Raw genomic sequence first — 72,089 nt, 5'->3', positions numbered from 1 at the left:
AAAACACCTCCGTCGTATTGCATAGAGCCATGGTTGCCCGTGCTTAAATACAGATTTACCCAAGACATTTTGCTGACTACACTAAATAAATTATTACCACCTTTTATATACATTACGTTATCAAACAGCACGTGCCGGGCAACCTTTTGCTGGCGTGGGTGCTTGCTCAGATAATTGTCCTAAAAGGACAAATTATCTCGGCGGGACAGTGACACCGCCATCGCGACCTTGGGACCCCGGGGGGGCCCCATTTTTTTATCAGTTGCTGACCCTCATGAATCGAAAACATGACTGCATTGTTTCATGATTCGAGAGTCAGCAAGACATTGAAATGGTGGAAAGAATTCCATTAACAAATGTTAATCGTTCACGTAGCAGTAATGATATTCGAACAGTGCAAAGAGGATGCTGCTACTTGTATACGGTATGGAGAATCCAACATTCGACGATTTGGATACGAGTGGCGAAACAGTTGAATTTGAACAGGTGCCAGAACCAAGGCCAGAAGAAAGTAATCTTGGTGTGCGACAGCGCCGCCCAAATAGACCACAAAATCATGGCCGAGGTCACCAGAGTTCAGATATAGAAACTGCTAGCGAAACAGTGCCCTTGTTATCTGAGACGGTCACGGACGGGGCCGCAATTAGCACAGCTTGTGTTACAAGTTCAGGGCAGATAGCGATAGCGACTGGCGCGACAACTACTGTCGCCGCAGGTGCTGCTTATGGCGTTAAAAAAGTAGTTGAACGCGTACAGAACAAAGGATATACTTTACCTGGGAGTGATTACGTAGGACCGGGAAATCCTATAAATATAGACGCACCGCGCAGTGGAGCAGATTGCTCAGATAATTGTCCTAAAAGGACAAATTATCTCGGCAGGACAGTGACGCCGCCATCGCAACCTTGGGACCCCGGGGGGCCCCATTTCTTTTATCAGTTGCTGACCCTCATGAATCGAAAACATGACTGCGTCATTTCATGATTCGAGGGCCAGTCTCCGAGAATCAGATCGAGACAAACCACTCCTCGTGCCTGCTTGCCTCTCATTGGCAGCTGCTAAGCTAGCAGTAAATGGTGGCAGCTCCAACTGCTTCCGGAGGGAATGGGTACGAAGGGGAGAAGCAGCAAGTATGAGGGGGTAAGGAAGCGGCACCTAGCCAGCGACGATGCACGACATCTCAGTGAACAAACCATTTTATCTACTGAGATGAAGATGAGATTTATTTTTTTCAAATTTCCCTGACACATTTGAAATTTCCTGATTTACAAAACCTGTGGCAATCCTGTCTTAAAAGCTAAACAGGATTTAATCTGCTCTTAATATTAAATTGTTTACTATTCAGCTAATGTAGTTACCTGATGAAAATATTACGAGGTCTGTGAGAAGTCTCATCTTTTTACTTACGCACATATAAGATGTGATTCGTGTAAGGGTTAAAATTGTATTCAATCCATATGGTCCTCATTTCAATTGATCAAACTGTCAGATTCAGTGAAATTAAGGATGTCTCCAAGCGCATAATGTGGTGTCGCAGTGACTGCAGTTCACCGAAAAATTTAAACATTCATAATTACTGATTTAGTTGTCCGATGGGAAATATTTCCAGGAGTACCACGTCCTGCTCGTGTCAGAGCCTCACGAGCAATCAACCATTGAGATCTGCATTATGATTTACAATCTTTAGAATCATATCATTGTAACAGCTCTTAAATTTGACATGTTATCTTTGGTGTTACCTTCCACTCTTCATTCTGTTGTGTAAATGTATTTAGTATGTTAAGCAAGTTGGCAAACTGATTCACATTTTAAAACTTCTCTACAGTCTGTGAGTAAATTTCATGACATTTGTGATTTCCAGTAACTGAATTTTTTGCGGTTGGCCATAACTCATCTCTTGATAAATATAATTATCAATTGAATGTATTATGCCCAATCTGCTGATTAACCTTCCAGCAACACAGTCACAACGTCCCACGGCAGTATGCTCGGTCAGCGGTATTTACATTTACCATTACAAAATTAGATTGACAAACTAGGCAGCCTGGGACATTATCAGTAACCTGATGTATTTTCAGTATGTTAGTGTCCTGTATGCTGAAGTTTGCAGCAACTCCATAGTTCATGAAGTGTTGGCGGAAGTAACAATTGGATTAATAGTCATTATGGTCACAAATATGAACAGTTGCGTGACATTGTCAAATGGCTTCACATTCATTCTGAGCAACTCGTTCTGAACCTTACACAGATTGTTAAATACGTTTTCCTTGGACCACCGAAGAATAGGGATGCCTGTGCCAACATGAAAATGCACACACAAATTTCAGGCTGTGTTAACAGAAGTACTGGACACTTCTGGGAAGAGCATGTGGTGTAAGATTCTTGAAACTGGTTTACAAGAATACCAAACTGGGAGCTCACTGAAAATGACGTGTATTTGGAACATAGGTCAAATGTTAATGATTGCAACTCTGGAGCAGTTTCAATAGAACTCTGCTCTCCAGTGCCAGTCAAACATTTGATCTACTGCCAGTACACTAAGTGTAAAACACTACTGTTTGGGAATCTCAAGGTAGTTGATGGTAGTAGTTTAGGAAGTCTCCCTTGCATGAGGAGGACCACTAGAAGTGGGAAGGAAGAGCAGGTGAATATTTGAATTCAATGACAAGTTTCACAGTAAACCAAAAGTTTATTTACTTTATCAACAATGGTATGAAAGGTCCACCTTACACCGGACGAGTCCCACTCAGAATATCGACAACAGCCCTCCTGTTGTACGCCTGGGCAAGTTGTAGAGGCGTCCTACCGTATCCGGCAGCAGATCGGTCCGCTCCCAGCCGCAACAACAGGTTGACCACGGCCGCTTCACCACACGCGGCGGCAACCTGCAGAGCCGTCTGCCCGCTGCCGTCCCACGCGTCTTTGTCTGCCCCGTAAAACAGCAAGGTCATTGCGACACCCTGCCTGCCGTGTCCCGCTGCTAAGTGGAGGGGCGTCTGCTGCCAGTTATTCCGTGCACTGGCATCGGCACCCGCCCCCAACAGCCAGTTTACGGCCAAGACGTCGCCACCCTTCGCCGCCTTGTGAAGTGCCGTGTAACCGTTCTCACACCGGCAGTTTATGTCCACTCCCTGTGCCAGTATTTCTGGGAGTTCGTCCACATTTCCACGTTCTGCAGCTTCGTGCAGCCACTTCTTCAAGGCGTCCTCCTTTGCGGCACTGGAAAACAGAGAGAGAGTACTTTCCACAGAAATTTACTGTCACAGTAGATAGTCGCAAAATTATTAACTACACCAATCGAATGCTATAAGCCCACACGATCAGTGAGAAATGTGTATTAAGGTTTGTAAGTTTGCTCCAGGATGGGGAAGGAGATTTTGAGGTTACACAGAATTACTTGACATTTTTAGAACTCTAAGAAACATCAGAGGGTGGTGTACCAAATTAGACCTGACAAGAAGCAGAAACCAGACAGATACACAGATCTGACAACTACTGCTCCGGTACAAAGTGCTGCTCAGCCTTTTTTGAGAAACTGGCACTAAATATCACTAGCCTGTGAGGTACCACACAAGAAAGCCAGCCATCTGACAAGTTACATTAACGCTACCGATTACGGCAGCGTGTTCTCTTAGTGCTTATCAGTCCAGTCCTTCACGCTACCCTTTCACCGAACACTCGTTGCTGTGACAGATGTTTAACCTTACATAATAAAAATACACCTGTGGGAAGGTACTATCAAGATTAAATAAATAGTTGTGACCGTTATTTTTCTCTCAATACACTTGAGCAGGAAGACCTATTTGGTGTATTAACCCACAGCACGCACTCTTCACCCCCCAACACGTATCAAGTAAGTAGATGGGAACAAGTTATTCTGAAGCCTATCTTATATGGATGTATTTTTTTTTTTTATTGAAATATCCAGCCCTGTCAACCTTTTAGACAACTGCTCATCTGAGCTATTGTCACCCAAAATTTAATTCCAGCACAGCATACTGAATTTGTATACAAGGTTTTCAATGACAAATGTAACATTTTAAATCACTACATTCAGTTAAAACAAAAATGCAGAACAGTGCACATGCAAAATATACTTAGCACCCACAGCAGTCAGATTAAGAATATTGCTCGGTATAATTCTAAGTTTTTTGGGCCTAATTAACTAGGTAAGTATACATTTATGTCCCAAATCTGCACTAAATTTTCACCGCAACTGATTGTAAACTGCAACACTGCCTTCAAAAATACAGCAGAAGGATGTTAAAGTTCCATTATATATTCAAAGCACAAAAATGCTTACGGAGTGTCTCCTTACAGAATACGCATACTGACAGTCCCGAGTGCGGATCGTGTGGAATATGCGAGATTTACACTAGTGAAATACAAACCTCCAACCATTTCTTTGGGAAGTGTTCGAGAGAAGGCTCACTACTTTGTAGGTGCTACTTACAGAGACAAACGAAATTAGAATTCCAGCTAACCTGATTTTCGCTTCAACCAACTGCGAGATTTGCGTCATCAGTCGCGGGCAGCAGGCCACTCCCTCCCGCCAGCCCTCCGTCTTGCGGGCCTCCGGAGGGTCCCGGGAGATCACCTCGACGGCGGCACCGAGCAGGCGCGAGCAACAGTGCTGCCAGGCCAGCACCGCACACTCCGCCACATTCTCTAGACACAAATCCTGCAGCAACCGCTCCTCGCAAGCCTCCTTCAGCAGAGGGAGGTCGTATTTGTCGGCAGCCGCGAGCAGCTCTGTCGCAGATTCTTTCCCCTCCGGGACCTCGTCCGTGTACACGTAGCGGACGAGCTGCCGCATAGTGGCGGCCTCTACGTCCGGTATCTGGACGCGGCCACTGGCAGCTTCCTCCGTGTCGTGCCGCAGTAACATAGCTGCGAAAACCGGGCTTCTGGCGGCGAGTATTAAGCTGTGCGCCTCTATTTCACCACCTCGGACACACAGCGTAACGTCGGCACCCGTGCCCCTCGTCAGGAGCTCCGACATCGCGTGAACTAAACTGCCACTGTTATTGGCCATATTTAGCACCTGAAATTGGGAGGTAAAAACGACGCATTAAAAGCTGCCCAGTTTCTGACAGTAATTTAACAACTCGATAATGCCAAGTCAAGTTTGTTTAGAACAAACACTTCTATTTCACCACTTTACCTTCAGCACCTATAAACAAATACAATTAAAGACAGAAAGCAGGTTGCACAGGTCTCAGTGATATCCGAGCTAGAGAACAAGCTGTAGTATTGAGTAAAGTCCACTGCCACCACAAATATAAAAAATCCTCCAGCCTTACTTTAAAAAAGCAAAATGTTTATATTATACTCAATATCTATAATACTCCAGGCTTTAGGCGCGAGCAGTTCAGATCATTCTTAAACAAGAAACAAAAGCAGTGATACAACAATCTGACCGAGCTAAAAGCTCTGCTAACAGCAGTGAAAATTCCAACACGGACCAGCGAACTAACAATTACTTCAACATAGTAGCAAGCATTGGTACCAATAATGAACTGGCAAATGCAGATGCATTAGTTTTACTTTTGACGCAGGGCATGTACTACCCACATGTAGTCTCAAAATTACAATAGATAGAGAGTTTTAACTGTGTTGGCTCTAATGGTGTTCATAGCTTATTTAAAATGTTGTGGAGGTTCCTAGAAATAACCTTAAGCTATCTCTGTTATTAATGACTCATGGCATAACTGACGGGACTTCATATCCTGCATTGACACCCAGCTATATATATTTTTCAAAAAGATTTTGAGAAAATAGCCTAGGATACAACACACCCATTCATCAAACAGAAACTTAGCTGTGTGCATCTGGCATTCATGCGGGATTCTCCACAGGGAACAATACACTACCTCACAAGATAAGTGCAGCTGACTGTGTGCACTATGTATTGTGACATCTATTCACAATGGTTAGACATGCAAACTAAATGTTATATTAAACTAGAGTCCATACGTCAAGGATTTAAGGAGAAACGACGACACCCCCCCCCCCCCCCCCAAAGTTGTTTGGGAGTTAACAAAATCTTTGTCACGGTAACAGATATAACGTGAGATCTACAATGAACTGGAGTCAACACAAACCTGTCAAGATGGTTGGTTTGTGGTGGTTGAAGAGACCAGACTACAAAGGCCATCGGTCCCTTTCTCCACAATCATGAAACACCCGCAAGGAACAAAAACAAGCAGAGATGAAAAGGGATGACAGAACGAGAAAACATAGACAAAGACCAGAAAAGAGGAATTAAAAACACACAGCGTGTTACAGTAGTTGGCCAACCACGGAAACAAAAGAAAAGGGAAAAGCCAACCACCAAGAACTAAAAAGCCCAATCTAAAAGCATAAGCCAAAGGTGAGAAACAACAAAAGAGAGAAACCCTTTGATTGAGCGATAAAAACCCCCTGCACAAATAAAATTCAAAACTAAGCCTGCCATGACAGCATCATTCGTTAGAAGTGCAGGGAGCACATCAGGCAGTGCAAATGTCTGCCCGAGCACTGTTAGATGTGGACAGTTCAACAAAATGTCGACCACTGTCAATGCTGAACCACAGCGACAGAGGTGGGTCCTCGCGGCACAATAAATAACCGTGCGTCATCCAGGTGTAGCCAATGCACAGCCGACAGAGCACGACAGCCCTTGCGAGAGACCCGGAGGAAGAGCGCCACCCACCGGTAGTCTGCTCGACAATCCGAAGTTTGCCGAGTGAAGGCAGGGTGCGCCATTCATCAGCCCAGGTACCGAGAACCTTCTGCCGCAAAACTGAACGGAGATCACACTCCGAAAGGCCGATCTCCAAAGCTGGTGCACCGACAGCCTGTTTGGCCAGTGTTCATTACCCGGGATGCCGACACGATTTGGGATCCACACCGAAACCACAGAGGTTGCAATGGGCGGGAGAGTGGACGGACTCCTGGATAGCCGTCACCAGACGAGAGCGAGGGAAACACTGGTAGATAGCTAGTAAACCGCTCAGCGAGTTACTACAGATAACTAAGGACTCACCTGAACAGGAGCGGATATACTCTAGGGCACGAGAGATGGCGACCAGCTCGGCAGTGAAAACACTGCAGCCAGACAGTTATGAGCGTCGTTCAGAATGATCCCGAGAGTAAGAACAGGGAATTGCAGATTCCGTGGCAGAAACGATTCCGGTGGCAATCGTGGGAACCACCACATCAATGGCACTACGAGAAAGAGGCTCAAGAGTGGCAATTCAGGTGAACGAGTCCCAGTCAGCCTTATTCAAAGCCCATCTGGGGAGGCGTCGAGGTGAGTGGCGCTGGGGCAGTGACAGAAAGATCGGAATGTGGTCACTACCGCACAAGTCGTCATGCACACTCCAATGGACAAACGGTAGAAGGCTGGGGCTGTAGACAAAGGTCAATGGCCGAGTACATGCCGTGTGCCACACTGAAATGTGTGGAGGCATAATTATTTAATAGAGAAAGGTCGAGCTGTGCCAACACTTTCTCAGTGACAGTGCCTCTGCCTGTTGCCACCAATCCACCCCACAAAGGGTTAAGGGGGGTTTGCGGCAATTGGGCTATCAGCGCAGCCAATACATGCAGCGGGTCATCACCATCCGGCGGAAGATAGAGACTGCAGACAGTTAACAGCCTAAGGCATCAAAACTCGAACAGCGACAGCCTCTAAAGGTGTCCAAAGAGGGACACTCGCTGTAAAGAGTGTTAAGGACGTAGACACAGACTCCACCAGATACCATCTCGTAAGCTGCCGGATTCTTATAATAACCCAAATAGCCACGGAGGACGGGGATTCGCATCACCGGAAACCCAGTTTCCTGGAGAGAAATGCAGAAGAAAGGGTGAAGGCTGAGAAATTGTCGGAACTCAGCAAGGTGGTGGAAAAAACTGCTGCAGTTCAACTGGAGGATGACATTGTCCACGGAGGAAAAAGGCGTGAAGAGATCGAAGTGGTACGTTACACCGCCGGATCACCTGCTGCCACCAACTGAGTATCCGCACGATCGACTTTCACGGTGTCTGAGGGTCCTGCGAGATCTAGGTCCTCAGTAGATGCCAGAATCTCGGCAGAGCTCGTACGTTGCAGTGGGGTGGGCCCACCGTAAGTTCCTTCGTCTCAGAGGTCGTCTTCTTTGACATTTCTCGCTGCTCCTCGGGTTTCACTGGCTGGGAGGGCTTCACTGATTCAGTCTCTGGGACTGAGGATCGTGAAGCCCTACAACCAGCTGCTTGTGGGCACTTACACCACTGGCAGGCATCATCCTTCTCACTGGTGGAAACCTGGGAAGAGAGGGACCCAAGGGACCACTTCTGAGCAAGGTGAGCCAAAGAAGTTTGAGGCTTCTCCAGCTTAGAAGTGGGGATGGACGTCCCCGATGGGTGGGGGATGTTCCTGAAGTAGGTGGCGCGGGAGCAACAGAGTGTAGTGCCCCTCAGGTCAAGGGGGCAGATGTAGTGTTACGGCTCTGGGTGCCGACTGGAATTCGCTGAACTCGATGGGGCTACCACTGTTGTCATAGGGGCGGCATAAGACGGAGTCATTCGCACGAGATGGAGTCGTTCGTATTTCCTCTTAGCCTCAGTGTCGGTCAGTCAGTCCGGGGTCTTATTACACGATTTTCCGCTCTTTCTGTAAAATCCTGCAGCCTGGTGAGCAAGGTGAATGATGCTCTCTGCTGTCGACACAGATGGGAGGCAGGGCACACGGAGTATTGGGATGTGACGGGTGTTCGAAATCAACATGTGACACTGGAAGTACAGCAGGAAGACGTATGGCCGAAGTTCCAGCCCTTAAAGCACCGCATCAGGTGAGGGATATAGAGCTTGACGTCACAGTGGTAGACCATCACCTTGACCACCTCAGGCAATGTATCACCCTCGAAGGCCGAGATGAAGGAACCAGTGGCAACCTGATTATCCCTCGGACCTCGAACGTGGCAGATGAAATTAACATCTCACCACTCTAAATTGCTGTGCAGCTCGTCAGCAGACTGCAAAAGAAGGTCCCTGTGGAACATAATAACCTGGATCATATTTAAGGTCTTATGGGGCACGATTGTAACTGGAACATCCCCAACTTGTCACAAGCGAGTAAAGACCGTGACTGGGCAGAGGATATTTTTTATCAAAACTGACCCAAAACATGTGAGATTGCTTTTGGTCACCTATTACGACAGGCAGGAATACCGCAGGGCTATTGTAACCCCCGGACCCACAGGGGGACAAAACCTGTCAAGAAGCTCTGTTAAAATTCATTCATTCGAATTTAGTTGGTGTACTGGGAATAGCATTAAGCATGAAGTGAAAGGAAGTTGCCATATTTAGTGCATTAATAGCAGTATGATTAGCTTATCTTATTACTGTACACTGAGATGACAACAGTCACGGTATAGCAATGTACACATATACTGACGGTGGTAGTATCATGTACACAGGGAATAAAGGGGGCAAAGCTGTCATTTGTAGTCAGGTGAAAAAGGTTTCTTAAGTGATTATGGCCACACGACAGGAATTAAACTTTCCGTGCGGAATGGTAGTTGCAGGTAGATGTACGGCACATTCAATTTCCGAAAGCATTACACAGTTCATTATTCCGAGATCCACAATGACTAGAGTCTGCCGAGAATACCGAATTCCAACCGTTACATCTCGCCACGGGCAACACTGCTGCGGCACTGGCAAAGGGTTGTCAGTGGTAACATGCAAGCAACAATGTGTGAAATAACCACAGAAGCCAATGTGGGAAATACAATGAATGTATATGTTAGGACAATGAGGTGAAATGGACTATGGAAGCAGACTACAATGCGAGTAGCTCTGGTAACAGTACATCGCTTCCAGTGCCTGTCCTAGCCTCGTGATCGTATAGTTTGGACGCTCGATGACTGGAAAAACCACGGCAAGGTCAGACGAATCCCAAGTTAAGACGGCGGAATTCTAGTGTAGCACAGAGCCTACGAAGCCACAGTTGTCAATAAGGCACTGTGCAACTTGGTGATGGCTCCATAATGGTGTGGGCTATGTTTACATTACACGGAACTGATCACTTACTGGGAAAGGTTATTTTCGGCTATCTTAGGACCATTTGCAGCAACTCAAGGACAATGGTCCTGAACAATGATGGATTTTTATGAATGATAACGTGCCATGTCACAGGGACACAACTGTCAGCAATTGTTTGAAGAACGTTGCGGATAATCCGCGTTAATGATGTGGCCACCCAGACCGCCCAATGTGAATCCCATCTAACATTTAAGGAATCTAATAGGGAGGTCAGTTCGAGCACAAAATGATGCACCAGGAATATTTTCACAATTATGGAGAGCAATAGAGGCAGCACGGCTCAATATTTCTACAGGGGACTTCCAACAACTTGTTTATTCCACACCACATTGAGTTGCTGCACTGTGCTTGGCGAAAGGTCCAAAACAATATTACGAGGTATCCCACGACTTGTTGCCTCGGTATATGCTCTCACTATTGTCACCTCTGAAGGATTTCCATCTTGGTAAGATATACAGAGCACACATTTCTAATGCAATTTATGGTGCAAATAAATTGCACAATTAATACACATCAGTTTTATTAGATGTTAGACAAGTCCCTGTAGAATAATTTGATTCCTGTCAAACATACACAGCACATCAGAAACAAACTGTATAAGGGATTTGGGATGTCTACAAAGCACCGCCACTAACTGGTACTGCAGAGGAGAATTCTCTATCTCACCTGATACACAAGCTAGTTGGCAATAAACTTAACATCCATGTCTGCCAATCTTTATTAACACAACCCAGAATGGAATGAAATTTTTATAGTTACAGGCAACTCACTTTTATCAGGTATCATTACATATACCAATATTACAAAAGCAACAACTAATATGTTCAAGAGAACCACACACCCGACCAGTGAGTGCATAACTTGTTCTGGGGAAGTTAATAGATCCATCCTTCATTAAATCCTCCCCACTCCACCAAGAGTGTCTTTCCGCTGTCCACCTAACCTTCGTAACCTCTTAGTTCATCCCTATGAAATCCCCAAACCACCTTCCTTACCCTCTAGCTCCTACCCTTTTAACCGCCTCCGGTGTAAAACCTGTCCCGGCACCCTCCCACACCACCTACTCCAGTCCTGTAACCCGGAAGGTGTACACGATCAAAGGCAGAGCCACGTGTGAAAGCACCCACGTGATTTACCAACTGACATGCCTGCACTGTGAAGCCTTCTATGTGGGAATGACCAGCAACTAACTGTCCGTTCGCATGAACGGACACAGGCAGACAGTGTTTGTTGGTAATGAGGATCACCCTGTGGCTAAACATGCCTTGTTGCACGGCCAGCATATCTTGGCACAGCGTTACACCGTCCGGGTGACCTGGATACTTCCCACTGATACCAACCTATCAGAACTCCAGAGATGGGAACTTGCCCTTCAATATATCCTCTCTTCCCGTTACCCACCAGGCCTGAACCTCCGCTAATTTCAAGTTGCCGCCGCTCATACCTCACCTGTCATTCAACATCTTTGCCTCTGTACTTCCGCCTCGACTGACACCTCTGCCCAAACTCTTTGCCTTTACAAATGTCTGCTTGTGTGTGTGTGTGTGTGTGTGTGTGTGTGTGTGTGTGTGTGTGTGTGTGTGTGTGTGTGTGCGCACTTGCGAGTGTATACCTATCTTTTTCCCCCCCTAAGGTAAGTCTTTCCGCTCCCGGGATTGTAATGACTCCTTACCCTCTCCCTTAAAACCCACATCCTTTCGTCTTTCCCTCTTTCCTGATATAGCAACCTTGGGTTGCGAAAGCTTGAAATAAATTTGTGTTTGTGTATTGTCTATCAGCATACCAGATGCTGTAACTTACTAAACGGAAGTGTTGGTATGTTGATAGAGACAATAAGAACACACACACACACACACACACACACACACACACACACACACACACACACTTCAAGCTTTCGCAACCCAAGGTTGCTTCATCAGGAAAGAGGGAAGGAGAGGGAAAGACGAAAGGATGTGGGTTTTAAGGGAGAGGGTAAGGAGTCATTCCAATCCCGGAAGCGGAAAGACTTGCACGCACACAGATCCATCAGCACATATACATATTGTCTGTATATTGTCTGTCTATAGGGTGACTGACAGATTTTTAATTCGTACTCTGCAATATTGTTATGTAGCACTTCCAACAGGTTTACATCTACACAGCACTGCAAAAAGCTAGTAGGACTGAATACAAAATTCTTGGGAAAAAATGTTTGTGTAGCTTACACCACAATAATGGACAATAAATTTCATAACTATTTCAAAATGTGTAAAAAATTAATATGGTTGTCTGTGAGGCAAAGGAACTGTACAACTGGCAGTTTATATTTTACTGTAGGAATAAATATGAAGCCATGTGGGGAGTTAAAACAATAAAACACGATATGCTGCCAGTCTAGAATTTAGCATAGAATGGCATTCTGAACATTTAAGACAAACACAAATTAAGAAAACTTCAGGCCTAGAGGACGTACTAGACAAGTGCCTCGTGATCAAACACCCTTTCACAGAAGGAAGATTTGTACAATTCTGCTACAGCTGTCATATTTGAAACAAAATATTTAGTTCAAAACTACTGACCAAATTTGCCTTATTAGTCAGCTTCAAGTCAATGTTTACCATATTCGTATGTATATAGCATTAAGAGATCTTACAGTGTCATGAAAGGAACAGGTCTTCAGAGACTACTCCAGCAACATCGGAATTTCATAAACCATATTAAAATGCTTCATTCCACTCTAATTACACGTTTCTATGTCCAGATGCACTCTGAAGTACCTGATATTCAGCTTTTCATGTGGTTTTCGCGATACCAATTTTCTTGGAGGTCCAGTACTATATTCTCATGTTTGGTTCTTTTTTATGGTATAATGTCATTCATGCCAGAAAATGAAAATTTCTGCTTGAAATTGAACGAGGTTGAAAGTAGCCAATAGTGCTGAATGAAACACTTCATTTCAAATTAACTGCCTCAGCGGAAAAAAATTAGTAGAAGCAAATTTATCTATAAAACAGACAAATAGCTTCTTTAAGACATTAATGGTTGATTGCTAATAACGTGGAAATAATATAAAATAAGAAAAGTGAAACTACTAACTTAATTTGATCTTTCATGCTTATGAGAACGTATAAAAATTCACTTGATGGCTCCCAGCCACAGAAATCTGTTTTGATTTCGTTTGTCGTGGGAGCTGTAAACGAAGAGACCAGCAACATTACGAAGACACGAAACACATACACGGGTCATGTGGGGAAGGACCCCCTCCCCCCACTATAACACACTGCACATGTGCAAATCTGGCAGCTTGGGTGCGCCAGCATCTGGCTACTTGCTGCTGCTGCTCATACGACAAACAGCCACACTTCAAGGAGCCACAAGCGGGAGGAAGGCACTGCTCATACGCGAATTCAGCTCTGCGTATGCGCACGAGCCCACTGGCAACTACTCATACGAACCTATAGTATCCTTTTCTTTAGTTGACCTACATAACTCAACTGAAGAATGAGATACTAGTGCAAAACAGAAAAGAGATAAATAACATTAACCTCTGTTGACATATGAGTTGTATCCCGAACTTGAGCTGATCTTCATAGGGTAACTGCAGTACGGTATCAAATTAGACGCATTGTAACTTTTCTGCCTTTGCTAGCACTAGTAACCTATGTAGGTCAACTGGAGCACAGGATTCAAATTTTACAGGTGTTGCTTTTTTCGCCTCTGCTACTACTAGCAACATATTCTTCAGCTGATACTAGTAGCAGCAGAAGTGAAAATATCGACATATGTAAAATCTGTATCCCAGGTTGCTAATGCTAGTAAAGACAAAAAAATCTAAGTAACATTGGTATCCTGTACCTCAGTTGAAAACCGCAAAGGCAAAAAAAAAAAGCGATACATAAAATCTGTATCCCACACTTCAACTGACCTAAACAGCTAAGCTGAAGTTAAGGGGTAGGAATTTTTTCCACCTTCGATACTAATATTATCAGATGAAAATTATCATAGGGGTACTAGTGACAGTGAAAAAACCAACAGTAAAATTTGTATCCCGTATTTCAGTTTATTTAGGTCAACTAAAGAATAAGATACTAGCATAGGTGAAAAACTTCAGCTGTAAAATTCGTATTCCATATTGCAGTTGACGCAACCTACCCTAAGTCTTCCATATTGATAGGAACAGATAAAATCCAAACCTACAAACAAAAACAAAAAATAAAAATTGCTCAGAATGAAAAACAATCTTCCTAAAAATCTCATACACACTAAGAATGAAAATATGTACTGAAAGAATTGGAATGAACAGATGGTTTAATACAAGTGGCAAAAATCTTACACAATGTCCAGCTCTATCTTTAAAAACATTCATTTATTTCAATTTACAATGATGCTATGCCACATAAGATGATCCATTTACAATGTACAGCTCGATAAAGGCATTACTGGTTGTGAGTAAACTATGATACATTGCTTCACGTGTAGGCTCCAGAATACAATCTGCAAATAACCAGCAGAACCCTCAGCAAGTGAACTATAGTGTGATACTGCCACTGCTGCACCGCAATCCCCCCCCCCCCCCCGCCCCTCCCACAATGAAATATTCGCACTAGTAGCTGTAACTGGCCTGGGGACACTGTAAGGTTTCAGATAGATTATATAATGGTAAGACAGATCTAGGAACCCAGTTATAAATTTTAAGACATTTCCAGGGGCAGATGTGGACTGACCACAGTTGTTTGATTTGTACATAAAAACTGAAGAAACTTCAAAAAGTCAGAAATTTAAGGTCAGAGATTACACCTGGATTAACTGAAAGAACAAGAGGTTTTAGAGGGGATATTATAGAAGAGCGATTCCACCCATCTGCTTTGACCCATTACGTCATGAACCTGGCGGAAATAGCTATTCCGAGGGTCTCCAATGTGGCGCCTATGATGCCACTACATACACACAGCAACAAACACGAAAATACATATAAATAAGACAATTACATTTCCCCAGAAGTACAATCATACTTAGGGGACAACCACAGGAAACTAGGGGTTTTAGGGCGAGGGCAAGCTAAACATAACAGTAAAAAGAACACACCATGATCCCAAAAGACAAAATTATGAACGAAATGAAAAAATTTACTACATTTCACTACAGCAAAAATGTGCAGGAATCTGACACTTCCCTTGAACTATGAAGGTGAAGATACCAAAACATCAATACCTACAACTAAAACAATGAAAACTGGCATCAGACATTTCCCTTTACCAATATACATCAACCACAAATGACGATACCAAAACAACACCTACAATTACAAAAACGGGAATCGGTCATTTCAAGTGACCCATATAGGTCAATCTTAACTGTTGATATCAAAAATCAGCACCTACAACTACGAGAAATAAAATCAAAACCTCAAAGATCCACAAATCAAACATCCAATAAATCAATACACCATTAATACACAAAACATCACAACTCGAGAAGAATAGACAAAAAAACCATTTACTTACCACCAGCAAATTCCCGCACTGAGACTAGATCGGCAACCCCCCCCCCCCAACATATACACGCATATTGAACGTTTTACCACAGTACAAACAACAAACCAGTAACACCTATCAGAAACAACACACACACAGTAATGACGTGTGTGTGTGTGTGTGGGGGGGGGGGGGGCGGTAGCCTGTCCCCGATATTAGATCGGTATACTGAGCATGCAGCAAAGGATACAAAAGAAAAATTTCGAGTATGAATTAAAACCTAAGGAGAAGAAATAAAAACTGAGGTCTGCTGATGACACTAATTCCGTTAGCAAAGGACCTGGAAGAGCAGTTGAACTGAATGGACAGTGTCTTGAAAGGAGAATATAAGAAGAACAAAAAGAAAAGCAACACGAGGACAATGGAATTGGTGAATTAAATCGGGTGATGCTGAGGGAATTAGATTAGGAAATGAGAAAGTAGTAAATGAGTTTGGCTATTTGGGGAGCAAAATAAATGTTGGTCGAAGAAGTGAGGATATAAAATGTAGACTATGGGAAGTAAAGCATTTCCGAAGAGAAATTTATTAACATCGAATACAGGTTAACTGTCAGTAAGTCTTTTCTGGAAGTTTTTGTATGGATGGTAGCCGTGTATAGAAGTGAAACATGGACGATTAACAGTTTAAGCAAGAAGATAATAGAAGCTTTCGAAGTGTGGCGATATAGAAGAATGCTGAAGATTAGATGGGTAGATCACATAACTGATGAAAACTGGGGAAAAGAGGAATTTGTGGCACAACTTGACTACAACAGAAGGGGTTGGTAGGACACGTTCTGAGGCATCAAGGGATCACCAATTTAGTATAGGACGGAAGCGCAGAGGATACAAATCGTAGAGGGAGACTAAGGCATGAACACAGTAAAACAGATTCAGAATGATATAGATTTCAGTAGTTACTCAGATGGAAAAGTTTGCACAGGAGAGAGTATCATCGAGAGTTGCATCAAACCAGTCTTGTGTATTGAAGACAAGTGGTAACACTACTCTGCGGTATAGCCTATTTAACATTTTATTCAAAAAACGCACGTGGCAAAATCAGAGAACTCACAGTAAATACTGGACAACACCCCAACTACTCTTTTTACGCATATAATGTACGTACAACTAAAACTACGAGAAATGCAAGAGGGTCCATTACAACTACTGCCAATGTTTAAGAAATCAAGACATAAAAAGCTGTATATGAATGCAATAATGCAATGCTTAAAGCAAACACATTGCAGTTAACTTCACTCTTTTACGTTTATTAATCTTAACGAAAATCCACCGTATTCACACATTCAACCTCGTTCCCGAACACGAATTTGAATACCACATGCTGTTCAAAACAGTTGGGCTGCAAAATGTGTTCAACAGTAACTGTTCTCAATCACTCACAACGTTACCGATGGCGAGAAAATAATCTTACTTGCTAGAATGGTCAATACAATAACTGCGATTAAAGAAAAAATACACATGAACTAACAAATTTTTCCAAAGCCTACTATTAGAATGCACAGCTTCCTTGAAGCTTACATCACATCATCTACAGTTACTACCACGTGGAACTAAGGGCAAGCATACTGTTTCATGCGCACACAATATTTTTGCGGCGAACTAATCTACAATGTATTGCAAGCAGAACACTGAAACACTTTTTCGCGTCATAAACAAAAAGTTAATGGCGCGACTAAAACCATTAGGACTTACCAGTTACAATGAATGAAGAAATACAGACAGCGAAAAACGAACGGCAAACAGAAACTCCTCTTCTGCTACTCAAATCGACGACCGCAAAACAAATGAACACGAGAGACGAGGAAATGACCAGAGTGTCTGCTACAATGCGAATTGCTACCAACTTCTTTCCTATATGGTCGAACTAATACATACATCTTTGGTTTTTTGTTTTAAGGCCACCTGATAATTTTCAAATAAGAGTGTTGGACAAATTATACAAATTTAAAGGCAGACACACTCAGACGGATGTCATATATGTGTTCTGACAGCATGTACCAGGTTATATTATAACAAGACTGAAATACAATATATATCCAGAATGTGGCAAATGTACAATTACAGAAAACAGAATTACACGTAACATGCACATAAAAAGTTATTAAATATTTTCAGTTACAATGTAATCTCTAAAATTTAGTCTAATTTTAAATACTTGCTCATGTTACAGACATATCTAATTTTTTATAACTGATTTCGGTTGCTTATTTAAGTCTTTTGACTGTTTCACGTGGTACACTCATCGTTAGTTTCAATTTTGGCTGTCTCGTGTAATACTTTCTTGTGTTATGTCCATGTATGTCTTTTTATAGGAGCCATAATATTCCGATATCCAATTTATATACTGAAACGTATTTTTCTTGCTGCAATCTATATCTAACTATACTCCAGTCAAGTTTCGCCTTTTACATTAAGGAACAATACAGTTTTACTTTTATATACGATACTGGTTGATCGGTAAATGATACACGCCACAGTTTTTACATTAATAAATTACTTCCTATTTCCGGCCGAAATCTGCGTTTCCTGTCATTTGATCAACTAAGTGAAGTGATAGTTCCTCTAACCTATGACGACAGGTGAAAAAATACAGGTTTTGCCTGGAAAATAAATTTGTTGGTGTGGCTATTATCCACAACAAATATATAAATATTGGTTTTAGAGTCTGAAATGTGTTTTTCTTGTACAATCTTTATTTATTTGTGTTTCAGGTGCATTTTATATTTATACCTACAGTAAATAAATTGTCGACATACACTGATGGTACAAAAATGCAGCACCCCAAGGACAAAATCTTTTTAATGACAAGTGAGTTGACAGGCAGTTAGTTATTCACTGTAGGAGTATATGATAACAACTTTTGATCAAATGAACACACATGTCACAGCAAAGGGTGCGCAAACAGTGGCATCAATTCACAATGTGTCCCCCTCTGGCAGACACGCAGATGTGAACTCTCACATGCAAACGATCATAAAGGTGCCAAATGGTATGGTGCAATAAACTGTCCTAAGGACCTTTTGCCTATTATTGTAATTGGGCAATGGCTCTTGCAAGCCCTGGAGAATGAGTAAATTACTGTGTCATCATATCTCACACATCTAATAATGACGAGAGATGTGGTGATCTTGCTGATCAGGGCAGTTGTTCCACACCACGAAGAGCATGTTGCATCAAAGAAGCCTTATGTGGACATGTATTGTCCTGCTGAAGAAAAGCATGAAATGGAATGCGCCTATGCAATGTATTGGGCACTGATTATTTTACCCCACAGAAACACCAATTATGACCATGAATTGTAACTGATCGCCCTCCCCCAACCCCCACCATGGAGTCTGGAAAGGGACCTATGTGTGTCACGAGACCTGCACATTACACGTGTATGTCCGTCACTTGCATACAGACACAACCTATTCTCATCACTGAAGACAACAGTGCCATTCCACTCTCCTGTCAACACCTTCATGACACCTGAGTACTAGTAGGCATCATTGGTGGTTTCATGGAGTTTGTGGTAACCTGACCAGCGGCATATTTGGCTTTATCCTGCTGCAAGCAGTTGGTTCCCAATGATGCCCTTATGACACAGCACATGCAACATGAGCCCAGATTTCTTCCCTTAATGATGATTGGCTGGCCACCACTCTTCACACACTTTATCGACATTGATGTCCATCTCTACAAAGCTGAAGACAAGATCGTGGTCTACAGCTGTGGGAATGTTCTACAGCCCACTGATGAAAGCAGCGACATATAACAAACACACTGTTGCCAACGTGTGAAGCACTCTGTTGATACGTCCATCCATCTTCCTGTAGGCTGTAGTTTTTCAACAAGAATATGTACTCTTCGCTGGGGAAGGGTTGTACCATAAAATGCATCTTTACTTTACAAAACAAGCAGAGTTACCGCATTCAGAGTCGAAACACAGGTATACAAACTCGTGAGGAACACATGATCCGCGATGACTGAGAGAGTTAAATCATTTATGTAGGGAATAAATCTCATTGACTCGACTATGTAACCTTGTAGCACACCATGTTGGACAGTATAATTCAGGTCTGTGATTGATTCTGTTTCTTCCTCTACTACTGAGAGAGGTGTGGTTAGCACACTGGACTCAGATTCAGGAGAACGAAGGTTCAGACCTGGATATGGCAAGATTTAGGTTTCCATGATTTCTCTAAATAGCTTCAGGTAAATTCCAAGATGGTTATTTGAAAGGGGATGGCTGACTTCCTTACCCATCCTCCACTAATCCGATAGGACTGATCACAATGCTGTTTGGTCGCCTACACGCAAATCAACCAACTAACCCCCTCTAGTGATTTGATTTCTATGTGCTGTTTCCAACTCATAATGTACTATTTCTTAACTTTTTCGTTATGTCTTTGTATTTCCTTTGAAACCCATTCTGGTAAAGTTTCTCCATTAGATCAGGATGATTTAGAAAGAACCATGAAGATCCCAAGTCTTCTGTTGTCAGTCAAAAGAGCTCAGAATATGTTCAGCTAAATCTGTTAATGACACTATCATTCACTTCATGACTCTGATATCAAGTTCTGACAAGTATAGTACTAAAAATTTAATTATAAAACTTACAATTCCATTACTTACTGTCATTTCATAGATTTTTGCAAAAGTGGAGATAAAAGAGAGTGGTCAGCGTTATCCAATTCACCTATGTTTCCCATGTGACTTCTGCAACTGTGACTTTGCACAGTTATCTTAGAAGAAATAAAGAAAGTGCCACCGTTTACTCACCACCTAGCAGTTTCGACGTGGAAGATCCAGAAACAGGCAGGGTTTCAGATGGCAGTTGGAGGATGTCTCCGCAAAATAAATGACTTCAGAGAAAGGGAGGCAATGAAGGAAGAACTGCAAAGAACATAAGGGATGAATTTGCAATCTACTTTGTATCGGATGTTGGTAAAGTGAAATGGCAAGAGAAATATGCATAAATAAATATCAAGTGAAAAGACAAATGTAATTAAAAATTTCCGAACAAAACCCTTATAGCTTTAGTTATTAACAATATAAGCCATTAATTTGCAAATTACTTTGTATCAGATGTTAACAAAATGAAATGGCAAGAGAAATAAATAAATTTCCGCGCGAAAATACAGGTGTAATTACAGAATTTCTGACCAAAAGTCTTACAGCCTCAGTTACATTAGTGATTGATATTTTACTTACGATTGTAAATATTTTTCTCCCTGGCTTGTCCACGCCTTCCAAAAACTTCATATGCTCGTAAAATATCCATTTCGGAACGTAGATCTCTGTTGTCCCAGACCCACTCTTAGTTTTGACCATTTTACAATGCTCACGATTGTAATGTGTCTTCATATTTGTCCATTTCCTTTCACACTCCACAAGCAGTACATCAATTTTATCCGAAACGTCTTTCAACAAATCTTTCCTTTTATATCTGTCTTTATATGCAGAATCAGAAGGGTCCTACAGAGATTTGTGCATTTCAATTTCTAACAAGAACTGAATTGTTAGATCTGTTGACGGCTCCTGGTTTGCCATTGTCGAAACAAACACAGCAGACGAAGAAAGGAACACAGCAGACGATACAGCAGATGCACATGCTCAGGTCACACAACTCTGACGTGTTTTTGCTCACTGACCTTCAACTACAAACTCGAGACAACACTTCCCTCAAGCAGTTGTTCAGACTCGCGACTTTAAACAACTGTTGACAACAGTTGAAAACTAAGGCAAACTTCGAGTTGATAACAGTTGTCAGCCGAGTTTGTTTAAGTTGGTGTTCAGAGTGAAGGCCCCTTTAAGGGACCACACAGTGGTTCAGGTCGAAAAAAATCGATTTTCGGTTTTCATCATATTTCGATAGACTAAGGTTTTATTTAAGTGCTTTGAAAAGAATTTTGCTGAAAAATTTTTTTTTCGAGCATTTAAAGAGCATTTCCCTACCATGTGTGTTTATGTGCAATGCCCACTTTTATGTCATCCACTTTTCTGCATATATTTTAGATCTTTGTATCCCCTACATTGCATGTTAGGGATTTTTTTGTATTCCCGAGTGTGTTGGCTATCCTTGGAATGCAACGGTCGGTATTCCTTTGTTTCTGCTGTTTGTAAACAACACGCTTTCAAACACATGGTTAGTTTTGTTCAAGTGTGATTGCAAGTAGTTGTTACACTTACGTATGCAGTGCTCGTTTACGTGTGTTTTGTTGTGTTTTTCAAAGATGACGAAACTTAAAGGCATTTTCAAAACGACAATTTAGAGGAAACAAGTTTAGAAAGCTTTCTGTACAAGAGGTTATGTAGCCTGGCAACGATGTTTCTAATTGTAATTCTTCAACAAGTGCATCATCAAAGAAGCTCTCACCATTTCAAGAGAGTTACAACTAATTTACTGTAAGTGACAATGGGTGCAGTAACATTATTATAAATTTAAGAACATTGTCAGATGTAATTTCTAAATTTGTACAATGTAGACAGTGTGCTGAGTCACAGAGTGTGAAAATTTGTGCGAGTGCTAGTGGGAGAAAAGGCCTAGCAATTGATTTGGATTTAATTTGCACTAAATGCTCAGCTGTGACTTCATTTATGAGTTTTTCAAAACTAGATGCAAGTGACCCTTATGAAATCAATACTAGATTAGTTTATGCCTTACGATCCATTTCAAAGGGCATGGCTGCAGGGAGAACATTTTGTTCAGTGATGAACTTACATCAACCACCAAATAAATTTGAAAAACTGACTGCAATATTAGAGAAAGGTGTATGTGAGGTCAGGGAGGAAAGTATGAAACTGGCTGCTAGGGAAGCAGTGGAAGAAACAGATGGATATTTGGATATTGCAGTTGCACTTGATGGAAGTTGGCAGAAAAGAGGACATACTTCTCTGAATGGCGTAGTGACTGCAACGAGTGTAGGCACCAGTAAAATGCTTGATGTGGAGATAATGTCTAAATGCTGCAAATGTTGTAAAGTCAATGAACAAAAAGAACAAAAATAGCTCTGAGCACTATGGGACTTAAATTCTGAGGTCATCAGTCCCCTAGAACTTGGAACTACTTATACCTAACTAACCTAAGGACATCACACACATCCATCCCAGGATTCGAACCTGCGACTGTAGCGGTCGCGCGGTTCCAGACTGTAGTACCTAGAACCGCTCAGCCACCTCGGCCAGCAAAAAGAACACAACAGTGTGGCTAATTTTAGAGGAACAAGTGCTGGTATAGTAGTTCATGGAGTACAACAAATATTTCATCGCTCTGTAGAAACAAGAGGCATAAGAAACACCAAATATTTTGGTGATGGTGACAGTAAGGTGAATGTGGTGAACTCTAAGCCATATGGAGATGCCATTATTAGTAAAATAGAATGTGTAGGCCATGTTCAAAAACGTTTGGGAACAAGGATGAGAAAACTAACTGTTGATATGAGAGGAAAAAAATTAGAAGATGGAGAATTGCTGACTGGACATGGTCAGTTAACTAAAACTGAAATAGAAAACTTTCAGGTATACTATGGGCTCGCAATTAGGAGAAATAAAGGAAATCTGGAGGCAATGAAGAGAGATGTTTGGGCCAAATTCTTCCATAAGTCCTCTACTGATGATAAAGCACGTCATGGATTGTGTCCATCAGGAAAAAATTCGTGGTGCAAATACAATAGGGCTCAGGCAACTGGAAAATCTTATTCTCAGCAGCATTCTCTTCCTGCTGCTGTTGTTACAGCAATTAAACCTATTTTCAGAGACTTGGCTCATCCTGACCTTCTAAGGAAATGACACAGAACCCAAATGACTGTTTGAACAGCATAATTTGGAACCGCCTTCCTAAAACTGTATTTGTAGGCATGGATACAATGAAACTAGGAGTTCATGATGCTGTTATTACGTTCAATTGTGGTAATATTGGAATGAGTTGGGTACTGAAAAAGCTGGGAATTAATCCTGGTGAAAATATGATCACTGGGCTGCAACACTGCGATTAAATGAGGATAGCCGATGCAGACAGGTCTGCATCAAATACGGACAAGAAAACAAGACAAACATCCAGGAAGGTGAAAAAGAACCTGTAAGACCTGTAAGAGGCCAAATACGAGCCATCATATGCAGCAGGACAGTTTTAATTAATTAACAAATTTCCAAAGTTTTTTCTATAAAGTCAATTTCCCACAAAATAAAATTTTCAGTACATATACCTCATTATATCAGAATCTATCATAGATAAATGAATGAAAATTTCAGACTCTGCACAACACAAAAATCCACCTCTGGTGCTACATTCATTAATATTCCCCCAATAGGAAGTTCACAAAAAAATATTTTCTGAAGAAAAACTTAATATTTTTTGTATAAAATTAAAAAAAAGTATTTCTTAAAAACTATAAAATGGAAAAAGTGGATTTTAGTACAGTGGACTCTATTAGAATCATGTAACATACAGTAAAATACACTCCTGGAAATTGAAATAAGAACACCGTGAATTCATTGTCCCAGGAAGGGGAAACTTTATTGACACATTCCTGGGGTCAGATACATCACATGATAACACTGACAGAACCACAGGCACATAGACACAGGCAACAGAGCATGCACAATGTCGGCACTAGTACAGTGTATATCCACCTTTCGCAGCAATGCAGGCTGCTATTCTCCCATGGAGACGATCGTAGAGATGCTGGATGTAGTCCTGTCGAACGGCTTGCCATGCCATTTCCACCTGGCGCCTCAGTTGGACCTGCGTTCGTGCTGGACGTGCAGACCGCGTGAGACGACGCTTCATCCAGTCCCAAACATACTCAATGGGGGACAGATCCGGAGATCTTGCTGGCCAGGGTAGTTGACTTACACCTTCTAGAGCACGTTGGGTGGCACGGGATACATGCGGACGTGCATTGTCCTGTTGGAACAGCAAGTTCCCTTGCCGGTCTAGGAATGGTAGAACGATGGGTTCGATGACGGTTTGGATGTACCGTGCACTATTCAGTGTCCCCTCGACGATCACCAGTGGTGTACGGCCAGTGTAGGAGATCGCTCCCCACACCATGATGCCGGGTGTAGGCCCTGTGTGCCTCGGTCGTATGCAGTCCTGATTGTGGCGCTCACCTGCACGGCGCCAAACACGCATACGACCATCATTGGCACCAAGGCAGAAGCGACTCTCATCGCTGAAGACGACACGTCTCCATTCGTCCCTCCATTCACGCCTGTCGCGACACCACTGGAGGCGGGCTGCACGATGTTGGGGCGTGAGCGGAAGACGGCCTAACGGTGTGCGGGACCGTAGCCCAGCTTCATGGAGACGGTTGCGAATGGTCCTCGCCGATACCCCAGGAGCAACAGTGTCCCTAATTTGCTGGGAAGTGGCGGTGCGGTCCCCTACGGCACTGTGTAGGATCCTACGGTCTTGGCGTGCATCCGTGCGTCGCTGCGGTCCGGTCCCAGGTCGACGTGCACGTGCAACTTTCCGCCGACCACTGGCGACAACATCGATGTACTGTGGAGACCTCACGCCCCACGTGTTGAGCAATTCGGCGGTACGTCCACCCGGCCTCCCGCATGCCCACTATACGCCCTCGCTCAAAGTCCATCAACTGCACATACGGTTCACGTCCACGCTGTCGCGGCATGCTACCAGTGTTAAAGACTGCGATGGAGCTCCGTATGCCACGGCAAACTGGCTGACACTGACGGCGGCGGTGCAGAAATGCTGCGCAGCTAGCGCCATTCGACGGCCAACACCGCGGTTCCTGGTGTGTCCGCTGTGCCGTGCGTGTGATCATTGCTTGTACAGCCCTCTCGCAGTGTCCGGAGCAAGTATGGTGGGTCTGACACACCGGTGTCAATGTGTTCTTTTTTCCATTTCCAGGAGTGTATTAAGGTCCTGCATCAAACAGTTTTTTTCAGAAATGGGTCAAATACTTGACTAAATTAACATGGGTTAGATAGGCAGGGTGCGGTCCCCTTAAACACAGGCATGTCCTGGATGACAACCGCATTTCGCTCCAACATACCATTGGTGCGAAGTTACGAATGTTCCAAAATTATTTGACCAGACTTTGTACGTTGTTCCTAAATAAATCAGCAATAATTCGTTATAAGAAAAGTCCATTTTAACCCTATCATCTACTAGATATGAGCGGTTAAAAACAAAGGGCGTTCAAAAAGTTTTGCACAGTCGTCTCTAATTTTTTTTATTTTTTGCAGGAGAATGAAATTTTTTGTTCAGAAGATAGGTTTTTCAGGGCACAAATATTTAGAAAATTGTTTCAAGCGCCGCCATTAACGCGAGCCATCATACCTTCAAAGTCAGCAGGGAGACAATCTGCAGCTGCTCTAATCGCGTCGTGAACTATATGGGCTCCATATCCAATCCCGGTGAGTTGCGACTGAGTGATAGATTGAATTTTGCTTAAACATTATAACTCCCTTTACTATTCTATCCTCCAAAATTGCAGTTAGTATTATTTTCACAAAGTGCCACTATTTTCTTACTTTAAATCATTGGACGATAATAGCTCCTTCAAATAATCGACAAAAGTATCCGATGTTTCATCAGGCTGCTCCCTAAACTGTACATTAATTGAAAGAAACGTTGTACTAAATTTTAATTTTCGTGAATTTTTTTGTGAAGAAGTTTCTAAGAGTTAAATGTGTAAAGAAAATTATGTGAAACAAAATGAAGGAGGCACATTCGTTTCTCTAGCGATATAAAAAAGCGGAACGCGGCTTTTTCACTCTTTCTCTCCTCTGTCCTCCGCTACCGAGATATGCTGTGCACGTGCCATTTGTGTAAACTCTACGCTTTTGTTGAATAATGACGGTACCTTGATGTTTAGTAGCCGTGTTTCATTTGAAGATCGCTTCCCTTGCTATTCATGACACATGTGATTTTACTACGCAACTGTTTCGTCCAGTATCAGGCAGCATCGAAGAGAAGTTCGTGGCGCATTCTTTGGTGGCCACGGCCGAACACTGTTAGTGCTTATTCGGCATTTAATGGATCAGATTGTATTTCCTGCGTCCCTGAGGTCATTTGTACCGATCTTTTTCTCTCAAAATCCGCGCGCGTGCATGTGTGTGTGTGCGCGCGCGCGCTGTGTGTGTATAAAGAGCCGGATGCAGGATTCGGGATACAAACATATCATCAAGAAAGAAATCCGGACAAGGAAATGGATGTGGACTAATGGCTGAGGCAGTTCGGCAGCGGCGTAGCGTTCGGGCGTGACATTCAGCGCTCCGATTCCAGCAAACCAGCTACAAAGTGTCAAGTAATTTCAGTCGGACTGTAGTAGACGTTGGAATATTGGTGATCGGGTAGTGTAAATGACCACTTGATGGAGAAATTTACATCTCGAAGTTTTTCTTTTTTCTTTTTTTTTTTTGGTAATATTTTATATTGGAGTCAGTGATGGCTCATAATAACATTTCTGCAGTTACCTCGCAAACATCCTGTTTACGACCCATGTTTGTTCCATCATTTTTGCTTTAGTTGTGCAGTTAGACAGTGTTACTTTTTACTTCCATTGCAATACACCCTGTATGTATGATTATAAACATTTTTTTAGAACAGTTTTTAGAAGTCTTAGCAAATACATTAAATGGCAATGGATTGTTTCGTTTCTTAGTATTTCGTAACGCAATAAATTTTCGAAATTCATTTCTGTTACGAAACAACCCACTTCGACGATCACCAGATTTGTAATTATTTTTAAAGGTCTTACCATGAGGCGAAAAATTTGTGTCAGAGGGAGACGAACTTTGAAGCCAAATGAAATGTTCTTGCTTGTTGAGAGAAATATTCTCCAACCGTCCCTGGGAATGCTAATTACGAAGTCCGCCGTCTCCAGACCAAACGTCAGATCTGGCGGATGCCAACAGTGAAGAGTTCCCGGCGTACGGAAAGGTTTCGTACATGCGAGTGAGTGTATACGACTTGCGGATGCCGGTATAGCAGTTCCCTACACGCGCACACCTGACATGACGGAGTGCCGCTGCTGGCACGACATCGCGGCTACTCAGTGTACTACCCGTCCGACAGATGGCACCGGCTGCGACATGCGCCGCTCGCCACCTCCTCAGTCTGTCTGGCTCCCTGTCTCCGCAGTCGCCACGACGCGCTGGCACATTCGAACACTTGGTACCACGCTTCTTGCTGCAGTGCAGGCAGCCGACACGGTTTTATCACAGAGCCTCGGTGAACGACGCCTTCGACCGCCAGCATGTGAAGACAAAGCCGCGGCGCGCTGGGTGTGATGTCACCCAGGGCGTTCCACGTTTGGCGCGGCGCTGAGTCTGGTGGAGTTTGGCACCCGACTTTCGAGAATATTTTTTTCCGAGTGCTATAGTTCTAGAGTTCCCTGTAAGTAATTTGAACAGTTTGCAGAATTTCGCGAAGAACGCAATACTTGGGAAAATTTTAATCTTGTACAAAAAAATTAATTGCCAGACTTTCAACAAACATTAATAATCACGATTCTAAATAGCTCCCGAAGAATTCTACACAAAATTTAATGAGTTTTTCGTGCAGATAATGTTTATGAGATAATTCCAATCACTACAGAGAATATACGAATTCCCTAGTATTCTGATGACAGTTCGGATCACAATTCTCGATACCATCCCAAGAGTTTTATCGAAAAGCTAAACGTAATTTCTTCCAATAATGTGGGACCCACTTCACTAACATATATAGCTTTGCGATCGGAAACCGACCTTCGCTAGCCCAGCTGTGATTGGTGCATGCACTCATCGTGTCGACTGTATCCGACTGCAGACAACCATAGCAACCTAAAGGTAGTTGTCATTTTTTATCTACTTATTACGTTTATTACAACCACTTTAATTTAATTCGACACTTCTTGCTACTGCTGAGCACCGGTTTTCAAGATAGCTTTCTCTATAATGTGGTTTCACGGCCTCCTGTTACTTCAGTGTTCGATACATACAGGGATTTTCCAACATTAACAAGGCACACGATTTTTATTCTACACTGCGTCGTGCAATTCAGGTACCTTTTGTACCTTCAAACGTTCATTGTCAGGCTTGGAAAGCAAGGATAGGGGTAGGACCTCGTTCGCTTACAGGAGATAAAAGAATAACAGACTCACGTAGTTTCATCGAATAATTTACCTCAGGTCAAGAGACACAAGCTTATTGCAGTGCCATTCATTAATAGCCGGAAATGATCTCCACGGTGAGAATGTGAGCTCCTGCTAACGTGTATCCCGCTTATGTTGCTACAGCTGCCAAAGAGTGTCGTTTCGTGAAGATAACTCTGGGCCAGATTCTTAGATGCTAAGAGTGTGTGTATGTGCGTCTGTGAGAGTGTGTGAGAAAGAGACGGAGAGGGGGGGGGGGGGGGGGGAGGGCGGAGAGAGACCTAGGTGCGAATTAAACTACACTGAAACGCCAAAGAAACTGGTATAGGCATGTGTATCCAAATACAGAGATATGTAAACAGGCAGAATTCAGTGCTGTGGTTGGCAACGCCTATATGCGACTACAAGTGTCTGGCGCAGTTGTTGCATCTGTTACTGCTGCTACTATGGCAGGTTATCAGGATTTAAGTGAGTTTGAACGTGGTGTTCGGTGTACGAGTGATGGGACACAGCATCTCTGAGATAGTGATGAAGTGGGGACTGTCCAGTACGACAATTTCACGAGTGTACTGTGATTATCAGGAATACAGTAAAACATCAAATCTCCGACATCGCTGCGGCGGAAAAAGATCCTGCAAGAAGGGTACCAACGACGACTGGAGAGAATCGTTCAACGTGGCAGAAGTACGACCCTTCCGCAGATTGCTGCAGGTTTCAATGCTGGGCCATCAAAAAGTGTCAGTGTTTGAATCATTCAACGAAACATCATCGATATGGGCTTTCGGAGCCGAAGGCCCCGCTGTGTACCCTCGATGATTGCACTACACAAAGCTTTATGCCTCTCCTGGGGCCGTCAGCACCGACATCGCAATGTTCATGACTGGAAACGTGTTGCCTGGTCGGAAGAGTCTCGTTTCAAATCGTTGTGTAGAGCGGATGGACGTGTACGGGTATGGGGGCAACCTCACGAATCCATGGAGTCTGCATGTCAGCAGGGAACTGTTCAAGCTGGTGGAGGCTCTGTAATGGTGTGGGCTGTCTACAGCTGGAATGATATGGGACCCCTGATACGTCTAGTTACGACTCTGGCAGATGACGTGTACATAAGCAACCTATCCTATCACCTGCATCCATTCATGTCCATTGTGTATTCTGACGGACTTCGGCAATTACAGCAAGATAATAAGACACCCCACACGTCCAGAATTGCTACAGAGTGGCTCCAGTAACACTCTTCTGAGTTTAAATAATTCCACTGGCCACCAAATTCCCCAGACATGAACATTATTGAGCATATCTGGTATGCCTTACAATGGGCTGTTCAGAAGAGATATACACTCCCTGGTACTCTTAAGAATTTATGGACAGCCCTGCAGGATTCACAGTCAGTTCCCTCCAGCACTACTTCAGACATTAGTCGAGTCCATACCACGTCGTGTTATGGCACTTCTGCATGTTCACGGGGCCCTTATACAATATTAGGCAGGTGTCCCAGTTTCTTCGACTCTTCAGTGTATAGGCAAATGTTCTTAGCTCTAGGAAATACTTTACTTCATAGTTTTGAGGTCCTTATTTTTGTTTACAACACATCGTTCAGGAACAAACTTTTGCATCGTCTGTTGAATGATACTTCCACGTAATAGACCACATGACTCTGATAGACACTACAAAGCACAAAATCGCTGCTACAGTAAGCTGCTTCTACACTCTTGGAAATGGAAAAAATAACACATTGACACCGGTGTGTCAGACCCACCATACTTGCTCCGGACACTGCGAGAGGGCTGTACAAGCAATGATCACACGCACGGCACAGCGGACACACCAGGAACCGCGGTGTTGGCCGTCGAATGGCGCTAGCTGCGCAGGATTTGTGCACCGCCGCCGTCAGTGTCAGCCAGTTTGCCGTGGCATACGGAGATCCATCGCAGTCTTTAACACTGGTAGCATGCCGCGACAGCGTGGACTTGAACCGTATGTGCAGTTGACGGACTTTGAGTGAGGGCGTATAGTGGGCATGCGGGAGGCCGGGTGGACGTACCGCCGAATTGCTCAACACGTGGGGCGTGAGGTCTCCACAGTACATCGATGTTGTCGCCAGTGGTCGGCGGAAGGTGCACGTGCCCATCGACCTGGGACCGGACCGCAGCGACGCACGGATGCACGCCAAGACCGTAGGATCCTACGCAGTGCCGTGGGGGACCACACCGCCACTTCCCAGCAAATTAGGGACACTGTTGCTCCTGGGGTATCGGCGAGGACCATTCGCAACCGTCTCCATGAAGCTGGGCTACGGTCCCGCACACCGTTATGCCGTCTTCCGCTCACGCCCCAACATCGTGTAGCCCGCCTCCAGTGGTGTCGCGACAGGCGTGAATGGAGGGACGAATGGAGACGTGTCGTCTTCAGCGATGAGAGTCACTTCTGCCTTGGTGCCAATGATGGTCGTATGCGTGTTTGGCGCCGTGCAGGTGAGCGCCACAATCAGGACTGCATACGACCGAGGCACACAGGGCCAACACCCGGCATCATGGTGTGGGGAGCGATCTCCTACACTGGCCGTACACCACTGGTGATCGTCGAGGGGACACTGAATAGTGCACGGTACATCCAAACCGTCATCGAACCCATCGTTCTACCATTCCTAGACCGGCAAGGGAACTTGCTGTTCCAACAGGACAATGCACGTCCGCATGTATCCCGTGCCACCCAACGTGCTCTAGAAGGTGTAAGTCAACTACCCTGGCCAGCAAGATCTCCGGATCTGTCCCCCATTGAGCATGTTTGGGACTGGATGAAGCGTCGTCTCACGCGGTCTGCACGTCCAGCACGAACGCTGGTCCAACTGAGGCGCCAGGTGGAAATGGCATGGCAAGCCGTTCCACAGGACTACATCCAGCATCTCTACGATCGTCTCCATGGGAGAATAGCAGCCTGCATTGCTGCAAAAGGTGGATATACACTGTACTAGTGCCGACATTGTGCATGCTCTGTTGCCTGTGTCTATGTGCCTGTGGTTCTGTCAGTGTGATCATGTGATGCATCTTTCCCCAGGAATGTGTCAATAAAGTTTGCCCTTCCTGGGACAATGAATTCACGGTGTTCTTATTTCAATTTCCAGGAGTGTATATCCTTACATTTGTCCTCTAGCCATTCCTGTAAGGATGCCATTCATGTAAGGATGTAGAAGATATATCACTAGGTGGTAACATAGATAATACCTACAGGAAAATTAAAGATACCGTTTGAGAAAAGAGAGCCACCTGAATGAATATCAAGAGCTCAGATGGAAAACCAGTCCCAAGCAAAGAAGGGAAAGCAGAAAGGTGGAAAGAGTATAAGGAGGATCTATACAAGGGAGACACACTTGAGGGCAACATTATGGAAATGGAAGAGGACATAGAGGAAGATGAGAAGGGAGGTATGATACTGCGTGAAGAATTTGACAGAGCACTGAAAGACCTGAACCGAAACAGGCCCCAGGAGTAGACAACATTTCGTTTAAGCTACTGATAACCTTCAGATAGCCAACCATGACAAAACAGATGCAATACCCTCAGACTTCAAGAAGAATATAATAATTCCAGTTCCAAAGAAAACATATGCTGACATGTCGGAAAATTCCTGAACTATCATTTTATTAAATCATGGCTGCAAAATACTAATACGAATCATTTACAGAAGAATGGAAAGCTCGTACAACCCGACCTCTGGGAAAATCAGTTTGGATTCTAGAGAAATCTAGGAATATGCAAGACAATACTGATACTACAACTTCCTGTAGAAAATAAGGAAAGACAGGCCTACGCTTATAGCATTTGTAGACTTAGAGAAAGTTTTTGACTATGTTGACTGGAATACCCTCTTCCAAATTCTATGGGTGGCAGGGGTATAACACAGGGAGCAAAAGGCTATTTACAATTTGTACCGAAATCAGATGGCAGATATAAGAGTCAAGGGGCAAGAAAGGGAAGCAGTGGTTGAGAAGGGAGTGACGCAGGGTTGTAGCCTGTCCCCAATGTTATTCAATCTGTATATGAGAAAGCAGTAAAGGAAACGAAAAGAAAAATTTGGAGTAGGAATTAAAATCCATGGAGAAAACTTTGAGGTATGCCAATGATACTGCAAAGCATTTGGAAGAGCAGTTGAATGGAATGGACTGTATCTTGAAAGGAAGATATAAGATGAACATCAACAAAAGCAAAACGAGGATAATGGAATGTAGTCGAATTAAATCAGGTGATGATGAGGGAATTAGATTAGTAAATGAGACACTTAGAGTAGTAAACGAGTTTTTCTGTTTGGGAATCAAAATGGTTGAAGTAGGGGGGATATGAAATGCATACTGGCCATGGCAAGAAAAGCGTTTCTGAAGAAGAGAAATCTGTTGACGTCCAGTATAGATTTAAATGACAGGAAGTCCTTTTCTGAAAGTATTTGTATGTAGCATAGCCATGTATGGAAGTGAAACATGGACGAGTAATAGTTTAGACAAGAAGGGAATACAAGCTTTCGAAATGTGGTGCTACAGAAGAATGCTGAAGATTAGATGGGTAGATCACATAACTAATGAAGAGGTACTGAGTAGAATTGGGGAGAAGAGGAATTTGTGGCGCAACTTGACTAGAAGAAGGGATCGGTTGGTAAGCCATGTTCTGAGGCATCAAGGGATCACCAGTTTAGTATCGGAGGGCAGCGTGGTGCATGAAAATCCTAGAGGGAGACCAAAAAATGAATACAGTAAGCAGATTCAGAGGAATGTAGGTTGCAGTAGTTGCTTGAAGATGAAGAGGCTTGCACAGGATAGAGTAGTGTGGAGAGCTGCATCAAACCAGTCTTAGGGCTGAAGACCACAACAACAACAACAACAGTAAGCTGTTAAAGTCCCCATTGACATTGGAGATAACATAGTGTCGAGTATAGACTCCTGATCACAGCTAGCACAAGTGTGCAGATGACAAGGATCCTACAGTATATGCGGCAAGGAAAACTAATACTCTTTTGGCAGTGGTGGGGCCTGAGGTTGGCGGTAATGTGCCGCCGAAACTGATCGTATGACAGAGTAAAGACTTTCTCAAGATACAGCCATGCTGGTGCTTTTCCTCATTTTTTGTGCATGTTGGATATAAGTGGGGTGAATACGTTTGTCCTTGACAGCTCCTACAAAGACGATACTCAGGTGAGCTGCTTTAATTTTTTGAAGAAGCTTGCGAACTCGTTGGTGACTCCACAGATAGAAAGCAAGTCGTCAAATAGGTATACCCCATGAGCTTCGTGCATCCATTCATAGCGTTTTGAGTGTAGCAGAACCAAGACTAGAAGTCACTGAAGAACGTAAAACATGCTCCACTTGTGACCCAAAAGAGAAGAGAAAGACGTCTTATATTTGTCGTTGTTGCAAGGAGCTAGTATAGTTTGATTTTTCTACAAAAGTTTCCAGCGAGTGCAAAGGAAATCTCTGAGAAGGAAACCAAAAACCTGAAAAGTACTAGTGTAACTTTGATATTTTGGAATGTTATATGGGAGTTTTTATATTTTTATTTTTACAGGTACGACAAACAACAAAAATAAGGCAAGAAGTAAAATTTAGTGTGCAGGGCATTTGCGTTTTTATATCATTAACATTGTTTCCATTTTGTGCAGCTTTTTTTTGTTCAAATGCGTTTTTTTATAAAAATAAAGTGGAAAACGTATTTGAATATATTTTTGTGTGATGTTAATGTAACCTGTTACATAAAAAACTGAGTTATTTTACTGAAAATTGCTAAATGCAGTTTTTATAGTTATTTAAATGTAACGGTCTGTCAGACCTCACCTGGGACAGAGTGTGACAAAAAAATTACCCGGGAAGCTAAAGGTTAGTGAATTTATTTCTTAAATCTAATACGTCTGTACCCTCGAGTGCTGCAGACAAACGACTTTTTTTTCTGCGAGTAAAGACATTTTGTCTCCAAAACGAGCCTCGTTCTCTGATAAAAGTGTTGAGCGTCATGAAGGTAAATATGCACCTTACTTCTCCTGTATTTCATTCTCCCCTGATTTAAATTTGATAAGTAAATAATTATAAAACTAAGTGATAATATAATTAAACTATTCTTCATTTATCTTTGATGTCCTACAATAGCCTCCCCAACCGAACGGTTTCGTTTAAGCAATGGTCATATGCTTCTTTTGTCTTGCTCATTTCGCTACACCCAGGACATAAAGAATACTTATTATGTATTGGTGCTCAACGATTAACTTTATCTTCCGATAAATCTCCTGCAAAGCAACGCCACAGTCTAATAACTACAATCACGACACCCAGGTGCGAAAGTTGTTACCGTTTAACAGCTGGAGCGACATTAACGCTCCAAACAGTGAGAAAGCAGTCAGTCACATTTGTCGTAAGGGTAATGTCTGTTTTTCGTTATTTTCTACTTAATTAACGGAATAGTTGTTTTATTTTTACATTCCATGCGTTAGTAAGTGAAACCACCCTGTTACAATTATTAGAAACTTAGTCAGCCGGAGTCGTAATTTTGAAATGAGAATTAGTATGAATGTCGTGTAATAAATACACATACCAAAAAAAGTTTGCATCTCCCCAGTTCCGAGAACTCCTGAAGATAGGCGTTGGCTGTGGATATTGTATCACAAGCACAGTCACTTTGACTATTACTAGTTAGTAGGGTCACTAAACCCACCCAAAGATGTAAACAACCATGGATGATCAGCACCTACTAGACGGCAGGGGTCCGACATCAGATCAGTTCGTCATTCCACTAGGAAGTAGGTACATGGCTCATCTTGTCTGTAGTCCAACCGTGCCTAGACAGTCAGTGCTGCAGTTCGAGCGCGTCCGCATTGTTACTTTGTTCCAGGAAGGGCTCTCAACAAGGGAAATGTCCAGTCATCTCGAAGCGAACCAAAGCGACATTGTTCAGAACTGTCGATGACACGGCTTGCTTAGGCCGCCCAAGGGCTACTACTGCAGTGGAAGACCGCTACCTACAGATTATAGCTCAGAGGAACCCTGACAGCAATGCCACCATGTGGGAAAGGAAGTCGAAGGGAACAGAGGTCAACGGGCGGACATAGATGGTGGCGCAGGTAATGGTAAGGCTGGGGAAGAAGAGACTTAGGATCAGGTGTTCCATGGTGTCGGGAAGGAGGGGTCGGAGCCGAACAGGGATCTAGCAGTGGTGGCCAATGGCTACCCCACCACGCACTATCGGGAGGGAATTATCGGAGCGGTGAAGGAGGCAGGGTGTCATGTGTGCGGTATGTTGGGGCTGGAGAAGGGTTTCATTCAGGAGGAAGGCATCCACGCGGTGGGTCGTGAGGGTATGCATGAGGAGGTTCTTGTTAACGGGAAGGGAGCGGATATTGTTGAGCAAGATATGGTGCTCTCGCGCCATGGTGGGAACTTAGACAAGGGTGTTGAGGTGGTAGAAGGTGAAGTGGGTCTGGTTATGGAAGTAGGTGGCATAGGTATTAAGGTGGAGCGGGGGATGAGGGAAATTTGTTGGAGGGTGTGGGGCCACTAAAATGGATGGACGTTTTGAAGGACGATGGTAATAAATCTGATGATGTCCTCGGCAGTGGGGGGGGGGGGCAAGGGAGTTCTCAGGAGGAGTGGGGGCATCCAGAGGGTGGACAGGGATGGTGAGTTCAAGAGTGGAGGGGGGTCAGGCCTTGCACCTACCCCACCCCACCTACTCCCAGTGTTACAGGAAGGGGGGGACTGTAGGTTGGGACACTTCCGGAGGAAGTGCACTTCCTTACAGTGTGGGCAGACAGGGACCTTGCGGCACTGTGATGTTTGATGTGCGTTATGACGCAAGCACCTCTGGCAGCGGACAGATTGGGGAGGGGATCAGGAGGGGTCAACTTTATGCCGGTGGTGGAACATGAGGCACCCTCTTTTAGGAGAAGGTCGATGGAGGGGCGTGCTCAGAGAAGACCCGCAAGAGGTGGGTGGGGCCAGTAGGATTGTAGATTCGACAGGCGGCACACACGTCCAGGTAGGGATGTGCCTGGAGCTCCACCAACACCTCCTCCTCTGTGATCTTCGGACTAAGCCGAGTGATCACAGCGGTGAGTGTCAGCAGGTGATGCGGGAGTTGCGGTTGGCGGGAAAAGGAAGGTGGAGGAGCTGGGGTGAGGGAGGCATTGGGGCCAAAACAGGCAATAGGGATTCGGGAGGGGATGTCGGTATGGAGGGTGGGGCTAGGGGAAGTGATGACGACGGAGTACCTACGGGGGGTGAGGAGGGAGGTAGTGGCTCCCAGGAAGTGTTTGCTTAAGAGCAGGGTGAGGTTCTGGGCCTCCGGGATGGTCAGGTCCAGATTGGACAGGAGGTATTTATGGGAAGGGGAGGGAGAGGGGGGAGTAGAAGAGGCAGGTGGGGAGATATCCATGGCATCTGGGGGGGAGATGGAGGGAGAGGTTGCTGCTCCCAGATCTTCTGGACATGACGATCTGCCTAAGCAGCCACGGTCGATTTCGTCGCAATGACTGTCCTGGAGTACAAATGGTAACAGGAGATTCACCATATATTACACTTTTTAGGCAGTTTCCAGAAATTACGCGACAGTCAGCCACACTTGCATAAGTATAACTTAATATAGTGCACCACATACTGCTGACAGTACTTCAAAACAAATGTAACTCTACATCCAGATGTGTCTCTGTGACACAGTATACCTCTAGGAAACAGATTCGAATCAATGTAGGTCATATAAATCACCAACTAGATTATGTTCGATGGTATTATGTGGACACCAGCTGTTAACATAGAATTGCATGCTGACCAGACAAATCAAAGCCAGTTGTTAGGAAGCAATTAGTAATATGATGATAATCAGAGAGAAATTATACAAGATTTAGTTAACTCCATGTCTGCAATGCTCATCAAGACATTTAGTAGATAAGAGGCTACATGGAACTGCATGAGGGAAACACTGAGATTATATGAACATACACACACATCCAGTTGAGGCACACTCTTCATCTAATGGCTCTGAGCACTATGGGACTCAACTGCTGGGGTCAACACTCTTCATCCGAATTGGACCAGTTAATCTTAATTCTTCTTTTGAATTCCTGAGTTTCAGCCATTTCCTGTTAGTACTTTTTTACGAATTCATAGACACAGTAATTTAGATATAGTAGAAATATATATCATAGTAATATATATCAGTGCAGTGTTTTGAACTGATTGATTGTTGTCGAGGAAGTTCGTATGTGTGCAGTTTTTAAGCAAAACTGTAGAGAAAACGATAAGAGAAAGCGAATTTTCAATGCTTTGAAACATTCTCTTACAGGAATTGAGACTGTCTCGATATTCATCCATGTGTTTATTTGTCGCCGAATCCATAAGTCATCATTATGCACACTGCCATGAATGGGAGAACTGCTGATCACCAAACTAGTTTGTACGCCTTCTCCTGCCATAATTCCTCAGCGTGAAGGGTGAAGCTGTCCTTAGTCCACACTTCTTGCACACCCCCAAAGTTTGGCGTCACTGACAGTCCTAGTAAACATGCATATGCGTACAAGAATGGCCTCCCACTGTAGATGACGTATGTGGCTGTTCAGCAACAGATTTAAAGCACAGAGTTCCCCTCCTCTCAATAGCAAGATACACAGAGCCACAGAAGCACCTATGCGAATGTCCCAGCATGCTGAATGTAGGCTTCCCATAACTCAACCATCCAGACCGTGTGTATAGTGCTAGAGCAGGGGGCTCTTGCATTCGAATCAATTGTGGAATTTTTGCAACAGTACGGGTAATGACATATTAATGTGTACAGTGCTGTAGGTATCCAATACCTTATTAGATCTGACGCCAAGCGGTATGCTTTTAGTATTAATGTTTAACATTTCACTGATTAAGAGAACAATCTGTCAATGCTGAAGAGTTCTCCCCTGCTGGTATTTATATGAACTATAATTTCTCAGTCTATTACTGTCATCCAAATTGTGACACGCATAGATCATGAACGATACAATTTACTTACGAAAATACAGTTAAATTTTATTCTGAATGGTGCACGATTTGAACTGCAGAAACATGGAAACATATATTGCATTGTTTTTTAAATATTGCAGTGCTATAAGAATTTCATCTAATTCTGTGATCTTGACTATGAGTAATGAGCTCAGACTGTCTCTCATGTAGGGTTGGTTGTGTAGATGTGTCTTTATCATTTTGGTTTGAATTAATGAATGATATGCAATTCCAAGTATTGAAACATTATTCTAGCATCATAGTAGTGTCCCCAAAAAAGTACTCGAAAGTTGATGTTTTGAAATTGCATGATTGTAACCATGGCCTACAGAGAAGATGTTCAGACAGGACATTGAGACAACTACAGAAGAGATAAAATAAGCAATGATTGTACAGGTAAGAATGAAGTGCAGTTTGGTAGAACTTACCTTCATGGTTCATTCATTGTAGCCCTCGATGTACAACTTCCTGCAAACTACTACTTCACAGTCAGTGTGTCTGCTTTAGTAATGCATCATACATAGCAAGAGCTTGTCGTTTTAAGGTGGAAAACATTACATGCTGATGAGACAACCAGATGGTAGTTAAAGTGCTGGTTCGAGATAATGCAAAGTATAAATGAGAGAATGTAGACTACATGTGTTTCGGCATCACTAATCCAAAGTTTGTAACTGATTACCATTACAACAGCAATGGTGACAAAAACAAATATCGATGTCTGCATGTGAGTCACTTGGGTTGCTCCATACCTGGCCAACTCTTGTTATGGATTTGGCTTACACTTGTATGACCACTTGTATGACTTGGTTGTTTTAAAACAAAGTATTACCACTGTTAGTACTCCATGTGAAATGCAGGTCTTTGTGAACCAATTCACACTCCATAGGCAAATGATGGCGGTGTAGCTCCATCAGCATTACTCTTAGGAAAGCACTAAGAGGATCAGAAACAATTCCAGTTTGTTGGCTGCTCGTATAATCATTAAAAATTAACATAGAATGATCTGTGACGAAATGTGACAGCAATGTTGGTTATGAGATGAAATTTAAGTTTTTTTCGATGGAATGTTGGATGAAGACTTTGATGAGAGGAGTCTGCTATACTGACTTTCAGAGTGTTCTATGAAATAGAAGGAAAAAATCTAGATTTCTAATTTGTCACTATATTCAAAACTACACAGTGTCACTTCTAATACAGTTTTCTCCATTTCGTATGTGTGATTACAGTAAAGTGTAAGAATCTCGATGTTTTGTGCAGGACACTTTCTCGAAAGGAGAGAGGTAGCAGGCTGATCCAGGCAGCTAAGCAGGGAGCAGTGGGGGAGATGCAGGCACTGTTCACAGCAGGGGCAGACGTGGGGGCTAGGGGCTCGGAGGGGACGACTGCTCTGCACTGGGCAGCAGTGGAGGGACGCGTCGAGGTGGTGAGATGTCTGGTAGAGGGTGGAGCACATGTGGACGCCAGGAGCAACTCGCAGAACACGCCTCTGCACACAGCCGCAAGGAATGGCCATGCAGCTGTGGTTCGCCTGCTGGTCGCGGCCTCAGCTGACCTCAACGCCAGGAATGAGGATGGGCAGACGCCGCTACACAGGGCCGCTTTCTATGGGCACCCAGAGGTTGTGGCTGTGCTGCTGGAGGCAGGAGCTGACAAAGGAGCGAGGATGACAGTGGGGCCACCCAACGTCATATCGCCAGGCAGAAAAACAATCAGTAGTTGGTAGAGATGCTGACGTGAAACTTCCTGTAGTATGAACATCTGGAATAAAACAATTACAGCTTCAGTAAACGACTTTTCGTTATTTTTATAATAAAAAATACAAAAAAGTAATCCTACCTACATTCATTTATACCGATCATTGCATACATAATAGAAGTAATTGCACCAGTTACACCACAACGAGAGTGTCACTGAACAATATAAGTAATGTTTCTTTTAAGGAAAGAGTCTGCGCTTAATTTCTCTAGATAATTTTGCAAAAAAATAATCAACTACTGAAAAACATTCCATTTAATACCAGTAAACACCAGTTGTCTGTCTTGATTTTAAATATCTCCCTGCACATAAAATGTTCAGGCAACTGTTTTGAATGCAGCTGGGTGAGATGCTGAATACACTCTGATGATTCAGTAAGTGAACACCCAATTTTCAAGGTAAAAGCGCAAAATATCAATGGCTGTTAAACCTATTTGGATCCCTGTAGGTCATTGTAACCAGTCCTTTACATTATTTGATTATTGAAATGTGTTTGGTACGAGCATGTACAGTGCTATATTAATCTAGTGTAAACTGTACCAAATCCAGATTACTCCCATATGAGCTTTGTCTTTAGAATGCATCTCAGACAGAATTTACCATGCTTATGGTTCAATAGTTTGTTAGTTTACAATGTGACATTGGTAACAGTAATAATTCCACATCATAGGCCTATAATCTGGAGTCGTATTATCAGTTTACATTTAATTAAAGAGAATCGAAGAGCCATCACAGATAATCCCATTCTCACACATTTGAATGCTTCAGTTCCATACTAACTTCTCTGAGGTAAAATCTATCTTCACTGCCACATTACAGGACCCTACAGCAAACTTTCCAGCTTTTCACATTTCTCAAAGTCTTCAGTGTACGTCGTACTATGCATCGGGAACGTAACACTTTACATAATTACTCTGTAGATACAATCAATGTACAATTTGCGAAAATAAATACAATAGTAAGTAGTTCAATGGTCATCAACGGGAATGAATGTACAATTTGCTAAAATAAATACAATAGTAAGTAGTTCAATGGTCAACAAGCGGAATTAATGTACAATTTGCTAAAATAAATACAATAGTAAGCAGTTCAATGGTCACCAGGGGACTGTCGCTAACAGGAAAGTAGTAACTACAGACTATCTTATGAGCCATAATGCAACAGCAGTTTACATAATCCTACTCTAACTTAATAAATTTAGTTGCAGAATCTTGGTATAGTCAAACAGACTACAACACAATATGTGCCAAACATTAATTTTATTTACCGTAAAACAGTTGAAAATGTGACCAGAAGCAAATATAATGTCAGATATGAAAACTAGCAGATGAAAAAATAAAACTTACATCCTCATAACGTTGTCATATATACTTACAGCCATCAAAAGAAAACTTTCTTGAGAATCGAAGTTGCAGTTGAGACAGGAGGTATGTCGTTAACTGTGACCGCCGTAAGAAGACAGCACGTATTTCACAGCACTGCACTCGAGATGTGACGCACATTGGTCACAATCGTCAAGTCAGGCAGTAATAAAATTCATAAAAGTACAAGAAATAAATTTCTTTACTTTGTCCCACAAATCAAATAACTAATTTTAACTGACAGTATTAATTTTTCAGGTGGAAAAGTGTTACTTTAATTAACTTAAGTGTAGGTATCAGAGGAGAGAGCAGATAAGTGCGTGGAGTACACTGAGGGCCTCTATTAGGGGAAGGACTTTTCTGATGACGTCATAGAAAAAGAAAGGGAAGAGATAGGAGAGCCACTGTCAGAATCAGAATTTAAAATACTTTTGGAAGACTTAAAATGAAATACAGCAGAAGAGGTCGATTACGTTCCCTTGGACTTTCTGAATTCATTAGAAGTAGTGGCAACAAAACGATTATTATAGTACAATGAATGAGACTGGCGGTATATCATCAAACTTCCGGAAAAAATTCATCCATTGGACACCACGTCCAGCCATCCTGATTCGGCTTTTCCATGATTTCCCTAAATCGCTCCAGGCATATGCGAGGATAGTGCCTTTGAAAGAGCATGGTTGATTTCCTTCCCCATCCTTGAACAATCAAAGCTTATGCTCCATCTCTAATGACCTCTATGTCGATCGGGCGTTAACCCTAATCTCCATTCCATTTCTCTTTCCGAACATTCACAACTAGGGTGAAATTCGGTGACCTTTATGGCCAAGTTAGCGTTTGGCAAACACGAAGCCAAGCTGTAGAAACTCTCGTCATGTTCAGGTGGGCATTGTCTTGCTAAAATGTAAGCCCAGGATGTCTTATCATAAAGGGCAACAAAACAGGTTGTATAATATCGGCTATAGGACAAATGTATGAATGTAGAGGCGTATATCACTAGAGGTAAGATAGATACTGCCTAAAGGAAAACTAAAGAGACCTTTGGAGAAAAGAGAACCCCTTGCATGAATATCAAGACCTCAGATGGAAATACAGCTCTAAGCAAAGAAGGGAAATCAGAAAGGTGTAAGGAGTATATAGAGGTTCTATAGAAGGGCGATGTTCTTGAGGACAATATTATGGAAATGGAAGAGGATGTAGATGAAGATGAAATGGGAGATATGATACTACATAAAGAGTTTGACAGAGCACTGAAAGACCTAAGTCGAAACAAGGCCCTGGGAGTAGACAACATTCCATTAGAACTATTGATAGCCTTGGGAGAGACAGCCCTGACAAAACTAGACTTGGGAGAGCCAGCCCTGACAAAACTCAACCATCTGGTGGGCAAGATGTATCAGTGAAATATCCTCAGACTTCAAGAAGAATATAATAATTACAATCTCAAAAAAAGCAGGGGCTGACAGATGTGAAAATTACCGAACTATCAGTTTAATAAGCCACAGCTGCAAAATACTAACACGAATTCTTTACAGACGAATGCAATAACTGGTAGAAGCTGACCTCGGGGAAGATCAGATTGGCTTCCGTAGAAATATTGGAACACGTGAGGCAATACTAACCCTACGACTTATCTAAAAAAATAGATTAATCAAAAGCAAACCTAAGTTTCTAGCATAGAGAATGCTTTTGACAATGTTGACTGGAATACTCTCTTTCAAATTCTGAAGGTGGCAGGGGTAAAATACAGGGAGTGAAAGGCTATTTACAATTTGTACAGAAACCAGATGGCAGTTATAAGTGTCGACGGACATGAAAGAGAAGCAGTGGTTGGGAAGGGAGTGAGACAGGGTTGTAGCTTATCGCCAATGTTATTCAATCTGTATATTGAGCAAGCAGTAAAGGAAACAAAAGAAAAATTCAGTGTAGGAATTGAAATCCATGGAGAAGAAATAAAAATTTTGAAGTTCACCAATGATATTCTAATTATGTCAGAGACAGCAAAGGACGTGGAAGAGCAGTTGAACGGAATGGACAGTGTCTTGAAATTAGGATATAAGATGAACATCAACAAAAGCAAAACAAGGATAATGGAATGTAGTCGAATTAAATCGGGTGATGCTGAGGGTATTAGATTAGGAAACAAGACGTTTAAAGTAGTAAATGAGTTTTGCTATTTGGGGAGCAAAATAACTGATGATAGTAGAAGTAGAGAGGACATAAAATTTAGACTGGCAATGGCAAGGAAAGTGTTTGTGAAGAAGAGAAATTTGTTAACACCGAGTATAGATATAAGTGTCAGGAAGCCTTTTCTGAAAGTATTTGTATGGAGTGTAGCCATGTATGGAAGTGGAACATGGACGATAAATAGTTTGGACAAGAAGAGAATAGAAGCTTTCGAAATGTGGTGCTACAGAAGGATGCTGAAGATTAGATGGATAGATCACACAACTAATGAGGAGCTATCGAATAGAATTGGGGAGAAGAGAAATTTGTGCCACAACTTGACTAGAAGAAGGGATCGATTGGTAGGACATATTCTGAGGCATCAAGCGATCACCAGTTTAGTATTGGAGGGCAGTGCAGAGGATGAAAATCGTAGAGGGAGACCAAGAGATGAATACACTAAACCAGGGCTTAACAACTGGCCGATTTTGAGCGCGAGTACTCGCGTCTGCTCAGGCACGTGCTCGCGAGCAGGTGCAAGGTCGGGGAGTAGGGTGGGAGGGGAGGGAAGGGAAATGCGCGCGCACGTTTGAATAGGGCCGCAACGTGCCTATTGAATTCGCGCCGACTGTGTAACGTTTAAAGTACTACGATCAGCTCTTAACAGTCACTTCGCTGGTTAAGAATCATCTCAAGTCGCCGTTGTGTAACCCCAACCGTGCTTTCGCAGTTCAACCCCCATTGGGAGGAATTGTATCTGTTTACTGAAAAATATGGTGTTGCAAAATGTATAGTATGTCACAAAACGCTGAATTCTTTTACGAAATTTAATTTGCAGCGACATTATATGTGGTACCACGCGAAAGACTACGGACGTGGAAAATGTGATTGACCAGATCGTGCTCAGGAAGTTTTTAAACTTAAAAGGAAGCTATCCAAAGAAGATGTGGACGACGAAGAAAAATCAACTGAGGTAGCTCTCAGAGTGGGTTACAAAATTGCTTTGCTTTTAGCAAAATCCCTTCGCCCCTTAACTGATGGCGATTTAATAAAAGAATGTTTGGTAGTTGCAGCGGAACATTTGTGTCCATCTCAAGTTGAACAGTTTCGGATTGTGCCATTATCTAACATGACCATTATGCGTCGCATACAGGACATGGCAGATGACGTCCAGAGCCAGCTTGCAAATATCTATAAAGATTTTATGGCGTATTCTCGAGTTCTGGACGAAAGTGTTGATATCACTGGAACAGCGCAGCTTGCCATATTTATTAGAGGTGTTAATAGAGATCTTCAGGTGAGGGAGGAGCTCTTCGATGTAGTAGCAATGTAGAACACTACAACCGGAGATGATATTTTAAGTAGTGTTGAAGAAAGTGTTGAAAATATAGGATTGTCGTGGAATTATTTAGTTTCAGTGTCTACAGATGGTAGAGGCATACACTAAGCTAATAAAATTATGTGGCACGTGTACATTCTCCTTTATTTGTTTCACTTGTCGCAGTAATAATTCGTGAGTGATATCCGTGCAGGTGGCCGCGGATTTACATTGACTGGCGGCAGCTGTTGTGTGCCCCACGTGACTCTCCCCACTCTCCGCTCTGGTCCGGTAGTGGGGGTAGCGTACTCGCGCTGCTCCATGCTCGCGCCTTGCTGCTCACAGCTTGCTCCGCGAGCACGTATGCTGTGAAGCCCTGCACTAAACAGATTCAGAAGGATGTAGGTTGCAGTAGGTACTGGGAGATGAAGAAGCTTGCACAGGATAGAGTATCATGGAGAGCTGCATCAAACCAGTCTCTGGCCTGAAGACCAGAACAACAACAACAATATCGGCAACATAGTTTGTGCTGAAAGGGTGCCGTGGATGAGTACAAAAGAGGTCCTGCTATGAGAAGAATCGGCACCTTCACTCCAGGTAGTCGATTCATACGGCTGGCAACAGTGAGGTTGGTATCCCAAGGCCGTCTGCAGCGTCTCCAGACACGTCTTTGGACTGGAATCCGATAGCTGCAGTAGAATTGTCTTTCGTTATGGTTCCTCTTGTACTGAGCCCCAGCGGCCAGCAAAGACGTGTCTAGAGATGCCCCAGGGAGTGGTGGAATATCAACATGACTGACGCAGGAGTCATCCTCGGATGTTACTTCATTTCATAGCAGAACCCCTCAGGAGGACATCCAACAACTTTGTCTATCAATGACAAGCTGACATGCACAATATGTAAAGGTCTTTGTCTTGAATAAATCATACACTTTTTCTAAAATTGTTATAATAAATTTGAATTTATTTGTCTGTACATGTACATCACATTTATCGATTTCCGTCCCATTCGAATACTTCCTCCGTGCTGCGTCCTTTTTTTGTTTTCGTCTTAGAGTGTACCTTGACATTAAAAAACGATTTCGATAATAGCCACAGCAATGTTCATTAATCAAAGTACCGTCATGTGGGATACACTACTGCCCATTAAAATTGCTACACCACGAAGATGACGTTCTACAAAATGGTTCAAATGGCTCTGAGCACTATGGGACTCAACTGCTGAGGTCATTAGTCCCCTAGAACTTAGAACTAGTTAAACCTAACTAACCTAAGGACATCACAAACATCCATGCCCGAGGCAGGATTCGAACCTGCGACCGTAGCGGTCTTGCGGTTCCAGACTGCAGCGCCTTTAACCGCACGGCCACTTCAGCCAGCTGACGTTCTACAGACGCCGAATTTAACCAACAGGAAGAAGATGCTGTGCTATGCAAATGATTAGCTTTTCAGAGTATTCACACAAGGTTGGCGCCGGTGGCGACACCTACAATGTGCTGACATGAGGAAAGTTTCCAATTTATCACACACAAATAGCAGCTGACCGGTGTTGCCTGGTGAAACGTTGTTGTGATGGCTCGTGTAAGGAAGAGAAATGCGTACCATCACGTTTCCGACTCTGATAAAGGTCGGATTGTAGCCTATCGCGATTGCGGTTTATCGTATCGCGAAATTGCTGCTCGCATTGGCCGAGATCCAATGACTGTTAGCAGAATATGGAATCGTTGGGTTCAGGAGGGTAATACGGAACGCCGTGCTGGATCCCAATGGCCTCGTATCACTAGCACTTGAGATGACAGCCATCTTATCCGCATGGCTGTAACAGATCGTGCAGCCACGTCTCGATCCCTGAGTCAAAAAAATGGGGAAGTTTACAAGACAACAACCATCTGCACAAAAGAGGTCGACGACGTTTTCAGCAGCATGGACTATCAGCTCAGAGACTGTGTTTGCGGTTACCCTTGACACTGCGATGGTGTACTCGATGACGAACCTGGGCGCACGAATGGCAAAACATCATTTTTTCGAATGAATCTAGGTTCTGTTTACAGCATCATGATGGTCGCTTCTGTGTTTGACGACATCGCGGTGAACGCACATTGGAAGTGTGTATTCCTCATCGCAATACTGGCGTATCACCTGGCTTGATGGTATGGGTTGCCATTGGTTACACGTCTCGGTCACCTCTTGTTCGCATTGACGGCATTTTGAACAGTGGACGTTAAATTTGAGATGTGTTATGACCGTGGCTCTACCCTTCATTCGATCGCTCCGAAACCCTACATTTCAGCAGGATAATGTACGATCGCAGGTTTCAGGTCCTGTACAGGCCTTTCTGGATACAGAAAATGTTCGACTGCTGCCCTGGCCAGCACATTCTCCAGATCTATCACTAATTGAAAACGTCTGGTCAATGGTGGCTGAGCAACTGCCTCATCACAATACGCCAGTCACTACTCTTGATGAATTGTGGTATTCGTGTTAAAGCTGCATCGGCAGCTGTACCTGTACATGCCATTCAAGCTCTGTTTGACTCAATGCCCAGGCATATCAAGGCCGTTACTATGGCCAGAGGTGGTTGTTCTGGGTACTGATTTCTCAGGATTTATGGACCCAAATTACGTGAAAATGGAATCACATGTCAGTTCTAGTATAATATATTTGTCCAATGAATACCCGTTTATCATCTGCATTTCTTCTTGGTTTAGCGATTTTAATGGCCAGTAGTGTATTTGCGTCTGCACTGAGGTTTTCTTAGAGGGGAGGAAGCGGCATCTTACATTGGATGGAGAGGCATCAACAGAATTATCTTCAGGCGTTTCCCATACAAGTATTTAGTTATTGTTGTTCTTTGTATTTATGTTAATGCCTTGGCAGGTAATATCAATAAAGTCAGGGCTTTCGTTGGTAATAGAGTTGTCTGTGATGAAGTGATATCCGACAAAAAAACTGCATAAATATTGAGATGAGAATAACAAGTTAAAGTGGGGCAGAGTTTGATAATTGCTATAAGTGTTCATAAATGTAATACTGTGCTGTCTGCAAAGTGCAGAAACATAGCACCCTATAATTTCTACATTAGTGAGCAACAACTGGAATCATCCGACTCATACAGATACCTAGGTAAAATAGTTTGTGGTGATATGGAATGGAATGATAACATCTTTTCGATTATAAATAAAATAGGAAATACACTTGCGGTAGCTGGTAGGCAACTGGAAAAAACAGTAACAAAACACCTAGTTTGTGTATGTTTTAGTATTGCTCTAGTGTGTGAAACCCACATTGAACAGAATTAAATGGCGATGGTGAACGTGTAGAGAGAAGGGGCAGCAGGGAAGTTTGCAAATTTGTTTCGTCCACAAGAGAGCGTCACAGAAATACTGAATGACCTGAACTGGCGGATGCTTGAAAATAGACCCAACAGTCCTGTGAAAGAACACTCAACAACTTCGAAAACTAGCATTAATTCAGGAACAGAAGAATGTACCACAACCCCCATGCAAGGGACAGCAAAGACATGGTCAGACTAATTGTAGGTGCTTAGAAGGTAATTATGGAATCATTCTTCTCTAGCTCCACACGTGAACAGAAAGGAAGACAGCTCGCTCTGTGGTACAACAGAAAGCATCAGCTAACATGTACTTCAATGGTTTGCATAGTATGGATGTTGACACACAGATTTTCAGAAGCCGACCTGATCACTGTACAGCAAATCCCACAGCGTACGTCTGCTTCATATCAGTTCTGTTTGAATTGCCTCCATATGTGGCATAATGTCCTTCTGTTGTTTTCAAGATACCTGTGCAAGTAAACGAAACAGACAAGAAAAGCGTTGCACATTTCAGCTTCAGTAGCTGTTTTCTATATTTAGCCAACAGAGTTTTTCGGATAGCTTACCTTTCTTCAAAACAGCCATATTTAAGTTCCCTGACGAGCCAGATACTGTTTCCTCTACAGAACACTCACCTGCTACAGTTATTGTAATGTGCCTTAAAACTCGTTTACCATATGGCATCACGCCTGCATACTGCGGATTTTAAACTTTGGGTAACGCAATATAGTACGTTGCAGTAGTCTGTGATATGCAAATTACAGAACAGATGACCGCATTTTCTAATAATCCTTCCAACAAATCTAAGTATCCCATGCTGTGTTGGTGGTGAAGAAGTAGATAATAGATATCCTTACACCAGCTTGAATAGCCACAATGTCGTCATGTGCTTACGATTAAGGTACGCATACTCTAGAAGATTTGTGTGGAAAACTCTGTTATACAGGGCATGAACTTCGACGATGACAAAGAAAGTACAAGAAAGGATCTATGCAGCCGAAATTATATACCGGACACTGTGTTGCAGAACCTCAATAATGTACAGGGCAGGAAATGAAAATATCAAAAGAATGGTGGAAATACACGTCGTTGGTAGAGAGAGTTGAAAGGAGACACATGAAGTGGTATGGCTACGTCAGACTTGTGGACGCTGTCATGGGGCTCAGATGGCTGGCTTATGCTTGCTCTACTTGTGTACATTTACCTCTGTACTCTCTCCACAAATCCACTTCCTGGTGTAGGACGACGACAGTATAACTTGGTCAAGAAAAACTGTAGGAAACCTTCTCTTAAATATTTATCTCCAGGTTCTGCATAACGTTAGCTGTTGGTCTGCTCAAATTTTGTTCATTAGGTCCAAATTCACAAGCTAATTGAAGTAAACATCTTGAAAAATAGCTATGTGGTATTTTCATATAAAAAAATCACAATGACTGCCACCAGGTGTGTGCTAAATATTAAGTAAACCTCTCAAATGAACAGTTCTGTGTGTGAATGGTAGTGTTTATTTAATTCACTCAGATTGTACTCTCTCAAACGATACAACTACCTATACTTAATAAGCCAGAACTACAGCCAATCTTTCCAGTCAAAAGCTTTTCCACACTATCCCATCATAAGACTGGCTCACTAAGATGATTCACAGCCCTTTGCTTCGTAGCGAGTGAGTTGCATGACACCAGTACAACATGAGAAATGTAATCTGATTAAAATAACTCTGTGATTGACTGTTGTCAGCAGTGAGAAGTGTAGTTACCATCTCATATGCATGCCACATGCCCACGCATCCACATCAGTAAAGAAGTACTAACCAACTGTTGTCAACATCTTCATCAGTAGTGGACATGCAGCTGTAGGAACAGCAGTGATTAAAGCCAGTAATCACAAGCAAGTAACAGCACTAAAATAAGTTTTGAGTCTCAGATATGTCACAAGAGTTAGTGATTACTCGCTTCCCATATTTTAATAATCACAGGTGTTAGAAGCAAACACAGAGCGTAACTCGTGCAGTCGCTATTCTAAACAGCTAAGAGCTAAGAAATTCAGAGACCACACATCGTTCGAACTGCCTTGCTGCCGAAAGGAAGCGTTTGTTATTTGCCAACATTTTCTCAGAGATTTTTAAATAAGCTTCCTGCTTCTGAAATATTTTTAATTTTATTTACCTCTTCCTAAACGTCTTTAATTTTGCTGAATTTTTCTGAAATACTGTCAGTTTTGCTAAATTCATCCGAAACTGTGTTTTTTAATTAATAACTTTTCAGAAAGATCATTATGCTCTGCAATTACGTCAGCTTCTTTAGTAGTCATTTTTTAATGTTTTTTCTCAAAGCAAATAAAAACAAACCTCGAAATTTCTTATTCTAGACACATAAAATAACCTAATCAATTCTGATATTAAAATGCTCATGCTTCATTCACTAATATTTTCATTCTAAAAACATTCACCCTCTATGATGCTCACTGATCATCATTCAGCTATTGTCGGACATTACACTTAGAGCTTCTGTTTACCTATATTATTACGCAACAGTCCACTGAAAAGGTGTTTTGGCAACAACTACTTGGTAATACTCAATTTTTAACTTGCGTTTCACGTGTCCTCAGTTCTCCTCAAGTCTAAATCAGTACAAACATCAGATGTGAATCTTTTTGACGTGTAGTCAGCAGACGTTGTAATCTCGTACAGCAATTCATTTCATGAAATAGAAAATTTAATGCTTAATTTTAAGTCATAATTGGTATTTGCTTTATACTTTCATCAGAATTATGTGGTCTCCTCCGTCAGACTGCAGCGAAGTCACAGAGGGATCTGGATTCCTATTCTACAACAAGGCAGTCGGACCGGACTTCAGTGGAAATTAATTAAGGCTTTACCTCTCGTCTCTCTTGTCCTCACTTTAATCTTGGCAGGACACATGCGATCAGACTCTGCTTTCTGATACCACGACTTCAGGAGCAAAGGAATTTGTGTTTATAATTAATAAATTAAGCATTTATATAATCATCTTGCTTATTCGAAGAATGACAGCTGCGTTTTCACATTGTTATGTGGCCTAGCACTAGAGCATACAGATGCCAGAGAGAAAGCTATTAGTCTGGAAGTGTCCTCATTTGTTCATCAAAATGAGCTGAACGAGAAAGTCTTCAATATAGCTACACAATAAATAATATTGCAGATAAAGGATGCTCCACTCATGCCTTTTGTTTATTAAGTGGAAAAAGGTTCTCCTATGGACGGCAATACGAATGTGTCTTCAGTCAGTCTGACGTTTCCTAGTACTTTCTAGTCTCCGAAATTATGGGCTAGTATAATCCCCACCCAGTGACAGCTTCGAACTGTTTCTGCAATGTGCATAATGGAAATTAAAACAGCTTAGAATACACTTACTGGCATGCATAAGATATTTGTACATTGCACAATCTCCTCCTCCTCCTTCTCAGATTAAATTAGGTGTTATTTTCTTTTCAATAGATCCAAAGTGAGGACATCCTCCCTGTTGTACAATATGTCAGAAAAAGATGAATACACAATAAATATTTACAAAAAAAAACTTGCTAATGTACCTCGACATATTCCAAGTGAAATTTTTCTTGTGGTTACAGGATGAGAGCAAAATTTTAAACAGGTTTTATTTAAAAGTTAATAATAATTTGTCGCAAAACATGTAAATGTTCAGTGCACTGACGTGCATATGATGATTCTTAAACTATTTTAGCCATGCCTCATCAAATAGAAAAATCGTTTTCCAACACTTACAATGATCGCATTACTGAGCTGAATATGTGTAGGTGTCAGATTGTATTAATACTCCCACTAACTGATATTATTAGTAACATATACACATCATTTAGTTCTCCTAAGATATTCATCGATGGAGTAAAAGGAATTTGCCACCAATGAATTCTTCAGGCTCCTCTTAAACTGAAGTTTGTTAGTAACTAAACTTTTTATGGCTGCTGGCAAGTTATTGAAAATTTGTGTCCATGAATAATGAACACCTTTGTGGACCAAAGTAAGATTTCGCTGGCACCAACTAGGAAATCGTAGTCTCTCTCTTGTTTTTAAAAATATTACATAATGTCTAATAGGTACATTTCATGGAAGAGAATTGGTTTGCAGAGTGAGTGTGTGTAAAACTAGTGACATTGAGAACACTGATATTTAATCGGTGTAGCATAGTCGATTCTGGCCTAACCCAATACAGAGTGAAAGGCTGTTCCAAAAATTTTCATCTTCAGAATGTTCTGTCCAAATGTAAATGTGAGGTCTATAGTACCGTTCATACTGGTATCTTGATCTACTGAAACTTCTATCAAACATTAAATTCTAGTAGCTCACCCACACGTAGGACTCACAGCAAAGTTTACCACATTTTAATATATTCAGAATTGTTAATCTACAAAAATTAAATTTTCTTCTGGTCAGAAGAAACTAATAAGGGTTATTGTCGCCATATGTTATGTTTTGCAGTTCATCTGTCTACACTATCTCGTCATCTAGATTTTGGTGAAGTCATGCTGTATGTACCTAATTCGGTCAAAATGACTTTGTATCACTATTAAATCTATTCTAGAAATAAAACTACATCTCAACTTTGTAACGGAGGTGTACTTTTGCTGAAACCTGAACCTCTGCTCGCAAACCAGAGACGGTATTAAATTAGGTCACTGTTACTAACGACCGGAGAAAAGATTTGATGAACTCAGTTAGACATTCTGTTTAACGTTTAATGTTTTAATAATAGACTGGAAGGGCATAGACTTTTCTGCCAGGCTCTATGGAAAATGCAGTAACAATCTAACACTTAATGATCTAAGCGATAAGTATATTACTATGAGCGCTTCTGTTACGTCACATACGTTGGCCCCATAACTGCGTGAGCTGGGCCTTAGATTCTTTTCTTTACATTCAGGGATTTAATACTTTACTAGAGTACCTTTTTAATCGATAGAAATTACACGGCTTCTCTGAATTACGTTGGATGTTAAAATTGAATACTTTTTTTGAATTTTGGTAAAGATAGCTGTTCCATACCAGGTGATTCAGAACAACATTTTAAAAATTTGGGGACAGGATGCTTATGGCATAACAATAAAAAAAAGTACAGTAAATATGGGCTCTAAAATGCATACCGTAAGGGCTATAAACACAGTCTCAGTAGAAGAGATGCGCCGCACTGTACCGAAGATGAACAAGTGCTCATAATTCTGAAGGGATGCACTTTTCTTTTCTGGTTTTTGTATAAGGAACCTGTCTCAAAATTTTTAAACCACCAGTCTGAAACGCCCTGTACTGATGCAAGCAACAACAGCTGCAGGCAGTGAGCTTTTCATACTTCAGTACCTTAATAATTATATACAAGTGTCCTTCATCTAGTAAGTTATCAACCATTGTTTCAACCCCTGGTGAAAAATTTTCATTTAAAAAGATGGCTCAGATCTTGTGCGTGCAATGTACAGAAGGTATCTCGTTACAACACCATTTGATACGATCTCAGCTTTTTTACGCCCTAAAGAAGGAAACGTGGACGACACCTATAAATCTGACATCCTTTCATGTAATCACTGAAAGAGTATCTTGAACAGCATGCCAACCAGCACGAACTCCAAAAACATCGCTCATGTAAAATCTAACCCACTCTTACCCATGTGACTTCAAAAAAACCATGGACCAAGGCTGTAAGGTGGATGCAATATTTCTTGACTTCTAGAGAGGATTTTACTTGCTGCCACAGGATTGTTTATTAACAGAATTAGAGTCATATGGCATACGAAGCGAAATCAGTGACTGGATTGATGTTATCTTGGTGTGCAGGGTGAAGCATCTTACCTTGGAAGAGAGTCATCATCAGAAGCAGAACTTCAGGTGTGTCCCACAAAGTGTTCATAATTTGTATTAATAACATGACACAGAATATAAATTACATCAGGGATTTTGTAGATAACACAGATATCTGTAATAAAGTGGAATCTGATAAAAAGCTTGACAAATATTCAGACCTTAACAAGATTTGATAGTGGTACAAAGATTGACACTTCCTTTACACCATGTTGTCAAAAGTATCCGGACACCTTGCTGAAAATGACTTATAAGTTCGTGGCGTCCACCATCGGAAATGCTGGAATTTAACATGGTGTTGGCCCACTGTTAGCCTTGATGACAGCTTCCACTCTCGCAGAGGTATGTTCAGTCAAGTGCTGGAAGGTTTCTTGGGGAACGGCAGCCCATTCTTCAAGGAGCGCTGCACTGAGGAGAGGTATCGATGTCGGTCGGTGAGGCCTGGCACGAAGTCAGCGCTCCAAAACATCCCTAAGGTGTTCTATAGGATTCAGGTCAGGGATCTGTGCAGGCCAGCCCATTACAGTGATGTTATTGTCGTGTAACCAGTCTGCCACAGGCCGTGCATTATGATCGTGTTGAAAGATGCAATCACCATCCCCGAATTGCTCTTCAACAGTGGGAAGCAAGAAGGTGCTTAAAACATCAACGTAGGCCTGTGCTGTTATAGTGGCATGCAAAACAGCCAGGGAGGAAGGCCCCCTCCATGAATAACACGACCACCGCCTCCGAATTTTACTGATGTCACTACACACGCTGACAGATGACGTTCACTGGGCATTCGCCATACACACACCGTGCCATCGGATCGCCACATTCTGTACTGTGACTCGTCACTCCACACAACGTTTTTTCATTGTTCAATCGTCCAATGTTTATGGTCCTTATACCAAGCGAAGCGTCTTTTTGCACTTACCGGCGTGATGTGTGGCTTATGAGTAGCCGCTCTACCATGAAACCCAAGTTTTCTCACCTCCCGCCTAACTGTCATAGTTGTTACAGTGGATCCCGATGCAGTTTGGAATTCCTGTGTGATGGACTGGATAGATGTCTGCCTATTAAACATTACGATGACTAATGACTACTGAGGTCGCCGATATGGAGTACCTTTTCTCTCACATCGTGAGAGAACAGAACGGGGCACTCCGCAGAACTCTTGGACTTCGAACGTGGTCAGGTGATTGGGTGTCACGTGTGTCATTCATATGCACGCGAGATTTCGACACACCTAAACATCCGTAGGTCCAATGTTTCCCATGTGATAGTGAAGTGTAAACGTGAAGGGACACGTACAGTACAGGCTGACCTCTCTGTCAGTCAACAGATGATTTCTCTCACGATGACTAATGACTACTGAGGTCGCTGATATGGAGTACCTGGCAGTAGGTGGCAGCACAATGCACCTAATATGAAAAATATATGTTTCTGGGGTGTGCAGATACTTTTGACCACATAGTGTAAATGTTCGCAACTACAGTACTGTACACTACACGAGAAGCTAAAAGATAGTACACTATGATTTCCGTATCAACGAGTAACAACTGCAATCAGCAGACCCACTCATGAAAAATCTGGGTGTAACAGTATGTGGAGATATGAAATGGAATAATAATATAGGTTCAGTTGCAGGTAAAGTAAGCGTAAGCATTCCATCACTGGCAGAATATTGGGAAAAATTTTTTACATATCACTTTTTCTGGTACTTTTTCTCTGACATGTCACACCCATACTGAATAGCACAAACAGGAGATATTAAACATGTACTAAGAATAGCAGCACGAGTGGTCAGAGGTGTGTTTGATTAATGAGAGGTCATCGTGGAAATACTGAAAAGCCTGATGTGGCAGATGCCTGAAAACAGCCAAAAACTGTCCTGTGAAAGGACACTTAAAAAACTTCGAGGACTAGTGTTACTTGAGGAGCACAGTATCTTGTCTCTGCAGTCCTTTGCATAGAGGACCATATTAATGTCCTCTATGCAGGGGACTGCAAAGACAAGCTCACCCAAATGAAACGAGAAAACAGCTTACTAGGTGGTACCATGGAAAGAGTTCTCTCACATGTACTTTAGTGATATGCAGACTATAGATGCTGATTCAGAAACGTTCAGAAAATCACCTGCAACAAATGCCAGGGTGTACTCCATATCACTACCGATTTATTTCTTTCACAACGGCGCCAGAGAAAAATATTGTCTCTGTATTCTCCATATGTGGCATTACGTCCTTCATCTTTATTCTCGAGGTGCTGTGCAGGTAAACAAAACAGCTAGCAAATGCACATTCTACATTTAAAACCTGTTTCCTATATTCAGCCAAATGGGTTTTGCGGGATGGTTGCCTTTGTTCGAAGCAGTCCCACGTAAGTTCTGTGTCGATAGCAGATACACTTTTGTAAATACAAGGGGATCACTGCTATCAACTGCAGTGGGACATTAAGCGCAGTCAGTGGCGACGAGTGAAAATGTTTACCGAACCGGGACTCGAACCCGGGATCTCCCACTTGCTAGGCAGGTGTGGTAATCACTGCGCCATCCAGGACGCATCATTATTGCAACTGCACGCACTGTCTCGGTATGCCTCACAGCCAATCCACACTCCGATCGAGCGCCACCTGTCTGTCCTATCGCTGTCCATTGTACTCCCGTTCGCTATTGAGATTCCCACAGGAGGTGATACATCTTTCGTGCATTCACACTGAAGGAAACAGATCGATTGCCCACGCCGGCTTATCGATTATATGAATGCACGAAGGACGCCCGAACTCCTGTGGGAGTCTCTGAGCAGTGAATGGGCAGGGACTGTGGATAGGTGGCGCTCGGTGGGAGTGTGGGTTGGCCGTGAAGCGTACCGAGACAGTCCATGCAGTTGCCATTGTGCTGTGTTCCGGATGGCGCGGTGCTTAGATTAGATTAGATTAATACTAGTTCCATGGGTCATGAATACGATATTTCGTAATGATGTGGAACGAGTAAAATTTTCCAATACATGACATAATTAAGTTAATTTAACAACATAATTAAGTTAATATAACAACTTTTTTATTTTTGTTTTTTTTATAATTTTTTGTTTTTTTTTCTTTTTTTCTTAATTTATATCTAACATTTCCTCTATGGAGTAGAAGGAGTTGTCATTCAGAAATTCTTTTAATTTCTTCTTAAATACTTGTTGGTTATCTGTCAGACTTTTGATTCTATTTGGTAAGTGGCCAAAGACTTTAGTGGCAGTAAAATTCACCCCTTTCTGTGCCAAAGTTAGATTTAATCTTGAATAGTGAAGATCATCCTTTCTCCTAGTATTGTAGTTATGCACACTGCTATCACTTTTGAACTGGGTTTGGTTTTTAATAACCAATTTCATAAGAGAGTATATATACTGAGAAGCTACTGTGAATATCCCTAGATCCTTAAATAAATGTCTGCAGGATGATCTTGGGTGGACTCCAGCTATTATTCTGATTACACACTTTTGTGCAATAAATACTTTATTCCTCAGTGATGAATTACCCCAAAATATGATGCCATATGCAAGCAATGAGTGAAAATAGGCGTAGTAAGCTAATTTACTAAGATGTTTATCACCAAAATTTGCAATGACCTTATTGCATAAGTAGCTGAACTCAAACGTTTCAGCAGTTCATCAATGTGTTTCTTCCAATTTAATCTCTCATCAATGGACACACCTAAAATTTTTGAATATTCTACCTTAGCTATATGCTTCTGATTAAGGTCTATATTTATTAATGGCATCATACTATTTATTGTACGGAACTGTATGTACTGTGTCTTATCAAAATTCAGTGAGAGTCCGTTTACAAGGAACCACTTAGTAATTTTCTGAAAGACATTATTGACAATTTCATCAGTTAATTCTTGTTTGTCAGGTGTGATTACTATACTTGTATCATCAGCAAAGAGAACTTTGCCTCTTCATGAATATAGAATGGCAAGTCATTAATATATATTAAGAACAACAAAGGACCCAAGACCGACCCTTGTGGAACCCCATTCTTGATAGTTCCCCAGTTTGAGGAATGTGCTGATCTTTGCATATTATGAGAACTGCTTATTTCAACTTTCTGCACTCTTCCAGTTAGGTACGAATTAAACCATTTGTGCACTGTCCCACTCACGCCACAATACTTGAGCTTGTCTAGCAGAATTTCATGATTTACACAATCAAAAGCCTAGCAAGCAGGAGATCCTGGGTTCGAATCCTGGTCTGATACCCATTTTCGCTCACCGGCACTGACTGCGTTTAATGACCCGCTGCAGCTGACAGTAGTGATCCCCCTCCCATTTACATATAACGTTTCACAGATGCGGGATCTGCACGGTGTCTCTTTCTTTCGAAGAAACGGACACCACACATTCATATAGTTACACTTTCCTCTACAGAACACCTGTCTGCTAAAACCATTGCAAGGAGCCTTAAAATTCGTTTACTGCCTAGCATCAAGCCTACATAACAAGGTTTGCAAACACTGGGTAGTGCACTAGAACTGGTTACAGTGGCTTGTTGCATGCAAGTTATAACACATGTGCTGGACATCGAAAGAATCCTCTTAAAAATGTATATGCTAATGCTGAAGAGCCAGGTAATGATGGGCTGACACTAACCTGCGTACCTACAAGAATATTGTCCTAATGTTGACAATCATGTTAAAAATGTAAAAGGTAAGAAGTAACAAAATCTCAATCGTTAATCAAATGGCCATGGAATGGTTTTGTAGAAAGTGCTGTGTCTTATGGACACAAATATGGATACTGACAAAATAACTAGTAGATAGGTTCCATGCAGTGGAAATTATGTATAGGACAATGTGTTGAAAAATCGCAATATTGGAGAGGGTGGGAAATGCAGGTATCACAAGAATGGTTTATAACTAGATTTCAGATTAGAATAGAGGACAGAAAGGAACAACCAGAGTGTGAGACATAGCACCTTCTATCATGCCTATATATAAGTTGGATGGCAGCAAGCAAACAACTTCATTATGAGTCACAGGTGTCTGGTAACAGGTGTGCTTTGGTGATTGAACCAGCTACAAGTAGTTATTACCGTGGCCGAAATGTGTCAGCTTCTTACAGACTATGAAATCGTAAGCTGTTGAAAAAGTGCATTTTGGAAACAAACCATATCTTCTGTAAATATTACGTCTTTTACAATTTATTACTGATTTAATATGTTTAGTTATTATCGTGAATGAAGGTGTGAACGCAAAGTAATATAATAAATGAATATCGTAATGTCTGTTAACAGGGTATACACTGATGAATCATAACATTATGACCACCTGCTTAATAGCGTGATGGTCCACCATAGGAACACAACACAGTAGCGATTCTGCGTGACTTGGATGCGACAAGTCCTCGGTTGGTTTCTCAATGCATGTGGTACCAGATTTCCAAGCATAGCTCACGCAGTGCCCGTGAATTACGGACAGGTGGTACCCGGGCGTGGAGCTGCAACTCGTTAGCATTTCAAATACACACACCAAAAACGTTTTGCATCACCCCAGTTCCCAGAACTCATGAAGACAGACGTTGAGTGTGGATATTGTATCACACAGTCACTTTGACTGTTCAGAGATTTCACTAAACCCGCCAAAAATTGTAAATAACCATGCATGAGCAGCCCCTATTAGACGGAGGGGTCTGACAGTCGATTACTTGCAGTCATTCCACCAGGAAGGAGGTACACGGCTCGTGTTGTCTGTAGTTCAACCATGCCTCAAGGTCAATGTCGCGGTTCGATCGCGACAGTATTGTTACTTTGAGCCAGGAAGGGCTCTCAACGAGGGAAGTGTCCAGGCATCTCAGAGTTAACCAAAGCATTGTTGTTCAGACATGGAGGAGATACAGACAGGAACTGTCGATGACATGCTTCGATCGGGCCGCCCAAAGGCTACTACTGCAGTGGATGACCGCTACCTACGGATTATGGCTCGGAGGAACCCTGACAGCAACGCCACCATGTTGAATATTGCTTTTAGTGCAGCCACAGGATGTCGTGTTACGACTCAAACTGTGCAGCAATAGGCTGCATTCTGTGCAGTTTCATTCCTGACGTCCATGGCGAGATCCATCTGTGCAACCATGACACCATGCAGAGTGGTACAGATGGGCCCAACAACATGCCGAATGGACCGCTCAGGATTGGCATCACGTTCTCTTCACCGATGAGTGTCGCATATGCCTTTGACCAGACAATCGTCAGAGACGTGTTCGGAGGCAACTCAGTCAGTTTGAACGACTTAAACACACTGTTCAGCGAGTGCAGCAAGGTGGAGGTTCCCTGCTGTTTTGGGGTTGCATTAAGTGGGACCAACACGCGCCGCTGGTGGTCATGGAAGGCACCATAATGGCTGTACGATATGTGAATGCTATCCTCTGACCGATAGTGCAACCATATCGACAGCATATTGGCGAGGCACCCGTCTTCATGCACGACAATTCTCGCCCCTGCCATGCACATTTTGAGAATTACTTCCTTCAGGATAACGACATTGCTCGACTAGAGTGGCCAACGAGTTCTCCAGACATGAACGCTGTCGATCATGCCTGGGATAGATTGAAAAGGGCTGTATATGGATGATGTGACCCACCAACCACTCTGAGGGATCTACGCCGAATCGCCATTGAGGACTGGGACAACCTGGACCGACAGTGCCTTGATGAACTTGTGGATAGTATGGCACAACAAATACAGGTATGCATCATTGCAAGGGGACGTGTTACTGCGTATTGGAGGTACCAGTGTGTACAGTAATCTGGACCACCACCTCTGATGGTCTCGCTGTATGATGGTACAACATGCAATGTGTGGTTTTCATGAGCAATAAAAAGAGCGGAGATGATGTTTATGTTGATCTATATTGAGCCATAGTAAAATCTGCTGTTTTGAAGAGCGCGCCGCAGCGCGTAGTGTAAAGCAGTCACTCTCCGTTTCTGGCGGTGGCGCCGCTATGTCAATCGCAGCTTTGGTTACTCACTCTGGTGGAAAAGGGGAAAGGTTGCTTGTTCATGTGCATTTAAGGGGCGCTATGAGCTCAGCAGTCGGGGAGTCTGAGTCAGTCAGTCGGAGGCAGTTGATCAGCCGGAGCAGTCTGTCAGTCCCGGCGAGTCTAGTCAGTTGGTCAGGCGGAGTGAGTCTGGGACAGTTACTCGCCACTGGTTGCTGGTCTGTCTCTCATTCACATTTGTGCGGCAGTCAGTGTGTTTGTCGTCCGGAGTGCTAGTATATGTTACGCCGCTAGTCTGCTCGAGTTTGTTTAGGCAATGGGCATTGGCAGTTGGATCGATTGGTTGCTCGGTCGCGCACTGAGACACGAGATGACTTGTCCACCTTGAGCGTTGGCGCATGTGAGGTCCCCAAGAGAGTCCAGTGGGCAGCGCCATATAGAAAGGGGTAGTGGCTTCGAGGTCGACACGACAGCAACAGTAGCGAAACCACGCCATGAGATGGGAGATCAGCGCGCCTTCCTGTGTCTGTTGAAGCTGCTGGCAGCGGACGGTTCGGGAGGGCGTTTTGGGGGGTGCTGCGCCAGGTCTTTGCCAATAATCGCAGTTATTAGAAGTAAAGTGACTGGAGATATGTTATTTCATTTAATTGTTAAATTTTACTTGTTTTCTTGGTGAGGTCACCATTCTTCTTCGTTTGCCCACCCGCGGGAAGGTGGTTATTGTGAATTGGGTGGTCCGTTTTCCCTTGTGGAATTGGGGAGGTTTAAAGCAATCTGCGGTTCGGGTTGTTTAGTAACCCCCCCCACCCCCCCCCCCCACCCCGTCAATCTGAATCTGCCATACGTTAATAGCTGCCCCTGTCTTGGTTGTCGGATTCGGTGTTGACGAATTTATTGCTTAAAGGCCAAATTCTTTAAATATGTTTCTATCTTGCTCATCATCTTGCGAGGTGGTATATGTGTAATGTAGAGCATGATGTACATTTTATGTAAGTCTGCATTTTATGGGTTTTATTTAAATAGTTAATTTCGGTTATAAACTTGCCACCCTTCCACCGTAAGAGTCCTTTAAAAAAAATTGCACTTTCGGTGACAAATAATTTGAGGGTTGTACCATTTCCATTCCTCTTATGGGGTGCATAGTTTACATGTTTGTGTGAGTTGTTAAAAATTTTTTGTTCAAAGTAATCTGGTGTGTTGTAGATTTGCACCAGTGTAGTCTTTCATAGGTTGTTGTGAGCGTTCATGACTACGGCCGTGTTGAAAGGGAGCAGGAAAGCTTCTCAGCCCGAAGGCTCTTACTGTTAATATTGTTCTTTGCCTCCAAATGAAACTGTAACTTGATATTTCGATGGTGCTTTTCTGCTTATAATTTTAAATCTGTTTTGAAAAGACTTTTAGGAATAAATTCACATTTGTTAAAAGTAATTTTCCATCAGTTACTTCCTGGCAACTACTTCCACGCTCACCTAGTGTGATTAAATGTGTCAATGTTCTTGATGAATCGCCAGTAAATTAAGTAAATTAAAAAAAAAAGGTTTGAAAGTAAATTCACGGTTCATATATTCCAGTTTTCTGTACAGGTTTCGAAACTCTCGGAACCGCGGTGATGCGAAACTTTTTGATGTGTGTTGTTTCAAATTTGTCGAAGTTGGTAGCAAATACATCAACATGAGTTACGTTTAATACTCGTCAAACCACTGTAGCACGGTTCCGGCCTTGTAATACTGATAATTATCCTTCTAGAAGGTGCTATCGCCGTTGGAAAGGACTTCAGTCAAGAAGGGATGCAGCTGATCTGCTGTAATGTAATGTTCACATGTTTCTCAGTTGTCACGTTGGCTTCAATTACTACCACGGGATCTTGGTGAACGTCCTCCATAGCACAACACTGTCCCCAATGGTGTGCATCCAAGGTGAATTGCACGTTTTGAACAGCCGTTCAGCTGGATGGCTGAATATCCAGACTCATCTGTCGTCCTGGTGTAACAGGATGGAACATTACAAACCATTTGGTTTGCATCCTTCCATTTACACTACATTTATCTGCCCCTGTCACGACTGTTGATAGGCAGGACACTTTAGGTGCATCTCATGACATTGATCTATTACAGAGAAATGTATTTTATGAAATTTCGGTGCTTGTTGGTAAAGGAGCTAATAGTTCCAGTCCGTGAATACCCGAAAAATGGACAGCTCGCACACTGCTTTGAATGTGGTAGGTGTGTCGTGGCCACCCAGAGCTTTATGCTGGCTTGCATGTGTCAAGTGGCTGTGGACGGTAACTTACAGAACCTACTGGTCATTTTTACTAAATTGCAGTTAGTGGCCTGTGGCGTGACTCCCCTCTTAAGATGACTGAGGGCAACAGTTTCATATGCTCGCTGGAACACCACAGTTTATGGCGGAAATGTACAAGCCTTCGAATGCGGTTTGGCCTCAGGAAATTCAAAACTGTTGAACGGTGCCCATCCATCGCTGACGTCACGATTAATTTCTAGAACAAAATGGTTCAAATGGCTCTAAGCACTTCGGGACTTAACATCTGAGTTCATCAGTCCCCTAGACTTAGCACTAAGTAAACCTAACTAAACTAAGGAGATCACACACATCCATGCCTGAGGCAGGATTGGAACCTGCGACCATACCAGCTGTGTGGTTCCGGACTGAAGCGCCTAGAGCCGTTCAGCCGTTCAACCACAGCGGCCGGCCTCTAGAACAAACTAGCGAGGAAGATGTGCTCTGATTGAACCGTGACTGACAACATTCTGGGATGGGAATTTGTTAAACGTGCCATTGACATGCTATTGGCAGAAAAGAGTAATAGTTTTCCTGACTGGCGTTTGCAGACAGATTGTCACAAACTGCTGCACTGGGAGCTGGTGGAAGACAAAGAGACACTCTTGGTTTGTTTGTGGATGTGGACAGATCGCTGGTTCAAGATATCGTGGCTCTTGGAGGTGTCTGAGTTCTGATGAATGAGATTCTGAGTCTCCACTGCGACCACGGTCCTCTGATTTACCACCACGGCACATTGGTGAGAGTATAGAGCCGAATGGCTCACCAGTTGGAGCTGAATGTTTATATACGACGCACACCATTGCCACACCTTCGCTAAACCGGACTCATGTCCTAGTATTGTTTGATATGGTATTCAATCGACCACTGTAGTTTCTGAATGAACCATTGGGCTGTAGAGGATTTTTGACTTAATACGCAGCCATCCCTTTGCTTGTCTATCTTGTCAGCTGTCCTCAGCAAAGAACTCCGTTTTTCGTAGAATGTTGATGCTAATATTTTGTAATCGTTTAAAATAATAAATAATCGGTTTATATTTCGTTTTCATTTTATTTGAAGGAGCACATAGTTCCCTTCAATTGATTAATTTATTCTGTTGACTGAATGAATATAGTAGGATTATTGCTATTTCCCATCTTATGATTCTATGTTAGGGCAGTTCAAGACAGCGATTCCATTGCGTAATTTACAGTTAACGTGGAGTCGTAAGGAGAGTGTGATGGAGTTACGGTAGGTCCATTACAGTGATCCTGATAGGTTTCACAGTCTACATCTACATCTACATCTGCATACATACTCCGCAAACCAACATACGGTGCGTGGCAGAGGGTACCTCATACCACAACTAGCATCTTCTCTCCCAGTTCCACTCCCAAACAGAACGAGGGAAAAATGACTGCCTTTAGGCCTCTGTACGAGCCCTAATCTCTCTTATCGTATCTTTGTGGTCTTTCCACGAAATGTAAGTTGGCGGTAATAAAATTGTACTGCAGTCAGCCTCAAATGCTGGTTCTCAAAATTTCCTCAGTAGCGACTCACGAAAAGAACGCCTCCTTTCCTCTAGAGACTCCCACCCGAGTTCCTGAAGCATTTCCGTAACACTCACTTGATGATCAAACCTGCCAGTAACAAATCTAGCAGCCCACCTCTGAATTGCTTCTATGTCCTCCCTCAATCCGACCTAATAGGGATCCCAAACACTCGAGCAGTACTCAAGAATAGGTCGCACCAGCATTCTATAAGCGGTCTCCTTTGCACATGAACCACATCTTCCCAAAATGCTACCAATGAACCGAAGACGACCATCCGCCTTCCCCACAACTGCCATTACATGCTTGTCCCACTTCATTACGCTCTGCAATGTTACGCCTAAATATTTAATCGACGTGACTGTGTCAAGCACTACACTACTAATGGAGTATTCAAACATTACAGGATTCTTTTTCCTATTCATCTGCATTAATTTACATTTATCTATATTAGCTGCCATTCTTTACACCAGTCACAAATCCTGTCCAAGTCATCTTGTATCCTCCTACAGTCACTCAACAACGACACCTTCCCGTACACCACAGCATCATCAGCAAACAGCCGCACATTGCTATCCACCCTATCCAAAAGATCATTTATGTAGATAGAAAACAATAGCGGACCTACCACACTTCCCTGGGGCACACCAGATGATACCATCACCTCTGATGAACACTCACCATCGAGGACAACATACTGGGTTCTATTACTTAAGAAGTCTACGAGCCACTCACATATTTGGGAATCAATCCCAAATGCTCGTACCTTAGTTAGCAGTCTGCAGTGGGGCCGGCCGGAGTGGCCGAGTAGTTCTAGGCGCTTCAGTCTGGAACCGCGCGACCGCTATGGTCGCAGGTTCGAATCCTTCCTCGGGCATGGATGTGTGTGATGTCCTTAGGTTAGTTAGGTTTAAGTAGTTCTAAGTTCTATGGGACTGATGACCTCAGAAGTTAAGTCCCATAGTGCTCAGAGCCATTTGAACCATTTTGTGCGGTGGGGCACCGAGTCAAACGCTTTCCGGAAGTCAAGGAATATGGCATCCATCTGATACCCTTCATCCATGGTTCGCAAAATATCATGTGAATCAGTGTCACACACTGCAGGATATTGCAAGGAGACGTGATTCATCTGACCAGACGACACGTTTTCATGGCCGAACCTGGATGATCCCGTGCCCACTGCAGTCATAACTGAGTATGTTGTGGGTCAATTTGGGAATACACTGGAGCTGTTTGCCACGGAGCCCCAAGTTCGACAGTGCGCGCCGAACAGTGTGCTCAGAAACACTTGTCACTGCAGCAGCATCATACTCTTTCGCCTGTTTCGTTTTCCAGGTCGGGCAAGCCTCTGACATCCACGTGCTGCGATGGCGCGTGGACGGGCAACAGTTGTCGCTTGTTTGTGTTTTCGCCGTCCTTCAACCACTTCCCATACATATTCACGATATCAGCACGCGAGCAGTTGACTAGGTATCCCTTTCCAATGTGATCGTTTCCGGGGCTGGGCCAAACAATCTGCTCTTTGTTAATGTCGCTTGTGTCAGTGGATTTGCTCTTTACTTCCCATATCGTCCGCATTCGTCTCTGCTCTCTGTATACACTGATGAGCCAGAACATTATCGTCGCCGACCTACTATTGATACAAACCCGTTCAGGCAACACCAGCCTCAACTGGCGAGGAATGACTGCTAGTCAGACACGTGCACAGTGCATATGGTATCAGTGAGAACGTGGTTCGTATGCACAATTGGGAAAACACACTATCTACACTACTGGCCATTAAAATTGCTACACCACGAAGGTGACGTGCTACAGACGCCAAATTTAACCGACAGGAAGAAGATGCTGTGATAAGCAATTGATTAGCTTTACAGCGCATTCACACAAGGTTGGCGCCGGTGGCGATACCTACAACGTGCTGACATGAAGAAAGTTTCCAACCGATTTCTCATACACAAACAGCAGTTGACCGGCGTTGCCTGGTGAAACGTTGTTGTGATGCCTTGTATAAGGAGGAGAAATGCGTAGCATCACGTTTCCGACTTTGATAAAGGTCGGATTGAAGCCTATCACGATTGCGGTTTATCGTATCGCGACATTGCTGCTCGCGTTGGTCGAGATACTATGACTGTTAGCAGAATATGGAATCGGTGGGTTCAGGAGGGTAATACGGAAAGCCGTGCTGGTTCCCGACGACCTCGTATCACTAGCAGCCGAGATGACAGGCATCTTATCCGCATGGCTGTAATGGACCGTGCAGCCACGTCTCGATCCCTGAGTCAACAGGTGGGGACGTTTGCAAGACGACAACCATCTGCACGAACAGTTCGACGACGTTTGCAGCAGCACGAACTATCAGCTCGGAGACCGTGGCTGTGGTTACCCTTGACGCTGCATCACAGACAGAAGCACCTGCGATGGTGTACTCAACGACGAACCTGGGTGCACGAATGGCAAAATGTCATTTTTCGGATGAATCCAGGTTCTCCTTACAGCGTCACGATGGTCGCATCAGTGTTTGACGACATCGCGGTGAACGCACATTGTAAGCGTGTATTCGTCATCGCCATACTGGCGTATCACCCGGTGTGATGGTATGGGGTGCCATTGGTTACACGTCTCGGTCACCTCTTGATCGGATTGATGGCACTTTGAACAGTGGACGTTACGTTTCAGATGTGTTACGACCCGTGGCTCTACCCTCCATTTGATCACTGCAAAACCCTACATTTCAGCAGGACCGCATCTTGCAGGTCCTGTACTGGCCTTTCTGGATACAGAAAATGGTCGACTGCTGCCCTGGCCAGCACATTCTCCAGATCTCTCACCAATTGAAAACGTCTGGTCAATGGTGGCCGAGCAACTGGCTCGTCACAATACGCCAGTCACTACTCTTGACGAACTGTGGCATCGTGTTGAAGCTGCATGGGCAGCTGTACCTGTACACGCCATCCAAGCCCTGTTTGACTCAATGCCCAGGCGTATCGAGGATGTTATTACGGCCAGTGCTGGTTGTTCTGGGTACTGATTTCTCAGGATCTGTGCACCCAAATTGAGTGAAAATATAATCACATGTCAGTTCTAGTATAATACATTTGTCCAATGAATACCGATTTATCATCTGCATTTCTTCTTGGTGTAGCAATTTTAATGGCCAGTAGGGTATGATGTACCATAGGCAAATGAGCATGTTGTCTACACAGTGCAGTTCGGCAATGTGGACTTCGTTTGTCCGCTGTTGTCTATTTTCATGAAATGATACTGTAACAAAGGAACCACTTTCGAACACTGGGAGAACGCAATAACAATGTCCTGCGGCTGTGCGGGATTTTGTATTATGCAGTATTGTTTACCACATCGAAGACACTAGTTACGTCGTATTTAATTTTCACCTATATTTTTTTCGCAGTGTTACATACGTGTTTTTGTTTTAGTTCATTTTCTTCGTAAATAATCAAAAATTCGACATTCTGGTGGTAAGAGGAGATGCGCTGAGAGTCAAGGACATAGACTGCATGCAAAAACTCGTCCATTATTGTGTCAGTTACGCCACTTACTCGGTGTTACTTCTTCACCTCCTGTATACTAACTTAGGATGGTCAGTGGAGGATTCTGTATGACACTGCTAACTTTGTTAATTTGAAAGTATAGTTATAGGTTGGTGAATTACATAGTAGTTTCTAAAAAGGTTTCCATTTTGAAAAATACATTATACTACATCTGCAGTGACTAGCATTAGGTCTGAGAAATGCATTTCATTTTCATCAAATTATCACAAAACATAATTAAAGTTTTTCAGCCATTTTTGACCAATTTCCTTTTTATTATTATTATTGTTATTATTTTTACGACTAATATAATTGTGGTAACTCTTGATAAAATTTCAACCTGTTGCAGAGATTGGCAACTTTCTTTAAGTGTTCAGAAATGTGAAATTGTGCACTTAACAAAACGAAAAAAGTAGTATCCTATGTCTATAATATCAATGATCCACTATTGGAATCGGCCAACTGGTACAAATATCTGGGTGTAACACTTCGTAGGGATGTGAAATGGAATGATGACTTAGGATCAGTTGTGGGTAAAGCAGGTGGTAGACTTCGGTTTATTGGTAGAATACTGAGGAAGTGCAGTCTGTCTACAGAGGAGACTGCTTACACATCACTCGTGCGATCGATTGCTCGAGTCTGTGGGACTCGTACCAGATAGGACTAACAGGCGGTATTGAACGTATACAGAGAAGGGCAGCACGAATGGTCACGGGTTTGTTCAATCCATGGGAGAGTGTCACAGAGATACTGAAGGAACTGAACTTGCAGAATCTTGAAGATGGATGTAAAGTATTCCGAGAAAGTCTATCAACAAAGTTTCATGAACCGGCTTTATATGATGACTTGGAATATACTACAGCCCTGTATGTATTGCTCACAAGGTGAGTATAAGATTAGAATAATTGCTGCACGTACCGGGGGTTGCAAACTTTCCGCGCTTCATACGGAATGGAAGAGGAAGAAACCCTAATAACTGGTACAATGTGGCCTACCCTCTGCCATGCACCTCAACGGTGGATTGCAAAGTACCGGTGTAGCTGTAGATGTAGAAATGCTTTCTTTTGGGTTTCCGATATCGTAACCGTGTAAAATCACATTGGCAACTGACAATATTAATAACAATAATGGTGGCGTTTGGGTTGCTTCAGTATACTGAAAATTTGACTATAAAAACTGAACTTACGCCAACGTCTATGTTGACAATAGTGCGCACAGTTGTGCACACAAATCTTTGCGTATTAAGCTAGCATTTAAACATAGCAACGTCGCAATCATTCCTGATTACAGTTCGATAGTTATGTAACATTAACTGTTAAATTTTGCAATTGAAAACAAAATTTATTTAAACTGTATCACAGAAGGTAAAAAAGAAAAATGACCTGTTCCATGTTCGAATCCAGCCAGTTTATTTGGCAACCCAATATCTTTGGCTGTGTCCTGTAGGTGCACACTACGCATACGCAATAAACATAGCTGAATGAGCACTTTATTTGCAAACAACGTTTTGATGATTTTTGTGACGATTTGTGTTTTTGAACGAAATGGATTGTTAGCTGGTGAGTTAATGTTTTCCACATAATTACATATATGTTATTATATAAATTGAATGATGAGCGTGGAGAAAAGAAGTAAACTGTAAGCTGTTTTTAACAGGTTCCGACAGTTTGTGTTTGAGTATAATGGGTTAACAACACTAGTTATGTGATTCTAAAAAAATCTGTGAAATTAGAGATCAAAATGAACCAGTGAAGGAGATAGCTTATTATTTCTACGTATTGTAATTAATTTTTCGTGCTATGGTTACCCGGAGATCATGTGCCAATTCGAATTCCTTTTGATATGTATTTCTGAATCGAACATCCTTGGTCATGTTGATTGCTTGTATCAAAGATCGTGAAGATCTAATTGTTAGTGTATTACGGTCATTGGAATAAATGTACATGTTTTTCTTATTGTGCTTCCAAGTTTCTGTGCGTGTTTTTGTCCTTCAATAATGGGCACTAGCTAGTTTAGTGGCAGTCTGACTTCATTGTAATGCGCTTTGTTTGCTGTTCAGGGCTTGCACTGTTGTTGACAATAACTTTTTCTTCTTACACCTAGTATACCAGTTCTGGTCGCTAATTCTCAGATTTTGTCAATAGTATTGCTGGTACATATGTATGAGATGATATTTACGTTGGCCATAGGAAGAAAAATTGTTCTGAAAAAGACCCACATGTTAACATTTAATAGAATTTAAATACCAGGCTGCCTTTTGCGAACGTATTTCTCTGGAGAGTGTTACTTTGTGGATGTTATTACTATGCTTCACAGATAAGGAGAACGAAATTTTGGAATGTGATGTCACACTATAATTGGATGGTTACATCAGAGACCTAATGAAGAGGTACTGAATGGAATAGGGTAGGAAAGAAATTCATGTATTAACTTGAATAAAAGAAGAGCTAACTTATGACAATTATTGAGGTGACGCAACGTGTGCAGAATAAAAATTCTGGAAGAAGACGAAGAATTTATCTCAGTGAGCATTTTCAAATAAATGTAGCTTGCAGAGGTAAAGTCAGCACACAAATGCCGATTGCGAAAAACTGTATCAAAGCAGTCTTGAAAATTATGTTATTCCAGTGTAAATCACATTTACACGGTAAAATGAAAACTGGTGCAAGTGTCTCACTTTAATAAAAGCTGAACTCTAAATTTTCTTAAAACCCTTGTCATTCCCTGTGAAAATTGGATACTTTGCTCATATACACTTAATTTCACAGAGCTGTTCTGTTGGTTAATTAATGGGTCAAAACTGTTTGCAGAAATGTGGCTAAGGAATTTTTAGTACTTGAGAAAGCTCTGTCATTCGAGGTGCAAGTCTTTGAAGCCTGAAATACATTTCAGTAAAGGTGCACAGTACCAGGTAACCTAATTTAATACATGATCGCATGTTTAAATAAACACTGTGATAAATTCCTTTATCAGAAGATGCAATAAATTTGTTTGTATTGATGGCAATGAGGAATATATGAAAATTACTACTAAGTCGTCATTTTTCAGATGGGAGCTGTATACTGATGAACAGAAGCTGTTGATAAACACTGTTAAGCACCATAATGAATATAGTAGGCTCTGCCGTCTACTTCCTTGAAAATGGAGGTCGCAATGACAGTATTGTGCGATCATTTGGAGATTCCATGCTTCCATTGCAGTTTTCCTCGGCTTCAAGGCAATTGTGGCAGCCGTGCAGCAGTAGAAGCATATTATATGAGGGGACAGAGATCTTGGGACATCAAGCACCACATTCTCCCACTTG

General features: G+C 42.7%; 2 protein-coding genes and 1 long non-coding RNA gene across 3 annotated transcripts in view; 2 read left to right on the top strand and 1 right to left on the bottom strand.

Annotated features, from left to right (window-relative positions):
- Positions 1 to 2,594: 2,594 nt before the first annotated feature.
- LOC126213132 (protein maternal effect lethal 26-like) lies at positions 2,595 to 17,373 on the bottom strand. The gene is made up of 3 exons (XM_049940748.1): positions 17,280 to 17,373; positions 4,485 to 5,044; positions 2,595 to 3,219 (listed from the first exon to the last, which is right to left on the bottom strand). The coding sequence occupies exons 2-3, from the start codon at positions 5,033 to 5,035 to the stop codon at positions 2,727 to 2,729; spliced, it is 1,044 nt and encodes a 347-aa protein (XP_049796705.1). The 5' UTR covers positions 5,036 to 5,044; positions 17,280 to 17,373; the 3' UTR covers positions 2,595 to 2,726.
- A 10,184-nt stretch (positions 17,374 to 27,557) lies between these two features.
- On the top strand, positions 27,558 to 40,395 carry LOC126212733 (serine/threonine-protein phosphatase 6 regulatory ankyrin repeat subunit C-like). Its single transcript, XM_049940143.1, has 2 exons — positions 27,558 to 27,829; positions 39,930 to 40,395. Exons 1-2 carry the CDS (start codon positions 27,558 to 27,560, stop codon positions 40,393 to 40,395), a joined length of 738 nt encoding a protein of 245 aa, XP_049796100.1.
- Positions 40,396 to 70,928: 30,533 nt separating this feature from the next.
- Positions 70,929 to 72,089, top strand: part of LOC126213124 (uncharacterized) — a 1,261-nt gene continuing 100 nt past the window's right edge. Inside the window, exons 1-3 of the long non-coding RNA XR_007541078.1 lie at positions 70,929 to 71,191; positions 71,596 to 71,696; positions 71,834 to 72,089. The exon at positions 71,834 to 72,089 is cut by the window's right edge and continues 100 nt beyond it. This is a non-coding gene — a long non-coding RNA (uncharacterized LOC126213124). The remainder of the gene's footprint in view (positions 71,192 to 71,595; positions 71,697 to 71,833) is intronic.

This window comes from Schistocerca nitens, chromosome 11 (genome assembly GCF_023898315.1).
Source record: "Schistocerca nitens isolate TAMUIC-IGC-003100 chromosome 11, iqSchNite1.1, whole genome shotgun sequence".
Classification (NCBI taxonomy): Eukaryota; Metazoa; Arthropoda; class Insecta; order Orthoptera; family Acrididae; genus Schistocerca; species Schistocerca nitens.
This window is presented reverse-complemented; position numbering and strand designations above follow the sequence as displayed.

Excerpts from the sequence above, each read along its gene's own strand:
- LOC126213132 (XM_049940748.1), bottom strand. The coding sequence starts at position 5,035 with ATGGCCAATAACAGTGGCAGTTTAGTTCACGCGATGTCGGAGCTCCTG. Across the intron at positions 3,220-4,484 it reads TTGGTTGAAGCGAAAATCAG|TGCCGCAAAGGAGGACGCCT; the intron begins GTTAGCTGGAAT and ends TCTGTTTTCCAG.
- LOC126212733 (XM_049940143.1), top strand. The coding sequence starts at position 27,558 with ATGACGGAGTGCCGCTGCTGGCACGACATCGCGGCTACTCAGTGTACT. Across the intron at positions 27,830-39,929 it reads AAAGCCGCGGCGCGCTGGGT|GACACTTTCTCGAAAGGAGA; the intron begins GTGATGTCACCC and ends TGTTTTGTGCAG.